Here is a 69,563-nt window from a genome sequence, read left to right as displayed (position 1 = left end):
AGAGGCCGAGCCCACAGTATCCATGACTCCAGATGAGGGTAACTCCCGGGAGCAAAAGATATCGGGAAATGCGTACAGGTGTAGCATCGACCACACCTAATACAATCACATCCAGTCCAAGCGGTGCTGGATGCGTCAGGGATAACCACAAGGGCAAAGTTTTAACCGAAGTTCTCCCAAAGAAGCTCCACCACCTCGGGGTGAAGCCTCCATTCCCCGGGCCTCAGCCCCTGCCTCAACAGGATATCTGCTCTGATATACGAGACCATCAGTGATAGCCATCACTTCAAGCCAATTATGTGCCAAAAGGAGATGGTCCTGCCAAAGACCCTTCGCTGAGTGACCACTCATGATCACCCCCCACTTGTGAGGGAAGCATCCGTCGATAGCATAAGCGTCGACAAGAAGCCCCCAACACTGGGCCTGGGCGAGGAACCAAGGTTCTTCCACATGACTGAGTCTGAACAGTCTGAAACTGTTCCACAGTGAGTGACTGGACTAGTTTTACCCCATTTACGGCGTTGAGTCACAACCCCAACATCTTTAAATGAGACAGAATGACATCTCAATGCCGAACTGCCATCTGCTCAGATTGAGCTACTGTAGGATCAACCAATCGTCGATAGTATAATACGCGAATGCCCTGGAGTCTCAGAGGAGCCAGAGCTGCATCTACGCATATTGTAAAGGTCCGGGGTGATAAACCTAGGTCGAATAGAAGAACCCGATACTGGTATGCTTCGCCCCCGAAAGCAAACCTCAGGAACCTCCTGTGATGAGGATGGATAGATAAGTGTCCTTCAAGGCTATTGTGACCACTGTTGTGCATGAACGCGTTCAATGAACGACGTTCACTAAACGCGTTCATATTTCCGCCGAGCGCTGAACTGAACGAATCACTTTTCATACAATGAACGTGAACGAGAGCGGCGCACACTCTGGCAGGAATGAGCAGCACGCGCAGTTCAAGTTCACGCTCATTTGAAAAGTCAGGTTTTACCAGGGCTTAATTTGAGCCAGAACACGCCGGAACATGTTCCGTCACCTCCAACATTGGATCCGGAACCTTTTTTATTGGATCCGGCATCTCCTGTGTCACTAAAATGAATTGCCTAAATTAAAAAAATAAAATTACTGTTTGTGTAGTGTTCAATGTTTGTGACACATGACTTGTGCGCTTGTTGTACGAGTTGAGATTGCTGTTAGCCTCGATCGTTTCACTCAGGGGAAAAATGTCAAAAAGACAGGAAAGTTTGCTTAACTTTTTCAAATACGCTGGACAGTCAGATCCCAAACAAGCAAAAATCGTTTCCGCTGATCAAAAAGGAGACCACGGTGGACACAGTAGCCTAGTATTGATATCTCGTTATTTCGACATAAATAAGGGCACATTCTAATCTGCATTAAGCCACATTAAGCGTTCTTATAGCCTAATGGTTTTTCTATGGGAGGAAAATGCTTAACCGTTCATATTATGGGCTCATCTGATTTTTTGTACATAGCATAGCCTATTTGTTAGGATTTTAGTATCATAATGATTAGGCTTATAAATGCACGCACAATTATCCGTGAACTTGATTTGAACAAATGCCTTTCAACTTGTGTGTGCAAAATTCAGAATTAAATTAATGTGCAGAAATTTGTACAAATAGAGACTAGGCTATGTAGGCCTACTATACTGTTGTAGCCATTAAAAAAAGCGCGTTTCATATTTGTTAAAATATTATAATGTTATTTTTTTTTACATTTATGTTGATTTATGAAAAGTGAACAGCAGACCGAGTAAGATAGGATGCGCAATATGAGACATGGAGCGGGTCAGACATGATTTTGACAGTTGAAGTTGTTATAGAAAGCCTTTCTTTAAAGTGAATTACGTTTTGTATAATTTGTATCTTAATTTTAATCAATTTTTCTATCAACCAATTGGTAATGGATGGTAAAGAGGTTCTATTGAGTAAGATAGTGGCCTATCTTAAAAAGAATTTAACAAATGAACGTGAACTAGTTAATTTTTAGATTTGTGAACTTAAAAAAAAAAAAAAAACTATGAACATGAACTAGTTCATTATCATCTGTGTGAACTGAACTTTGAGCTAGTTCTTTTTAAGTATGAACTGGCACAACACTGATTGTGACAGACCAGTCCTCGGGCTGAATCTGTGACACAATCATATTAGCGTAAGCATATTATGATCATGATATTCTGAAACCTGCTGATTAATTGACGCAGGTCTAGAATAGGACGCAACCCCTCATTCTCTTTCGGAACAATGAAGTAACGGCTGTAAAACCCTGACTGTCTGCTGGGAGGAGGAACCCCTTCTATAGCTCCTTTTGAAGAAGTGTCAGTACTTCCTGCTCCATAACCAGAGCCTGCTCGGGGTCCACCACTGTGGGGAGGACCCCTAGAAATCTGGGCGGACGAGAACCGAACTGAAACCCTTTTCTATAGTGTGCAGGACCCACTGAAAAATATGTGGCAGTAGTTTCCACGCTGCCAGAAATTCTACTAAGAGCACCAGTCTCTCGAGACTGGCCTCTGGATTTGGTTGAACAGTCACTTCAGTGCCCTGAAGCGGCGAACCGGCAGGGAACAACCGAACTGGCAGTGCTGCGACCCTCCTCGGAGGATCGTTTGGGGACGCTGCCACCTCGGTGCCCTGAACGGAGGACCGGCAGGGAACAACCGAACTGGCAGTGCTGCGACCCTCCTCAAAGAGGTTACAATTAAAACATTGTTTTAATATTTTTAATACTCTAAATAACAATACGGTAATTATACTGTAAATGCAAGAACAGTAAACGGTACAGTATACTGTAACTGAAAATACTGTGGTAATATCCAGCTGCCAGTAAGTTACTGTAAAATTTACAGCAATCTCTTTACAGTGTTGTTAAAAGACTTAAACTGATTGTTGTAATACTGCAGTAACACATGGTTTGTGATATGAATCCCAGGCCCTCTGGGCACCCCAACTTTGATTGCCTCTCCAGGCGTTTCCTCAAGGATTTGGCCGTGGATAAATTGGGAGGTGTTACTAGACACCTTTAGGAACACATGGTGTTTTTTGGAGCACAGTCTCTGTCTCGCAGGCGCGCTCGCTCTAGATTCCGGAGATTTTAACTAATTCGCGGGCATCAGCCGCTATCAATATGCGGGAGACTCCCGGAACTTCCGGGAGACTTGGGATGTCTGTATTTCTATACTGAAATAATATCGGCATTATAATTATTGATTTTTCATATTTTGGTGCCCCCTAAGCTCTTGGTGCCCTACGCACAGCGCGTGATGCATGTGGTGGGAGCGACGGCGCAGACAGGCGGTATGGTGTAAAGCTGCTGTTTAAATGCGTCCTGCTTTTCTGTTTACAGAAATGTTCTAATTTTGGAATAAAATATTAAGTGAACTTTTTGTCACTTGTAATGAAGCTTGCTTATTAGTGAAATTATTAAAATCATGGAATGGTAATTATTGACTTTAGCCTGGAGTTATGGCTCTCAAAAAAATATTGCAATGTAATTTTTTTCCAATATCGTGCAGCCCTTTTTCCCAGTGTTATCCATTAGGTCTGACTGAATGGGTCATGCGGAACAGCAGTGACAGACCTTCTATGCGTGAGCCCTGATTCCGTTCCAACAGTTGGGGGCGGACCAGGAGACTCGAAGGGAAGGACCAGCAACAGGGGCGTGTTGGTAGATAACCCTCGTTCCCTGAAGGAGGGAACGGAGACATACGTCCCGTCGCCACGGTTGCTGTGCCTCCACTGTACGGCCGTCACGAACTTGGCTCCTCAATGGAAAACAAATATGCAATGCACCTTCTGCTCATTATATGCTCGCACTGCGAGGCAGAGCAGCTGATGAAATTATCGCATGCCAATGTGCATTAGCTCTTTAGTTACATATAGATTGGTCTCTCAAAGCGATCCCTGTTCTGTCGGTTAGTCCGACGTACGTCTCCGTTCCCCGCGAGGGTTACATACGTAACCGAGACGTTCTATCAGCTGCATCCGGTGCTCTTAAAACATTTTTGAAAGGCAAATGAATAAAACAACTCTAAGTTCACTCTCTTTCAGATCCTGCAGGTCAGGAAGGAGGGTAAAACTGGAAGCTGCTGTTGTGCATTTTTTCTCTCTCTCTCAGTAATAAACTTAACTTAAGTCATGATGACATAATTCAGGGAAGTGTACTTGAGGATCAGAATGAAATTGTCAATGAAAGGAAGCTTATCACACTCAGGTAAGTTTGATTACATTTATTTATTTCATTCAGTGCTTTTCATTTCAACTATAGCAACAAAAAACCCCACAAAGTAACAATTATTAAAACTAATATATATATATATATATATATATATATATATATATATATATATATATATATATATATAACATAAATATAAGTATCTGAACAAGCCAAGGGAGAGTCTAAGCTTTAGAAAGCAAACTTTTACCCTGAAATAAACAATTATACAAACGAAACCAAAGATTTAGTTTTTCCATAATAAAAAAAACATGTACCGGTACTCTTATTCTTAGAAATGACAATTGAAAAGTTACTTTGTTCTTCACTGGGATTATTTCTGTGTCGGGCAAGTTAGTCTTGTTTAATAATAAAAATAAAATAAACAACAACAGTAAAAGTGTGTCTGAATTGCTTTGATGAAATCGGACCAACAACAAAAAATTTATTTGGCAAGAAAAATAAATTACGAATAGAAGCTTTACAAAAGATCAAATAAAGCTCTCATCTGAAATCAAATCCGAGAAATCAACAACATCCAACATTATTCTAATTTATACTACAGGGCCGTTGAATGCTTGAATCTGATTGGTTGACGAACGTTCTGAGGTGTGCAATTGACCGTTCGCAAAACCCCGCCCTCGAACGGTTCTCGTCCAATCCTAGCTCAGCAACTGTAACTAAGGAGAAGGACCTCCGTCAAACATTCCGATTTCAGCAAGATAGTGCAATGATGCGCCTATGGCAGTGAGGTCTGCACGGGCTTAAAACTTGCTGTATTTTATGATTGCTTGCAACTATTATAAAAAAATAGGCTACATGTACAAACACCGTTTCACTACGGCACTGCGGCCCCCTCATCAGTCAGCAAACAAGAGGAAAAAAAGAGAAAAAGCACGGACTTACTAATTACGAAACTTTGATGTGGTTGAACAGGTACACAGTCACAAATTCCTCTGGAACTCAAACATTACACTTCAAAACAAAGTTCGCGCAGTTGCACAACTATTTACACAAATATATCCTTCTCAGTCAGCTGAGTTATGAATGAAGAGAACAGCATTGAGAGTTGATGGTTTCAGCGCGTCCTCTGATTGCAGTGTTGTGTGACTGAAATAGCGCGCGCGGGAGCACATGCGCAAAACAGTTTTGTAAAATGATATATGATCAAATAAAAATGATTGATATATAATTTTACAAAACTGTTTTGTGCATGTGCTCCCGTGCGCTATTCTGTCTATATTTCTGTCGTGCACTGGAGGATATGTCTGCTGCATTACTCCAAAACCAATCACTTAATGTATGGACCTCAACCCAGCCATGGCTATGGTTCTCAATTGTTTGACGGGCGTAGTAACAATAACTAAGGGGCGTGGCTTTTGCGAACGGTCAATTATTTTCAGGGAACCGCACGGCTAAAGTAGTTCCAGCAGGTCTTGACCTCATTACAGTTCCATATCACTTCGCGTAGTCAACTGTAATAACGGAAAATAGGATACAATTCATAACAAGAAAAACTGCAGCCGCATGTGCTCGATCTGCAATTTTCAATGTCTAACTTCACAATTAATGGAAACATGCAGTTTAATTTTAATAAATAAAGTATACAGTCCTATACATAATCAATAGAAAATTAAACTGAATATTTAAATAAATTGATAGTCCTGTTGCACGGGTTTTCGTAATTATTGAAGATAATATAACAAATAAATAAAATTGATAGGCCTATACTTGTTAAAAGGGCTTTGTGTTTCATTTATTAGTCTAGTCTGTCACTAATAGAAAAAAAGAATGAACGAATTCATTAAAACGAATTGAATTAATAAATATATAATATTATACAGGGCCGTTGAATGCTTGAATCTGATTGGTTGACGAACGTTCTGAGGTGTGCAATTATTTTCAGGGAACCGCATGGCTAAAGTAGTTCCAGGCAGGTCTTGACCGCATTACAGTTCCATATACCACTTCGCGTAGTCAACTGTAATAACGGAAAATAGGATACAATTCATAACAAGAAAACCCATGCAGCCCCATGCGCTTGATCTGCAATTTTCAATGTCTAACTTCACAATCAATGGAAACATGCAGTTTAATTTTAATAAAGAAAGTATAGTCCTATATATAGGCTAATCAATAGATAATTAAACTGAATATTTAAATAAATTGATAATCCTGCTGCACGGGTTTTCGTAATTATTGCAAATAATATAACAAATAAATAATAATTGACATTTATTAGGCTAGTCGACTGTCACTAATAGAAAAAAAGAATGAACGAATTAATTAAAACGAATTGAATAAATAAATAAATAATAATATTGACGCACATGCTTCTCTCTCTCTCTCTCTCTCTCTCTCTCTCTCTCTCTCATAACTGCATTAATAACTGCATAAAGCCGTGGACACACTTAGCTACTGTAAGGCCGGTTATGAATGTAATTTGATATGACTGATCATGCACGCGTTTTCAGCGCGTTCAGTCTGTGTTCACAGCGGTGTTTTTAATCTGCTGCATTCACAGTCAGAGAATGTTTCTAGTCATTAAGTGTGTCCAGCATTACTCTGCTATCAACGGCTCAGACCTCCGTTACTAACTCTAAAATGACGTTTTGGAATTAGCAACGGAGCATGGGTTTAGATGCGCAAGGAATTAGTCCTACATACAAGAGCGTTTTAATGACAAAAACTTTACAAACGTCTTGAAATTCATCATCTGAACAATATTTCGAGGTGTGGTAACTGTAGTATAAGCAGAATAATTGACTTCAGGCCGTTGAATTATTAGAAAAATAATGCACACCCGAGGTGTAACGGCCACTCCGCTTCGCGTCGTGACCGCATTACCACCTCGGGTGTGCATTAATTTTTTAATAATTCAACGGCCTGTCGTCAATTATTCCTTACATATTGACGCACATGCTTCTCTCCAAGACCGGTTATGAATGTGATTTGATACTTATGACTGATCATGCACGCGTTTTCAACGCGTTCAGTCTGTGTTCACAGCGGTGTTTAAAATCTGCTGCGTTCACAGTCAGAGAATGTGTCAGTCGTTAAGTGTGTGTCCAGCATTACTCTGCTATCAGCGGCTCAAACCTCCGTTACTAACTCTAAAATGACGTGTTAAAATTAGTCCTACATACAAGAGCGTTTTAATGACAAAAACTGTACAAACGTCTTGAAATACATAATCTGAACAATATTTCGAGGTGTGGTAACTGTAGTATAAGCGGAATAATTGACTCTAGGCCGTTGAATTATTAGAAAAATAATGCACACCCGAGGTGTAACGGCCACTCCGCTTCGTGTCGGGTGTGCATTATTTTTCTAATAATTCAACGGTCTGTCGTCAATTATTCCTTACATCATTAAGGGTCCTCTTATAGCATCTTGTACATTCTTATAAGACACTAAAACAGTTTGTTTGTAGTGGCAAGAAAACTGATTTGTTGTCTACAACAACATGAAGTAACATCCATGAATGTCACTCACAAACATTAATCAGTAGTGAACGACATGCAGCGACAAAGTCGCTTGTAGTGTGAACGCAGCTTAAAGGGATAGTTCACTTTGAAATTCAATTTTGGTATGTTTTAGCTTACCTCAAGGGCATCCAAGATGTAGGTGTCTTTTTTTCAGCAGTAGTTTCAATTTTGATATTTTTAGGTCAAACCGTTCTTGTCTGACAGTCATATCATGCAGGTCTACGGTCACTGTCTCAAAGAGCATGCACATAGTCCAAAATAAAACAATTTCCCATCGTCCAAATTAAACAATTCCCAATCGTAAGTACACATTGATGGCCTAAGACACGAAACGAGCGGTTTGCGTGAGAAAAGTTCTTGGGATAAATAAATAGCCCATTTGACAGCTTCATGCTCTTGTTCAAATAAATTGTTTAATTATAGACCGATCCATAAGCATTATTTCAAAGTGAACTATCCCTTTAAGGCTTACATTATGAAATTGTTATTAAGACATTAGGTTTGTGATCAACATAATAACGCAACTTAAATAAGTGCAGGGGAGGATAAAACTGTCATAATTTCTTCTATAAAAACTTGCAAAAGGAAAAGATAAAAAACAAAAATAAATAAACTGTCCACTAGAAATAATTAACAGTCTTATCCAAAATGTGCATGTGTATTATGCACATAAACTAAATCTGATATTACACACAGGTGTTTCCAAAGTTCAGTGTGTGTGTGTCTGTATGTATGTATGTATATATATATATATATATATATATATATATATATATATATCATCAGATTTGGTAAATGTTTTAATTTTAACATGCATAATATACAACAAATACATTTAATATTGACCAACAAAACATTAAGTACACTTGTTCAGAATTAAGGCAGTAACATTGACAGATTCATTGGTCCTTTACCTTTAAAAAAAATAGCTCCTGTTTCAGTGTTTCAATCTCATCCAGCGAGAACAGTGTATAAGGCATTAATATAACAGCTCAAAACAGAGTCACAAGCACCAGAAAGACCCAGTGACAGCTGTAAAAATACTTTAACTAAATATTAAAACACTTTAATACTAAAAAAACTTTTAGGCCTCATGTAATTTGAGTCACTGTGTTTTATCTTCAGCACAGACAGACTAGAATGAGAGAGCTTGCTTTTTTTTCCTTATATAGTAAAATACAATTAAACCGCCTATAGACAGTATACTTATAATTAGTACAATTAATAGAATGATAAACCAGTTCAGTGTCTCCACAATGTCTGATCCAGTTTCAACTTCTGGTTCAGTGGATTTACTTTCTTTTCCTGCTGTTGATTCTGCAACAAAAAAATACCTCACTGTGATAAAGGCAAGAGATTCATCTATAACTAGTGAACTTGAACACTTTTTTTGTCTTAAAAAAAGACAAAACGATCTTTACGACTTGGGGCGTGTCACTGTCAGTGAGAAACATGGCGGAATACCACAATATTTAAAGGTATTTAGCAGAGATATTGTCAGGATTTTCTATTACAGCGAAGTCAGCTAATTGCTTGCACAGAAAATGATATCATTATAATATAACAATATAATATGTAACAAGGTTTACAGTGTCTTCATAAATTAATTAAAAACATAAAAAAGCAAAGCACACTTGATGCACATTCATTTTTCTTCATTTTCTATGACTAGAGTTTAAGAACCTGCTGTATTTTTGTAATTAAGAGAAAGTACACCACCATCTTACTCCAACGAAAGTGACTTGAACACCCCTGCCGTTGTAAACACAACTTCCCACCTTGTAAATATTTGAACTTCCCAGGAGGACTTGAACGAACCATTAAAGAAAATCCAGAGCTTCCCACTTGTATTTACGACATAGTGGTGGCATTCAACGCATAATACGATCTTTGCGAGATGACTTGAACGCACAGGCTCATCTGCAAGTTGATGTATCAGAATGGTAATGCGTTTTATGTATGTTATGTTTTAACGTTGGACATATAATGTAATTAATATTATTAGCCTTTTGCTTGACTACGTTTTCAAACAGCTAATAATGTGTTGCTAATGTTACACAAACCGGTTCGCCACCTCAGAGTCAGGCAGCCGCCTTCTAACAATCAGTATCCTTAGAAACACTTTGAACAACTGAGAACGTCAGTGGAGAAAGACATATAGTTACATTTACATTACATTTATTCATTTAGCAGACGCTTTTATCCAAAGTGATTTACAAATGAGAAACAATAGAAGCAATTAAACTAGCAGTAGGACAACAGTATGTAAGTGCAATGACCCTTCGCAGTTCAATCCAACGTAGTTTTTTTTTTTTTTTAGATAGAATAGAGGAGAAAGTGTTAGTATTACTGGATCAAGTGCTGCCGAAAAATATACGTCTTCAGCAATTTCTTAAAAATGGCTACTGCCTAACTCAGCCAGAGCTGCTGAGTCTGTAGCCATCTTTAAGAAACTGCTGAAGACGTATCTTTTTCGGCAGCACTTGATCCAGTAATACTAACAACTTTCTTCTCTATTCTAACAAAAAAAATAATATTGCGTTGGATTGTACTGTGAAGGGTCATAGCACTTACATACTGTTGTCCTACTGCTAGTTTAATTGCTTCTATTGTCATTTGTAAGTCGATTTGGATAAAAGCGTCTGCTAAATGAATAAATGTAAATGTAAACTTTCACTTTAAAATGATGGTCCAGATAACTAGTAGTTCCTAGAGTCACTATGTAACACTTGAGTAATCAGTGATGCATTTTATGACTGTATTCAGCGTAAAAATACCATTTATTTTGTCTTAGACACACAATGATGTTGTGATTAGTAATTAATTGGTAATTCTTTATAGTTTCTCATGGTTAGTTGATATTGAGGCTCATCTCATTCAGTAATTATTGATTCTGATTAGTTAAGCTAGTTTCCATATTAGTTAATAGTATCTAAAAGTGTTAATGTAGAACTACTCATTAGTCCTACATTATTTCCTGCAGTTTCCTATTAATGACGGACCATTATTCTAAAGTGCTACCAACTTCATGAATCAAGCATTTTTACACACCATTGATGATCAGCTGTACAGTCTGAAGCTCATCTGAGTGTGTGATGTAGCAGATGTACTTTCCTGCATCAGTGTGAGTGAGATCTGTGAGTTTGATGGAGAAGTTTCTTTTCTCATACTCATCAGGCAAACTTTCAGCTCTGTTCTTGTAACGCGGATCCTGTAACTGTAGTGAATCTTCACCCTTGACTATATCATACACATTCTTGCTGCCATTGTGTCTCCAATGAACATCAGTGTCTTGAGGTTCAAGATCATGTTCAGTGGAAGAACACGGCAGGAGAACAGAACCGCCAATAACAGCCTCTACTGTTTCCTGCAGACACACTGAAATGAAAGAAACTTTCAAACACAGTCTGTGGCATTAATGTATCTTTCTGATGTGTCGTTCGGATGCTCACCTTTGTTTATCAGCAGATTCAGCACCGCAAACGCACAGATGAAGCCGCAACTGCAGAAAAAGAAAAAACAAGTTCATTTAAAGGGGTGGTTGAGTATGATTTCACTTTTCTAACTGTAGTTAGTGTGTAATGTTGCTGTTTGATCATAAACAACATCTGCAAAGTTACAACGCTCAAAGTTCAAAGCAAAGGGAGATATTTGCTTTTAAAGGACAAGTTCGGTATTTTACACTTAAAGCCCTGTTTACAGATCGTATCTGATGAAATAGAACGGTTAAGATTAAAATTTGGACACATGCTCCTGTCCCGAGAATTTTAGTTTAATTTCGCTTTTGTGGACCTATTTTGCCAAACGCGTCACACCCAGATTCTTCCGTTGAGAGCTTGAATAATAGACACCAGTTGGTGGCGATATTGCACCTTTGCCAATTGCAAGCAAACCGCTGGCATTTCATTGAATACACAGAAGAAGCAGAAGAAGAAGCGGCGGAGTAATACCGTAACTCACACAGCACATTCAATACAATCAATGGAGTTGGACAAAAACTACGATAAAACCTGTTGGAAAGCATCTTTTTCAGCGATTTTTTTTGGGACCGTATCAGTGAACACCCCTGACCACTCGGTGAGTTTCACGTCTTTGTAAACGAAAGTTTAATGTGTTTTTAGGAAGGAATCTTCCAGTGCATATAGACAACCATTGTGGAGGTGGGGGGGAAAGCGAAAATAAACCTAAAATTCTCGGGACAGGAGCATGTGTCCAAATTTTAATCTTAACCGTTCTATTTCATCAGATACGATCTGTAAACAGGGCTTTAAGTGTAAAATACCGAACTTGTCCTTTAAAGAAAAGGACTACAACAAACGGCTGGTCGGGACTACACGACATTCCTCACGGGTTAGTGACATCATAAACCCTAAAATGTACATAAGCCCCGTCCCAGGGAACATGCAGTCCATGTTGAGAAGAGGAAGAGTTGTTGTATAAGAGTACATTTGTGAGTCAGCTCAAACTTTAGCATCTGTCTTTTCACATGCAATAGAAAGTCACTCTGTGCATCTCACAACAGTTCCTATACGAGCGATTTATAGATTATCATGACAGAATATGCTAATTGAAGATAGTTAACTCCACATCAGCAACATAAATTCATCAACTAACCATTCAGAGACGCCCTGTTGCATTCTACATGTTGTCACTTCTTCTTGAGTCTCTCCATCTTTGTCTGACTCCGTTTTAACATCTAAAGGCGGGCGTACACGGTGCGAGTTCGGACACTCGGGAGGTCGTGAGATATTGCACACGTTACGAGTCAGTTAAACTGATAATCGCGTCAAAGCAGCTGGTACACGGCACGACTGTCCTCCTGCACGAATTTTATCCCGAGCTGGCGGTTAAACACAGTCTCTGTGAGAGCTTTCAATGTTTCAGGCAATAGCTTCAGATAGAAAAATGACAGAAATGTGTGTGCAAATGCAGATACTGTGACAGTAGCCATTCCGTTCAACATAAAAACATGAGAGAGAGAGTGAGTGTGTGTGTGTGTGTGTGTGACAGTGTATGCGCACGCTGTGTGGTTGCTGCCACTGAGGTATAGCCCCATCGATCTAGCCTGTGAGGCGGTTGTGTATGATTTTGCAATAGGGGACAGCCTATACGCTGGTGAAAATCGGGCCGACTCCCCGAATTTTTTAAACATGTTTAAAAATGATCGGGAGGTCGGGGAGGTGCTCATAACGTGCTCGGCTCGGCTCGTAATTCCTCTCACACGCTGCGAGCCGCGACCATGCGAGCATCACCGATTTGCACTCGATTTCTCCCGAGTGAAAAAATAATCTGCGAGCTCGTAAAACAGCAAAAAATCGCACCGTGTACGCCCGCCTTAAGGCAAAACAGTTTCTGTCATTTTAGTGTGTCTGCGTGAGGTAATCGCAGCTGCTAACACACACAGGAGCACTTGAAACCCCGCCCTCTGCAGCAGCTCATTTGCATTTAAAGGGACAGGCACTAAACAGTGCGTTTTTGCAAACCCTCAAAAAGTGACAACTTTAACATGCTTTATAAAAATATCTGTGGGGTATTTTGCGCTAAAACTTCACACACACACTCTGGGCACATCAGATATTTATTTTACATCTTGTGAAAAGGGCATTTGACCACCCCTTTAACTTCTTTATTCTCTCAACCAGTACAATATATTAGCAAAAGGCAAGTTTAAGAAAAACCAATCACCGGTGATCACAGTGATGTACATGCCGCTTAGAAATGCTGTCAGACTTGCTGTGATGTCATGCTAACATGTGCTAAAACATTTACATCCAGTCAGGCGAAAGGACAAACTAAAAGCATGATGACTTTTTTGTTTGGGGCGAGGGCTGGAGATCCTGTCAATCTTCATTAAATCGACCAATAGCAAACCCTAATGATCCTATCTATTTGCGATTAACAAAATCAAGTCCCGTCATACTTTTTTTCTTGTTTAAGGAGCGGTTTCACTCGGAAAAGTCTATCGCAACTTCCATTTTTTTTATGGTCATTTAAAAAATAAACAAAACGTTCTAAGACCCTCTAAACTAAAATATCCCAAATTCGAGGGAATACATCATTTAATATTATTTTTAGGTTTAAATTATTATGGAGAACATACATATTATAAAAACTTAAAACTTATTTTGTTTTACTAAAAGTAACAAGACAAAACTAAGCAGACGCAATGTGATAAAAGTCATGTCGTTCATTCTAATTAGAGTTTTTGTACTATCACAATAACTGGCCACAAACACTACATTTTGTGAATTGCTCGGTTTTCATTTCTGTGATTTGACAGGGAGCCGCACCAATACTAAAATCTCATTGGACAAAAGTACCGCGCTTCATGTATTTTAAACATAAATCATGAACAAGGAGAGACTGTTTGTGTAACTTTATAATTAGATATATTATAATAGTGTAATTTAGACGAATCTCTCTTTAACAGGTTAATGTTGGCATGATACGAAAGTTGCGATAGTCTTTTCTTCCCTATTGTTATGCATATTAGAATGAAACAGCTTCTTGAACAAGAAAAAAAAAATATTTCGGATATATATACATATATAAATTAAAAAGACTGCAATATTCCATACAAAATAAGTGTTGTCAATTTTGATTTCATGGTGACTTCATGTGGTCACTGTTCATGTGGTCACTGTTTAATTAAACTGAAAAAATGCATTTAAATTAACAACTAAATTAGTATACGTTTTCATGTAATTCCCTTAATATTTTATATTGGATGTTGCATCCTCCTCATCATGTATATGTTGAACTCGTCGCTAAATATGATTTAGCAGTTAATTCACAAGGGAGCATCTTTACCCATATTACCCTACTGGTGAAAACTTGAATATCTAATGCACTGTAAGATTAGGCCAATCAAATAACTTTCAAATAAAACTACACACATGCATCGGAAAACAAAAGATTGAAATTCAAAATGCTAATGCTAACTGTTGCTAATGACTGCTGGTAAAATAATAGTTGCAGACATTTTCCTGCAGATAAACCCGTTAATCAATACATGTTTAATGTATTAATGACGTACAAAGGGTTTTCATGTTGATTCTTTGTTTAATAAAGCAAATGAGGAACAAAACAAACCAGTATAAAAACAGCCAAATGTAAATACGAGCGCATCTAACATTACACCAAGACTTCTTGTAAGAGTTGCGGCATTTCCGGGACACGATGCATTTTGTAAATACAGAATTTCATTAAAAAAAAATCGTAAACATACCCGATGACCATGGTGCCCTTGTATAATTAATATATATATTTCTGAAATACTACTATTTTCGACAACAGATCTGGGAAATCGAGACCCGGGCCGATCATGCTTGGGCCCGATCGAGCTCTTCTTCTGTGTAAATTTACAGGTGTTCTGACTTCTTCTTCTTCTTCTTTGGCTGCTTAACGGCGGATGCGGACTAACTTAGCGCACTACCGCCACCCTCCGGATAAATTGTGTCTGATCATCATTATGGCTTACATCTTCGGGAATATTGTAGCCTACAAGCTACCCCCCCCAAAAAAAACAAAAAAAAACAAAACTATAATCTGTCTATGAGTCTGGTATTCTTTAAAAATTGAAACATATATTTTATTACTCTATGATCGGAAGCCTTAGACAAAATGCCTCTAAAGATAAACCTTTCTCCACTGTCCTCTATTTTCCTTTTAATTAAAATCCTTTCTCTATTAAATTTCCTACATATCATAAAGACATGTTCCACTGTTTCTGGTACATTACAAATCTCACATTTTCCTGAATTATGTTTTCCTATTAACTGTAGTGTTTTATTTAGTCCGGTGTGCCCTATTCTCATTCTTGTAAAAATTCCCTCTTCTCTTCGACACCTTGTTACCATACGCCCCTGACCAACCCCAGGATTTATAGTGTAAAAACCCCTCCCTTTATCTCCCCTATCCCATTTATCTTGCCACAACTTTTTAACATGTTTGTTAATCACTGACTTAGCCTCTGATTTTGATATTTTACATTGAATAGACACATTTGTCGCTTTCAAAGCCTGTTTAGCAAACGTGTCTGCCAACTCATTACCAGGCACACCAACATGAGCCGGAACCCAAACAGACTTTACATGCGTCCCCCCATTTTGAATACTATAGCAAAGTCAATATCTCACATACAATATCATACCTTTCACTTGAGTTACCTAATTTAAAATGTTCTAAAGCTGACAACGAATCTGAACACACAACTACTCTTAGTGGTTTAATTTGTTCTATCCACTGTAACGCCATCAAAATTGCTATCAGCTCTGCTGAGTACACTGACACATAATCCGAAACTCTTGCAGAAAACTTAATATCAAACTCTGGTATCACATATGCTATTGCTACTTTCCCTGTATCTGGTTGCTTTGACCCATCAGTAAAGATTTGCACGTATAGTTATCCACATACCTCATAGCCATTTGTCCACTATCCCCCTTATCATTTTTAATCTTTTCATGCAAATTTATATCAGTGTCTGGAACCGGTAGTAGCCACGGTGGATGCGGTGGATAGACCACCGATGGACTAAATTCGAAATTTCCTACAGCCGCCTGCTTAACCTTTCCATGTATGCTTGCACTAAACGACTCTCTTTTACTTTTGGCCTGCTCCCATGTTGGAATAAGGACACTTTTAGTTGGATGGTCTTCCATATGCCCCTTTAAATGAACATAGTATGACAATGACATTTGCAGTCGTCTCAACTCAAACGGCATTTCACCTACTTCAACCTGAAGCGCTGATATAGGGGAGGTTCTCATTGCTCCTGAACATATCCTGAGGGGTGAACCCTGAATAACATCAAGCTTCTTTAATTCAGACTTTGTAGCAGACCCATAAGCCACGCACCCGAAGTCAACACTAGACCTAATTAATCCAACATATACTCTTTTCATTGAAGTCATATCTGCTCCCCACTCCTTCTTGCACAAAGGTGTTCTGACGGAACACCATACCCCATCAGAATGGGATACCTTCGGTTAATGCGCATGCGCAGCAGTGGAATTAGTGGAATTGCGCATGCGTTAAATTTAAACCATCATTTCAGCATACCAGATTACAAGCGGTAAGTGTTGGTGTATTATATCGCATATTATATACACATTACCTAATTGCATTTGTATTAAACCAGGGGCCATCAAAACAGCATACCCCTTTATAAACTGTATTTTTATTAATATACCCCTTTATAAACTGTATTTTTATTAAACCAGGGGCCATCAAAGAAGCATACCCTTCACAAACACTGGTATGCAGTTTTGACAAAGTAGGCTAAATTGACAGACCCCGCTATAAAACTCAACTTCCGGTATGCTATTCTGACAAAGTCGACAGAACACCGGCAGTGCCGGGTTGCAAACTAAAATGAACAGCGTCTCCTGCTGTGCTGGAGTGTTGCGAAGATGCAAAATTGGGGAGACACCCCTCGCTGCAGCCTGTAGCTGGATGATCCAATATGTACTGGATGGAGGTGTGTTTGGGTTATAATTCACATGTGCTCAATATTGTATTGAGATGATGTTCTAAACTGTGTAGTAGTAGTACTGATAAATAGTAATACGTAATGAATACGTAATTATTTAAATATGATGCTTTCCTAGTTTCTCTCTACACACATGCAAAAAAGTTCATTTTACAACTTTTTAAATGACATGATTTTAAACCTAAATTTGATGGATTTAATGCGTGTATACAGACCATTTTAAAATAAATTTTATTTTATTTTATTCAGGTCATATTTGCTGTTGAGTGGGAAATGAGTCAAGTAATTATCTCTGTAATTTTAATCATAGAGGTACAATACAATATATAAGGTCTGTAAACAGTAGCCTACACATTCAAGAGAAATTGCAAAAATAAAAACAGCATCAAGAAAATAAATCTTGTCAGAAACAAAAAGTGCATAATGATATTTTGCCTGGCAAGAGTTCGTTCTTTAATGGCTATACTAATGTTTCCACAGTGATCTGTACATAAGGTTCCTCTTGCCACCCGTCCTTTAAAATACGAAATCCCGTATTTACAAGTAAGATGATGCCTCCCCTATCAAATCAATAAGTTTGGTAAATTTGGTCTGTGAAGTAGGCTAGGCTACTTTTGCGTCCTTTTTTAACAATGGCGAGAAAAATATAAAGAAAGGTTGTTGTATTTTTATGCTATGTTAAATACAAAAAATTAGGCTACTTTAAAACCGTACAAACAAATTGCATGCGCACAATAAAATAATGATTTTAGATTTATTACGAAAAAATGAAAGATGGAATGAAAAAAATGTCAATGTAAATTATAAATAATGTTTCTTCCACACTTTTGAAAGCAATGTCTCTGGAACTATAATATATAGGCTATTTGATTTTAAAACTGAAATGGGCATCGCAGAACACCTGTCCCAAATTGGTGACGGTCAAGGTTGTTCCTCTTTTGCTGCTTTAAAGTCTACCCCATCTCACTCGGTCACTACACTGTCAGAAAAAGAGTCCAGTGACGTGGCCAGTATATTGCTTTCAATGAGAAAGCTATCAAACCTCCACTGAGGCAAAGGGCAAGGGAATTTTGTCTTTATTATATTTTGGGGTATCATTTTTTTCATCATGACATATGTTGGGGTAACTATCAGCTCTAGTTACCAAGCTTGTGAATCAGTAGGCTATATACACGAATCCAGGTGTCACAGGTCAGGGGGTCAAACCAGACTGCACCCACCCCTGAAACCCAGGACCACCTCGAGGAGCGTGCCAAAGACCAAGCAGACAGATAAGTAAAAGTTAACAAGGTTTATTGAATAAAATTAATTAAAAAGTCTTGATGATGCTTCTGTGTCCCCCGACCAGAGCGGGACCAGACCTCGGACCCCCGGGAAGGCGTGGAGTCTTCTTCACGGCAGCTCATGCCCGGACGTGACAACTAGGAGAGGAGGAAGTCGGCCACCGGCCCGACGAACAGTTAAGTATCCAGGTAAGCCAACCTTCTTGGGCTGTTGAATGATCAGGAAGTGGCCGGTGCGGGAGCTGGTGACCAAAGGGAACCTTTTACCAGACAGGTGTGTATCCAAGCATGTATAACTTTGGGTGGAGCGCAGAGCGGGACAAAGTCTCGGGGTCGCGGAGGATCCTGCGCTGGACAGACGGGTAAGTATCCAGGTAAGCCAACCTTCTTGGACCGTCGAACGATCAGGACGTGGCCGGTGCGGGAGCTGAGGACCAGAAGAATCTTCCACCAGATAGGTGAATATCCAAGCGTGTATACCTTTGGTTGGGCGCAGAGCGGGACAGGGTCTCGTGGTCACAGAGAATCCTGCGCTGGGCGGACAGGTAACCATCCAGGTAAGCCAACCTTCTTGGACCAATGAACGATCAGGACGTGGCCGGTGCGGGAGCAGATGGCCAGAAAGAATCTTCTACCAGACAGGTGAATATTCAAGCACGTATGCCTTTACTTAAGCGCGGAGGGTCTTCCTTCAAACAGACCTCCCATCCAGGACCCCGGCGGGGGACGGCTCCTACCACACAGACGGAGTGAACAATTCAATTGCATGCATTTTCTCTTCAATGAAGTGACGAGAGCTTACGACTGTGGGGTGCTTCGGTCAAGCCGACGAGAGGGCACTTCTAATATCCATCTCTCCTTCCAGCAGACATCACATAAAGGAACCTGGTCGGAGGGATTCTTCTATTTGCACAGGCAGAGTAAGTTTATACGCAGTCTTCCAACATGTAAGGATAATTTTCACATTAGACACCTGGAGTCCTTCTTCAGTGACAGCGATGAAATTTCGAGATGGTGAGTACACGGCGGTCAGTATATATATATTTTCCCCACACACTGCAACCTCACTTCAAGCCAATACTGTGCAAACACATCAATTCAGGCACTGCATATCCACTCTCTCTCTCAGTGCAATAAGGCCAGCACTCACCCAACGATCGTCCCTTCCACTGTCAAGCTGAATCGAGTCTCATCCAATAGCGAGGAGATTTGGGTGCCTCCTTACTGGCACGGGGGACAGAGCTTTTCTCGCCCACACTCGGAAGAAGAGAACAGGAGTTCAATGATCACTCAATCCACCCATGCTCAAGTGACACGACACTCGTGATCAAATACACTTCACAACTTTACATCCGTCTCGGTGCAGGTGCATACATTCAATAAGATCCAAGATCATACTACTTATCTCCCTTCCAATGATGATGGCGTTCTCCAGTCTTCACTCGATTCCCATAACTCACTCTCTTTCCATCCCTTGATGTCTTCACTCGTGTTTACTTAATCGCCGTTACACCCTTCACACAGCCGAACAGCCGAGCCCCCACAACACTTTTCAGATACCTCCACACATCAGCAACACCGCCAAAGAAACCAACTTCTCTCAGGGGAACACTCCAAAGGAAAGAGCAACACAGGAAGACCAACCCCTGGGAAGAACAACACTTCACTGCCTCTGCACTTCTCTTTTATGTGGTCCGTCTGCCTCCACAGCCCTATCACAGATCCCAGCGTAAATCCCCCGCACCTGATGTTGATCTGTTATTAGCGTTGTTATGGTGACAGATACACAACCGAGACCGGGCCGGTGTTACAGTGACACCATCCCGGGGGGAACACAAATTCCACGGGACTTAGTTCCGCCTTCACGTTGTCACCTTGGGCCCTATCTTGCACCCAGCGCAATTGACTTTGAACACCGACGCATGTATCATTCCTATTTTGCACCCGCGCACAGCGGACTTTTCCCTCCACAGACGCACGTCGGTAAATTAGGGAATGAACTTGCGCTCGCGGGGGCGGTTCAGCGCAAAGAGGAGGCGTTTTCCGGCGCAAAACTTCCCTGGTGCTATTTTCCAGTTTTAGAAAGCAATTGCGCCATTGACCAGGAAAAAAACAGTCTAAAGACAGTGGTGCGTTGCACGTTAGTGATATGGTATTTTAAGGGCGCGTGCTTGGCCATAATGTAGTGTGTTAACGCGCATCCACTTTGATTCTCTAATATAAACAGATGCAGCAGTTTTCATTTTTGCAAATCATACATTATTACAAGGAAAAATATTAACACACGAGGGAAATCATTGTTGTGTCCGTGAAGATGTGAAAAAGATCTATCTAGATAAAAAAAATAAAACAATCTAGATTGAGCTACACATTTACAACCCAAATTATACGACTGTTTAACTGAAGCTAATTTGGATGGGTTTCTCCCATCATCCCCAATGTCACTTCTCTGTGTTTTACGGTCCTGACGAGAACGTCGGTCTCCTCGGATGTGAACCGCTCCTGGCGTGCGCTGGCAAACCCGTCGTTATAATAGCAATCCGCCGTGGAACAAGCGCGCCTGCTCTTAAAGGGAATGTGAGAGGACGCTCTGATTGGTTTATTTCACGTTACGCCCAAACCACACCTATGAATAATGAAGCTACTTCAGACCAACCCATTTTAGATTTGCGTCGAGCGCAAGAGTCGTTTATCCCGCTGGGAAAATAGCAACAGTGCCGGTATCCGCCCACAAAGTTACTTGCGCTTTGCACTTTGACACTTGCGTTTCAGATCGTTAAAATAGGGCCCCTTGTGACAATAGCTCTCTGTCTGAACATGATTTAGTCATGGACATTGATGGTTCCATGTGATTTAAACAAGTAAAACCAAATAAAATCAACCAGAATCAATGGTGTGTAAAAATGGTTGATTAATGTTGGTTTTAATTTGAAATGTTTTATAAAATCTGAATCCAATAAGTGAACGATCATCAGACGGTTCACAAGTATGTTTCAGTCTGAATGCAGCTGTGTGGATCTGTTGCCTTTGTCACAGTGCAATAATGTTGTTTTCTTCTTTACCTTTTCTTGCAGAATCAGCCGAGAGTGTGGAGACATCATTACTTTTGCTCTGGGTTTGCATTGTGTCAACCGTAATACCTTGATCATATTTCTGTTAAGAAAAATAATTAAAGCATTCCCTACTTTGAAGGAAACAAATGACATACAAATGTGACTTTTCACTTTCTCTAAACTTTTCTGGCATTTTTTTTTTAAATATATTTGGCTGAATTATCAAAGCTTTGACAATGTTTTGTACTGTCATATTCTTGCCATCTGCCCAGAATGTATAAGATAATTAGATCTTGACACTCTGAGAAAGTTACAATGTTTGCTAAAGGACAAATGAATCTTTACCACAAGTGTTCTTTCATCATGTTGTGATCACCATTGTAAAATCTATTTTGAGTTCTTTTTGGATTATTTAATCTTTCTTAAGATTAAAACCACACTTCATATACTGTATATAGTGTTTGTGGACTTTTGTGTTATTTCCTGATGTGTGTTTTGCTTTGTTCTTTGTAGTTTTTCATGTTGATAAGTTCCTCATGTGTTTCATGACAATATAATTTACAAAAAATGTATTTATTTATTCCTAATTACACATCAGTCAAATGAATCTTTTGTGTGCTCACAGTGTGAACAATAATTCAATAATTCAATCGAATAGAGTGGTTTCAAGTTAAAATATTCGGACTCAATGAAGTCTCAAATCTATTATCTCATCTACAGAATATGATGTTAAAATGTATATTTTATATTAAATTTGGTGTTAGTCCCTTTTTCATCAAAGCCATTCAGACACTTCATGCAAATCATAACCTTTCTTTTAAACTGAAAAGGAAAAGCTCAGTCACTCTTGCTCTGTGTGAACTGAAGCCTCTGAGAATGACCAGATTGATGTGAAGCTGCTTTAACTGTTGAACATTCACAGCAATATAAACTTATCAAGTGTGAAGGTGCTTTACATGATGTCTAATGCTCTGATATGAAATGTGTATCTAGATAGTATGAAGTACAGAAGCGTTACAATGTACGGGTACGGCAATGCTGCGGTCTCCACTTGAGGTTAAGAAAACTGTGAGAATTGAGATACATAAACGTATAAAGGTATTGACACTTGGTTCAGTTAAACATCTCTAGACAAAGGTGAGAGAAACAACCAGTGGAACATATTTCTGGTTTTGGTTTAAAACCTCAGCTGAGTTTTCCACTCTGCAGACGGAGGCCCTTTATTTTATTTTTAATTTTTTGCTAAATATGTATATTTTGTATATTTAATAAATATATCAAATATATTTCTTTACAACATATAAATATAAAATAAAAATATTATATATTTATATATCAGATTTTTTTTATACATTTTTTAGATTACAAAAAATTATTGTTCTAATTAAGAAAATATTACACTTTTGACAAGCATGAATAATAATAATAATAATTGGGCATTAGCCTATAGTCTACAATTATTCATAATTATTAATATTATTAATTCATTATTATAGTTAACCATGCTGAGAAAACCCAGGACAGAAAAGGTTTGTAATTTTACTTTGTCAAGCTCAAGTGGAAATGTGAAAATAGTGCCAAAAAACTAATTAAATTAAACTAATTGAATTATTGTTAAATACAAACACTTTTTACAGGCTCAATGTAAATGCTATCTAATCCAGCACAATAATACACTTTAATATGTATTAATAACTGACCATGTTTAATTAATTTTTTTCCAAACCAACAATGGTAGAAACGTTCAAAGCTGTTTTTGTAGTCAAAAAGGGATGTAATATATTTCGAAATAATTTTTATTTTAGTAAATATTGTGACAATTAGCACCAGTCTCCAGATATTACCTGATATTACAATGTAAAATAATTTATTCTTGACATTAAGTATATTAATCAAATTATATTTTAAGAACATGTTATATAATCAAACACAGATGCTGTCGCTTGCTTAATATCATCATCAGTGAACTGAAAGAGCAACAAAGAAAACAATATTAACATTCAGCTTTTTATTAATATTAACATTAATCCAAACAAAAGGCTCTATGATTTCTTTGAATAGCAGCTCATCAAGATTTCTTCATATTATCTAAACTAACAGCAATGAATTATACTGAATAATACTATTATTCATGGTTTCACATATTTGAGCTTATTGTGATGTTAGTCGGTTTGGGTCACGAGGCTGATATATAACTCGTGTCTGAAGATCAGGATCATATTTCTCCAACCGTTCTGTTTTTCCAACAGCAAAAACTAAAAATGAGACAAGGAATTAAGATTTATTATTTACTCAAAGGTAGATTATTCTGTCTACAATGTTCAATATTTAGCTACTGAAGACACCTAAAAACCAAAATAGTAAAAAAAAAAATAAGTAAAACAGCATCATATTGATATTTTAAGAAAGTATATCTCATTTGCTCATTATGTTTTTAATTAAATAATAACTCACCGATCAGCACAATGAGCAGAAGCCCGATTATCAGTCCAAATATGATGATAATAATCTGACATTGTGTCTTATTCTGATCAATAAACTCCACCGCTGTATGATTGTGACATTCGGCTGGTTTAGTAGATTCTGTGAAGAAAGTGTCCACAGTTACAGCAATAACTAACTGACTTTAATATTTATATCATATTAATCTCTGTATGTGTAAAATTATGTTGCTCATGATTGTGTAAAAACCTGAAGTACATAACAAATGTAATTATTCACACTAATCATCAATATGATCAATAGAGGAGTAAATGAACTCACCGGTGAAGTGCAGTCTGGTGCTGTTGCTGAGTTTTAGAGGTAAATCTGTGTTCATACAGTAATAAACTCCTAATTCATCAGCAGTTACATTATTTATAACTAGATTATGATTAAATTGCAGTGAATATTTCTTTCTGAATGTTTTATTTGAGTAAAAAGGTGCTTTTGGAGTTGAGGTTGACCGTAGAATCACTGTTGGAGGATCTGGTGTTTTCAGTAAAATCCAATAAACCTCATTTTCCTCAAGATCACAGTTTATGGTCACATCTGATCCCGGATCAGTGAGTTGATCTGACACTGCAGCTCGACAACAGATTAATACATCTAGACGATAAAAATAAATAAATGAACATGCATCAAATTCAGTATTACCCAATTAAAACCACCGTGAAATATAAAACAATTTATGACTTTTGATAAAAACAATTTAGTTTAAGTTTGTAAAGTGCATGTAAATATATTGATATGTAAAACTCACAGAGCTGAAGCTGAATGATCTTCATGTTGTCGAGATTAAAACACTTCAATATGATTCTTCTTCCCGCCACACAACATTAAGATGAATCTACTGCAGCTCTGAAGAAAACACAGGAAGACAGAAAAACCTTTCACATCAAGCAGAGGAAGTCAAAAACTCTGACCACAACATCTAATGCCCTTATTACCTTCACCACTTTATTAATCAAAACCTATTTTGTGCATATATAACCACTGTTTTTATTAGGTATTTGACCTTGTTTGATCCTGAACACAACTTGATGTGTGTTTCATTAAAGGTGCATTTTGGTTATAATTTAATTCTAAATAAACAGTGAATAGTCGTCTGACATAAGATGAAGACTGTAAACGTTGTTTTCTATAAAAAGTGTTTAAATTACATATGATGCGGGTCACCTTCTCAATATATTTTGCCATGTTGAAATGATGTGAACCGCTGTGTTTTAATATTCATCTTAAAGATCCTCACACTCATAAAGTTATGAATTGATGACATATTTTTATAGGCCAACCCAGAAGTTTGCATCGCCCCGGTTCCCCGGATTTTCCCATTGTCTTTATTGCAGAAAAATAAGCTGTGGCCAATAAAAGTTTATGATTATCAACATAATCTTCACAAATGAACACAACTTTTGAAATTGGAAACCTAAATAAAATCAACAGAAGTAAATAGCTAAAGTTAGGCTATAAACAAACTATAACATCACCAACATCAGGATTCCTGTAAAAATACGTCATCTCTGCAACACTTTATTGGCTGTCACCTCTGTAGATACGTTAGTAGAGTATTGTTGTTTGGTGATGTGATGCTCATATTACTTTAAAATTCACTATCAGTGTAATTCAGATAAAACTCAGAGACGAGCATGCTGATCAAGTGCAGTGTTTAACACCATCGTATAATGTACACGAGAGTCAGAGAAACTGGCTGGCTGCAGAGAAACATTCACTAAAACACACGATTCTAGATCTGTGGCTGAAAAACAAACATCTTCATCGATCTGTGGAGTGACTCTCAGGAGGCCTGACTCATAAAGTCTGTTGAACAAACTCACAGTTACAGAGTTGCTTTGCAAATGCTACATGTCTTAGATCAGTTTCAATCTCACAATGCTCACTAACTATAAATGTTCTCTGTCAACTCTGGTTTGTTTTGAGTGGAGTTTTTAAACTCAGGAGATTGTGACGTTTACAGCGAACAACCAAACACACGAATACACAGAGAGAGAGAAAGAGAGAGAGAGAGAGAGAGAGAGAGAGAGAGAGAGAGAGAGAGAGAGAGAGAGAGAGAGAGAGAGAGAGAGAGACAAACAGACAGACAGAGTCAGTCAGTAACAGCTGCCATCCAGTGGTGAGACCAGAGATCTCCAGTGTGTGGATCGAGTGGAAAACTACGTTTTCAGCCTCTAGAGGGCAGTAAAGAACCGCAATGTCTACTTTACAGTTAGCATTCATAGGAAATTCAACTATTTTAAAAAATGTATCTTATTGATCTTATTATGAACGAATCTTTCAATATTTTTTGTTTTATTTTTTTGACATTTGACAGTTTGCACCTTCTTTAAATAAATACAATTTAAATTACCATACTTTCATTTAATATGCATGTGTAAGTACATCCATGTGCATTTATATAAATGTATTATTGATTGAATGAATATATTTGAATATCATATTTGAAAGTGCTGAACAGAGTGATACATGTTTAATATGATAATAAAAGTAATTTGGTTACATTATATGTGAATTTTATCTTATTTAACAATAATCATGATAATTTGCAATGTAACTGCTGCGTCTTCTGCACGTAAACCACATATGGGACTAATTAAACTCAATAATAATGCTGGGGCCTCAACTCTTTTTACTGCATTTAATTTAGTCAATCCCCTTGCAGTGTGCAGTAGAGCTAAGCTCACTGACAGGGGGTCAATTTCCCTCTCCACTTCCTGTAAAGTGTTGTATCGATGCTTCCTTATTTCCCATGATGTTTGCAGTGCCCATCGGACTGAACATGTACCGACCGAGGACCAAGGAGGAGGAACCATTGGGAGTCGAAGGGGTGGAGAGACTGAGCGTAGTGGATGGCTTGTAAGTTCGTAGCGCAGGCAGGGTGACGGCTGACCAAGGTGGAGCCGGAGGGATGGCTGACCATGGTGGAGCCGGAGGAACGAGGGTATCTGGTGGAGCCGGATGGATGAGGGAGTCTGGTGGAGACCTAGAGGGACGAGGGTCTCTGGTGAAGCCGGATGGACGAAGGTCTCTGGTAGAGCCGGAGGGACGAGGGTCTCTGGTGGAGACCTGGAGGGACGAGGGTCTCTGGTGAAGCCGAAAGGAGGAAGGTCTCTGGTGGAGCCGGAGGGACGAAGGTCTCTGGTGGAGCCGGAGGGACGAGGGTCTCTGGTGGAGACCTGGAGGGACGAGGGTCTCTGGTGAAGCCGAAAGGAGGAAGGTCTCTGGTGGAGCCGGAGGGACGAAGGTCTCTGGTGGAGCCGGAGGGACGAGGGTCTCTGGTGAAGCCGGATGGAGGAAGGTCTCTGGTGGAGCCAGAGGGACGAGGGTCTCTGGTGGAGCCGGAGGGACGAGGGTCTCTTGTGGAGCCGGAGGGATGAGGGAGTCTGGTGGAGCCAGAGGGACGAGGGTCTCTTGTGGAGCCGGAGGGACGAGGGTCTCTGGTGGAGCCGGAGGGACGAGGGTCTCTGGTGGAGCCGGAGGGACGAGGGTCTCTGATGGAGCCGGAGGGACGAGGGTCTCTGGTGGAGCCGGAGGGACGAGGGAGTCTGGTGGAGCCAGAGGGACGAGGGTCTCTTGTGGAGCCGGAGGGACGAGGGTCTCTGGTGGAGCCGGAGGGACGAGGGTCTCTGGTGGAGCCGGAGGGACGAGGGTCTCTGGTGGAGCCGGAGGGACGAGGGTCTCTGGTGGAGCCGGAGGGACGAGGGTCTCTTGTGGAGCCGGAGGGACGAGGGAGTCTGGTGGAGCCAGAGGGACGAGGGTCTCTTGTGGAGCCGGAGGGACGAGGGTCTCTGGTGGAGCCGGAGGGACGAGGGTCTCTGGTGGAGCCGGAGGGACGAGGGTCTCTGATGGAGCCGGAGGGACGAGGGTCTCTGGTGGAGCCAGAGGGACGAGGGAGTCTGGTGGAGCCAGAGGGACGAGGGTCTCTTGTGGAGCCGGAGGGACGAGGGTCTCTGGTGGAGCCGGAGGGACGAGGGTCTCTTGTGGAGCCGGAGGGACGAGGGTCTCTGGTGGAGCCGGAGGGACGAGGGTCTCTGGTGGAGCCGGAGGGACGAGGGTCTCTGGTGGAGCCGGAGGGACGAGGGTCTCTTGTGGAGCCGGAGGGACGAGGGAGTCTGGTGGAGCCAGAGGGACGAGGGTCTCTTGTGGAGCCGGAGGGACGAGGGTCTCTGGTGGAGCCGGAGGGACGAGGGTCTCTTGTGGAGCCGGAGGGACGAGGGAGTCTGGTGGAGCCAGAGGGACGAGGGTCTCTTGTGGAGCCGGAGGGACGAGGGTCTCTGGTGGAGCCGGAGGGACGAAGGTATCTGGTGGAGCCATTTTTAGAAGAATGACATCAACGCTGATATTAGTCTGTCTGAGACTCTCATCCTTATTCCGAGGCTACCGAAGTCAGCCGGATCCGGTCCATATCCAGATCAGATGGTGGATCTGCTCCTAGACACGATCAGAACTCAGCCCTGAATGTCAGCAGAGACTGTGTTTACCAGTCAATCCCCTGTGAAGGCCTCGTCGACATGATAGCCATCAGCACAGATCCTCAGCAGAGACCACAAGAACCAGACAAGTCCCCCGCACAGATTACAAATTAGTCCTTGGCTCCATTCCGGCGTGATGAATCCGATCTTCAAGCAAAAGGAACTGAATGAATATTTAAATGCTACCGATCCCGATCTGAATTCTTGACTTGTGATGCTCTCTGAATCATAATCACACCGTGGTGGCTGGCCCTCTGACTTAGCCTGTTTCTCCCAAGGTATTTTTCTTCATTCTGTCTCCTGGTAGAGTCGAGATGGCATAAAATGTAATCGTCCAGCCCACTCCAAACACATTCTATCAGCATGACCTCATCCAAGGGAACCAGGTGGCAGCAAGCTAAAAACTCCCCCACATACAGTAGTCCTCAATGGGACGGCCATCCTGGAAAATGGAGCTGAGAATGCTCACTGGGTCCTGACATTGGTCAGTTGTTCTGTAACGTGCTGAGGAAGCAGGCGACAGTGGGGATCTAAGTTCAGGATTTGTAATAAAGCAACACATAAATAGATAAAACAGAACTCAAGGAACACAGGAACAAAACCACGAGGATCACAGAATCAAAAGCAACCAATACATGTACAACAACTGACAAAGTAACAAGTGAAACACAAGGAATATAATTACACAGGGACAAAAAAGCTTAACTAGGAAATGAGGAAACAAAATTGTCACATTATGTTCCGTTCATGGACTTTCTGTTGTCATTCATCACTTGTTTCCCTGTCTGTGTTTCCCGCCACCAATCCGTAACCATGGATACTGATCACCTTCCTCACAGCTGACTGTCATTTGTAATCATAATCACTGTGTATTTAAGTTCCTGTCTGCATTCAGTTCATTGTCCGGTATTGTTTGTGTTATACACGCTGTCTCACCCATTGGCCTGTTTCTGAGTTAAAGAAAATCTTATTTCTACTTTCATCTCCGTCGTCCTTCTTACGAGCCGTGACAAAGATACATCTCGGGAGACTAATCAACATGAAAAACTACATAGGACTACAAAACTTGGCACAAGACAGTAAATGACAGAAGTACACACAAGACAAGGAGAACAAAAGACAGGAATCATGACAGCACCCCTTTTGACTAGGGCTACTTCAAGAATATGATTCGTAAAGTCAGGGAATAAATTTTTAACAAAGTTTTGGAGTTGCAAATATCTATATAAAAAAGTACATTAGAAAGGGAGAATTTTTGCAATCAGTTATGTGAAATTGGGAAAAATATGATCAATACAGATGTCATTGACAACCAAAATCCCTGTTCTCTTTCATGCATTAAATATTTTGTCATTAAGTGAAGGGGGAAATAGTGGGTTACAATTGACCTATGGCTAAGCCACGCCCCCTCCACTCACTCGGACAAACAGTCAACATTCGGTGACAGGCGCTATGGCAGCTGTCACAGTAGGAGACACTTCACAGGTGGCAATTGATGAATTTTGGAGACAGAAAGATTATATATCATCTCGAAGTCATCAAAAAGGCCTTAACTATGCATTGGAGGGTTATATTAATATTTTTTATTGATAAGAAGGTCGATGAAAAGCTTCAGCTCCAGGCAAAAATTTACAGGTCAGTGTAAACGTGCTAAACCGCAAAAAAACAAAAAACAAACAAAAAAACCCCCACCAAGTTCCCCAGTTGTTTTGGTAGAAATGTGTCTAAAATGTTGTGCTTTAATATGTAATTAATGGTTTGATGATCAAATTAAATATGTACAGGTCTAAGTTGTGTTTCCAGGACAATACTTTTTACCATCTTTACCAAGAGTAGCCTACCTCTCCGTTAGTTTGGTGCTACTGTATTTACATGAATCATTCAGCACAACATTGCTAACATTTGTTATCTCGATTATTTACAGATACATTAATGAAGCTAAGTGACATGATGTACAACGCAGCTAGAAGCTAACGTTAACGTTTTCTAATGTTAGGCTAACGTTACATTAGAGATGTTAAAGATAACGTTAAAATACGTTGTTGACTTTCCTTAGAACAGATGTAGACATCCTTGTTTAATTTATCCACGTTTAGTTGGTGTTGTGGTCTACCGCATAACTTAATCCAGAGCAGACACTTATCTCGGTTGAGATGTGGCTTGAGAAAGGGTAAAAAATACACACCGTCGCCCAGCCTCTCGGGATACATAGTGTCGGAGTTGCATGTACCCTATGTGCACCATTTGACCATTTTAAACTTAAAATGGCAAGAAAAAACATATAAAAACGAATGAAAACTGACTAACTGCAATGCATTTCAATGGACGTGGAAGCAGAGAATGTCCGAGTGTATTGGTTAGCTATGCGCACTGTGATTGGCTAATCGCGTTTGGGGGCGTGGCTTAGCCATAGGTCAATTAATTGGTGAAACCACCAGCAAACACTGAAGGCGTTAAAGATTCAAAATGATCACCGGACGATGAGATTATAACGATAGTGTGAGACTGCAGACTGGAACAGGAACCCTCTTCAATACTAACCCAAGCCGGCACTCAAACGCAGAGAAGAAGGCAAAGAGCTATTATGAACGACCTGCAGATGAGCTCTGAAACACATAAACAAGACTACCAGCCAATGTCCAAAAATATAACGTTAACTGTCATAACAGAAGCTATACGATCTGTGTAATGAAAAGAAGCAGCTTAGTTATTCTACTTCCAGAAGTTGTTATACTTCTACTTTATATCAATTTCTACAATGTTAATCTAACAATAAAAGAATGAATTAATCAAACTGGTGTGAGTGTGATTTTAGCTTGTTCTCTGTGTGGTTAAGGTGTCGTTTACAGCTCTGTGGTGTTTCCAGTCAGAAAGAGATGTTTGCTGGGCAACTCTAACTGCATAGAGGAAATAAATCTGGGTTACAGAGAGATCTTAAAGCCTCAGATCTGCGAGTCACGCATGTTTGAAAAGATTTGATTGGTTCAGTCATCAGTGGGGTTTTCTTTTCATTATATTTCATATATATATATTTTATATTTCTTTTCATATATATGTCTTAATATATATGTTGAGAGCCATTGAGAGTCTAACAAACATACTCTTAACTTAGTTAGAGCAAGAAGCTAGAAGAAGAAGATTGACTGGTAGGCTTATACAAACTAAAATCACAGATCCTATATGCTTTTACAGCAGCACACAAAGGAGCTCAATATGAAAACAGCAGCTTCAGACAATAATTACTGGAGTGTGAGTCATATAAATTAATTTGTCTAATGTCTGTCCTTTTATTGCTCTTTCATTCTGTTCACAGCCTTAATGGAAGCAGGTCTTGTCAGGCTGTGCAGCTTCTCTGTTCTACAGCCAATAACATGAGAAGGAACACTTCAGAATATACAGGTATGACATTGAATGTTACTAAATATCAACTGATTTGTGTTTGAGTCAGATACAGTTAATAAACTGACACTGTAAAGTGAACCAGACTTCCAGTGGAAGCCACTTGGGGTCGTTCAACAATGAGATGTTAAAGATAGGCTAGGCCATTTCAGACCGGCTAGCAATAGCGAGCTAGCTTTGAAAGCGTGAGATCCCCCCCTACCTTCAGAGCGTCTCCAAACCCACACCTCCTCTAAAACACATGAACGCACACAGCAGAGCAGATTCAGCAAAGCGTCACGAGAGACGGCGTTAAAATACCTCATGTCTCAAAGCACATAACATTACAGTAATAATGAGTGTAAACAAATTACAGAGCTCTTATTTGTACCACCTGACTGCTGGAGATTAATTTCGACATTAATAATGTTGACATAGAAATGCATAAATTAGTCTTAGGACGTGAAGAACTTCGAGTAGGAAGTCAAGGGTTCCTGTCTCTAAATTACGTGCAGCATAAGCTGGTTGTTTTGGTTCAGGAGGAACTGTTAAAGGGGGCTGCTGTTTGTTTGCAGCACTTGGTGTCTGTTTGTCTACAACTCTGCATAGCCTTAAAGAGTGCGCTGATGATGTGTGTCTGTATGAGTAGATGCGCGGAGGAATGGAAATACCAACTCGATCTCATGAAATGCGTCTCTATAGCACGCATTGTATTTATTGTGCAATTTATACATGGAAATTAGTTTTTACGTGCATGTACTGTACATGTATGTACATGTTTTAATATTTAGATCACTTTTATTATTGATTGCTATCAGGATGTGGAGATGACAAAAAGTGCCAACCCTACCTAAAACAAAATTATGATGGGATTGGGTTATGATAATCATGGCCAAAAGAATTCACGATAATGCTATATATCGCGATATCTATAGAAATGTTGGGAAAAAAAATGCAATCAGTCTAATTCATCTTAACTTTATTTATTTATTTAGAAGAATCACACCATTATACAAAAGACTAAATTACACATAATGGCAACCAGTTTGAAATAACTTCCTTCTGTGAACTGATGTGGCTTCTTATCAAAGAATGAGGCAGAAATTATATAGTTTTATAACTGCATTATAACAATATGTTCACGAGTTCACACACATTATTAGATAGAGCAAAAGCGTATGCGCATTTGGCGTGCTGTCTGGGGGTGGGCTCTGAGCTAGGAATTTGGCCGGAACCCAGAGTGCTCTGGTTAGGATAGTAACCAGTGTGTGAGGAGACGGGATGGTGGAGGCAAACTGTCGAGGAGTATAGGTGAGTCGGCTACGTATTTATAGGCCTCCTCTCATGCTGATTGGGTAGATCATTTAAACGTTCTCCTCCCAAACTTTGTTAATAAAACATAATTTATCTTTATGAAAATACCCAAGATGGCTTGAAGGTCACAGATAAACCATATACTGTTGCAATAATGTGTTAATTTTCTTCAGGTTTAATCAGTCAAAATGTCTCTATCTGCATTTTATTCAGCTACAGTGGTAGCTGGATGTCTTTGCCCATATTAGGGATTTCCTGGAATGTCGTGAGTTTTATTACTTCAGTCTCATTGTAAACTTTCTGCATGAAACTTTCTCCGGAGTAGAGTATGAATGAAACATAAATTTCGTTGAGAGAGTTTACCGTTCCATAATGCTAACATTGACCTATTTGGGGTAAAAATAGGAAAATAAATACTGCTCTCTAAAGATATTTTAAGTAAACATTAAGACAGATTAATGTAATGTTTACCATTACAGGACTAGCAAAATAATGGCAACTTACTCTCTGTACAAGATAGCGGAGGCGGAGGTGGGTGAAGAGGTTGCTGTTATTGCCTGCTCACTGTTGATTGGAAAGTCCTGCAGACTAGGGTGATTAACTAGTCATTTTCGGGGAGTCAAAAAAAAAAAAAAAAAAAACTTTACACTGGCAAGCTAATTCTTGGAGTGCGGGTAGAGTGTCATGTCTGTCATATCTGACGACATGCTTTTATGTGGCAGTAGCTGCTTGTGTTTTATGGCAGGTGGCAACCAGTGTTAAGGTGGTTTAGCGTCCCATTCATTGACAACCATATAAACATTCACCGCACTATAGATCTCGATCATCAGCTTGCAGATGATTCTGGAATTTTGACTAAAAAACTAAAATGTTGTTGTGTATTAAATCTGCTTCAAATACTTATTTATATAAGTCTATGTAAATATGCAATACTTTAACGACAAGACAAGGCAATGTAGCTGTTGTGGAAAAAACTAATAAAGAATAGCAGTCATGGCAGCAATCGTTCTCCCTTCCCCCATGTTTAAAGTTTATTGCACACCCAACTCGGGAACTCTGGTATCGTAAATATCTGAGCTTCCCAGTGGTAAATATGACTCGAGAGTGCGTTCATGTCCAATTTTGAACTATAGTAAACTCCATGAGCGTCAGTTTGGTTTGAAATGTGCTGGGGACAGAGACGCATTCGGAAGTGCATTTTTAGAAATGCTGGGTCTATTGCGCAGGTCATGTTTTGAAAGACGATGTCCTGTAGCTTACTAATGTAAGCTGTCCAAGCTACTATGCGTTCCACAGAACATAAAATATTCATTTTATTTTATTTTTCGTGTTTCGTGTTTGTATTTATGAGGAAAAAACAATGTTACGGATGTGACAGTTCTCGGTTACGGACGTGACCGCTCTGAAATCGGCACTAAAAGACTGCTTTAAAACTTTCACAGAGACCTCAAACAGAAAGCACAAAGCCTTTCTTTAAAGTGAATTTCGTTTTGTATTAATTGTATCTTAATTTTAATCAATGTTTCATCAACCAATTGCCTGGATTTAATAAATAATACATAAAGCAGACAATAGATATTAGACGACATGGGCGCCGGCGCATGAACTGGAGCTCGTCTCATAAATGAACCGAAACTCAGCATAGCCTACTTGCCTCGCAGACTTGAACATGAACGGGTCACCACTGCATCAGCTTCAAAAACATGGAGATTTTTTGGGGGAAAAAATATAAATAATAAAATCGTGATACGAACCGATTCGTGGGTCAAAAATCGTGATACGAACCGAATCATGGGTTTGGTGTATCGTTACAGCCCTACTAGCAACCCTGAAAGGGTGGTGGGTACAAAATGACTCATGACCAAATCTGGTGGGTACGCACCCCCACCGTCCCCACTGAAATTTACGCCTATGGTAAACTCGTATATAAGATTATTCCAATAGCACATGAAAGCAGCATTAGTCCAACAGCACTGGGGCGTTTCATGCATCACTCTGCTTATGTGTGTCATATTTTTACACTAGTGTGCATTTGCTGCTGTCCATGAGGCCTAGTTTCAACACTCCTAGTACAACTATTTTTATTCATTGGTTGAAGCCTCTGAGAATGACCCTAGATTAATGTGAAACTGATTTCACAGATGCAGTCTATTAACTTTTGGATGTTCATATAGCAACATAAACTTTAGTAGAAGGTGCTTTATATGCATTAACACACTTGGCAAGCACTACATTTTCACTGTGTAGACCTAGTAAACAAACAAACAAATCACACATAATGGTGTTGTTTCCATTTGAGGTTTAGACAACTGTGAGAACTGAGATACATTAATGGCTGGAAAAACACTGCACTGGGTTTAAGGTTAAACCCCCACTCTAGACAAAGGTAAGAGACCCTCTCTGTCATTGGTTGTCTAGTGACCAAACCAGTGGAACAAACTTCTGGTTTTGGTTTAGCACTTCAGATGATTTCATGCAATGCTTCAAAAATGAAGTCAGTTGTTTAGCAAACTGACAAATTGCAATTGTGCGTGCGTATATACATTGAATAAATACATCTAATATTCAAATATGACATCAACATTACAGCAGAAGTGATACAAATTTGAGGTGTGACATTTCCGAAGACCTTTAGACTTAGCGTTTTTTCCTTTTCTTTGTTTTTAATTCATGTATTGTTAATTTCACTAATGAATCTGACAATGATGTGTTAAGTGTGTCTCATGATTATAACGTCCTAATTTATCAATAGTGACATTATTTAATGTCATGTTGCAATTTGATTGACTTATTATTGAATAAAATGTTGTTTTCATGAGGAATTATAATATCATTACCAGAGAGACCCGGCTAAACAACTTTAAGTATTGCAGATTTTTCAGCATTATTCATAGATCTGACATAAAACATGCACAAAAGCTTACACATACAAATATATGTTTATTTATTTAATATAAAGCAACAAATTTATAAGAAGACCGGTTTTTAACTGAGTTGTGTTCTCAGCATAAGGATGTTTTCATAATAGTCTAAATTTTCACATGTTAGTTTTGTCATTTTATACCATTAATACACTATTTATATATTCAAAACAATTGTAAACCTAACTGTGAATTTAACAATGTCTAAAAATGGAATGTATTAAAGACAGCAATATTCATTATATATATATATATATATATATATATATATATATATATATATATATATATATATATATATAATACAAGGACAATGCTTTTCATACAAAAATATTTATACTATTCATTTGATAGGACTTTTATTTTGATAAACCAAATCAAATAAATCAATTTTGTCAATTTTAACTTATTTTCTTTTGACTTTTTTCTATCTTAACTTTCCAGTGGATCCTCGGCAGGCTTTGCATTTCAAAACCCCTGATCTAGGCTAAAGAATGTTATGGTCGTAAATGTGGGTCATATCTATTATGAGATCTACCAAACAGTTTGTGGTTAGAGGTTCAAGAAACAGTGAACAACATAAGTAGTCCATCATACTCATACGTTCATGATTTCGCCGGCTTTAGTGCAGCATAGGTGCTGTTGACTTGACTGGACCGAAAGTTTCTACGCAGCTTGGAGAAATCCACCTCGGCATACTGAAAGAGCAATGAAGAAAACAATATAAACTAGCTGTCCATGGATTAAATAGGACACTGTTGGAGTAAAAGGTCAGCATGAATATCCTACATTATTATCAAGAGCTTCATTAATGAATTATTACCTGTAACTGGTCCTGATGCTCTTCTATAACTCGCATCTGCTGTAGATCCGTGTTGAGTTGTGATTCTTCTGCTGACCTTCTGTTTCCAACAACAAAAACCTTTACCAGTCCTACAAATGGAACAGTGAATTCAGATTCAATATTAACAAAAGGTTGTATTATTTCTTCTTAAATTATATAAACTGTATGAAATACATACATATAAATATATAATAAAAAATATACTGAAATAAGTCAGCTAAAATGTTGAAATAAGTCAAAAGCCTAAATAAAGAATTTAGCTGTCTATGGAGAAGAGCATTGATTACTCACCGATCACCACTATGAGCAGAAGCCCGTTCATCAGACCAGATATGATGATAATAATCTGCCATTGTGTCTGATTCTGATCAATACACTCCCCCTTTGTCTGATTGTAATGCTCAGTTAGTTGAGTTGATTCTGTAATGAAAGTATTTATAATCTGTTACAGTAACAACAGCTATAGTCTGGAGCACAATGACTGCAATTTTGTAGGTAAATATCTAACATATTCAACTTTTTGTGGAGCTAACATTAAGTGCTTCTGTTTTTATATGTCCGCCAAAAACTGAAGTAGTGAATTACAAATGTATAAATAAGTAAGAGAAATTATTCGTAATGATTATCAATATGGATTAGTAAATGAACTCACCGGTGAAGTGCAGTCTGGTGCTGTTGCTGAGTTTTGGAGGTGAATCTGTGTTCATACAGTAATATACTCCTAATTCATCAGTGGTTACATTATTAATAACTAGATTATGATTAAATTGCAGTGAATATTTCTTTCTGAGTGTTTTATTTGAGTAAAAAGGTGCTGTTGGATTGGAAGTTGACCGTAGAATCACTGTTGGAGGATCTGGTGTTTTCAGTAAAATCCAATAAACCTCATTTTCCTCAAGATCACAGTTTATGGTCACATTTGATCCCGGATCAGTGAGTTGATCTGACACCGCAGCTTGAAAACAGATTAATACATCTACAAGATATAGAAATAAATGCATTACAATTCATTTTTAATCAGCCACATAAAACCACTGTGAACCTTTAATATGAATCAATTTATGGTTAAGCTCATGTAAATATTTTCATATGTTATAAACTCACAGAGCTGAAGCAGAATGATCCTCATGTTACTGGTTGAATAAAACCATTGAATCGAATGAAACCTGGTTCCCTCCACACATGTATGATGAAGTCTATATACTGCAACTCTGAGCCAGACAGAGGAAGTCAAGTTTGCTCTGACCACATTGTACACACTTTTTTTTTTTCAACACCTACTGTCTCACCATTATCATTACTTTATCAAGTTAAACATGACAGTAAATTGCCAGATACTTGCAGTAACATCAGCAAACCTATTTGTCATAAAGCCAACACACTCTCATGACAACTCGTGATAATTTGTACAAATTTTATAAATTTTTACACAAAACCGTATGATATTACAAAGAATGTAAAGATATTATAAAGATTGTATTAAAACTTTTATAATTTCCCCCCCTAATACAACCATGGTCAAGTTTACCGTAGGTTTGAATTTGTGTGAAACTATGATCTCATACAAATTATTAAAAATTCCCATGAGACTGAGTTGCTGTATATAGTAACACTGTGAAACAGAGAAGAGTTCCTGCAAAGTGACAAAGGTTTGGTGGGTAAGCATGGTTCACTTAGCCTCTGTTGGCCCTCATTTTGCAACAGAAAGAGGCGAGGTAAAACTCACGAACAACCTAATGAATAAAAAAAAAAACATGATGTTATATATATAAAAAGCAGTTTTTAAAATTTCATTAATATGAGATGAGTTTTATTAATATGTGATTATTATTTGAAATAATTACAACTGAATTATTAAGAAACACCAATAAAGCATTGTTTGTTTTTTTGATAGTACATTAGTATTGGAACAAAAACATTGCAACATATGAATGACAATTTCCATAATAAACAGAAGACTAATATGGGTATAATTTATTGGTTGATGCATCGCATTCAAAATCTGTTTAATAAAATTCTTAGATTAGTCAAAGATTAGTGTCACACCAGGTCCGGCAAAGGAGGAAAAGAGGGGAAAGGTGGATCCTGAAACAGACAAACGAAGTTTATTAAATACAAAGAACAGAATCCTACTGAGGTCTTAAATATACAAGAAAACAAAGGACTAAACAAGTCACAGGTGAACATGATCAATAAGTAACCATAGAAACGTCCCGGTTACGTATGGTAACCCTCGTTCCCTGAAGGAGGGAATGGAGACGCCGCGTCGGTAACCGACGAATAGGAATCTCACTAGAGAGGCCAATCTATTCGAGTGTAACTAAAACGAGCCAATGCACATTGGCATGTGATAATTGCATCAGCTGTGCTGCATTGCGGCACGCGCATATAATGAGGAGCATGTGCATCACATCTTCAGGTTCACACTAGAGTTTACGGTACGTCAAATACAGATACACTGAGAATCCATTGAGCTGAAATAGTACAGATCGGAATGCGAAACTCTCAAGCACTCAGAGTGTGGAGCGAGTGAAAAATGTATCTATGCTAAACTTATACTTAGCCTCTAACACACACACTGGCAAGTAAAATGTACAAATTTATTAGCAAATGGCTTATGATAGACATTATTTAGTCGCCCAGAGTGAAGATTATAGTCGCATATGCGAGTGATTTACTCACATTGTAGAGGGTTGGATACGTGCATTTGCGCCTGCTGTGTAAACAAACAGATCAGATATTCGCCTGTCAATGTACGTCATTGAAAAAAAATCTGAGTCGTACGTCATTGATGACGTACAAAAAAATCTACGTCATCATTCACTCTTACATACAATTAGAGGGAGTAAAGTTTAATGTGTATTTGGCGTGCTGTTCGGGGGGAGGACTCCGAGCTCAGACTTTGGCCTGTTGGAAACTTTTCCTTCTTCTAAGCAAAGAACAGGAGACGTTGGGATCACGTTCAACTCAACTCAACTCAACTCAACTTTATTTATAAAGCACTTTTAACACCACAAGTGGAACCAAAGTGCTGTACAGAAGGTATAAAAGAGAAAATAAAAACATAAAAACAATGCAGACATACACAACTTACAAAGCGTTATCAAATGCTAAAGAAAACAAATACGTTTTAAGCGCACTCTGAAAAGCACCCAACGAAGGACAGGATTTTATAGACAGAGGAAGGTTATTCCAGAGCCTAGGAGCTGCAACAGAAAAAGCTCGATCACCTTTACATTTTAAACGGGATCGTGGAACCATGAGACACAATTGGTCGTTTGAGCGCAGAGATCTACTGGATTGACAGCGAATGATTAAATCAGTAACATACTCAGGTGCTAGACCATGCAGAGACTTAAAAACATACAACAACGCTTTGTATTGAATTCTATATTGTATGGGTAACCAATGTAGTTTAATTAACACCGGAGTAATGTGCTCTCTCTTCTTAGTACCGGTTAAAAGTCTGGCAGCTGAGTTCTGAACAAGCTGCAAACGGGAGAGTGAAGCCTGACTCACACCCAGATACAACACATTACAATAATCCAAACGGGATGACACAAAGGCATGAACAACCTTCTCCAAATCGTCAAAAGAAAGGATAGATTTCAATTTAGATATTGATCTAAGATGGAAGAAACTATTCTTAACGACAGCATTGATTTGCCGGTCAAATTTAAGCTCAGAGTCAAAAATGACACCAAGGTTCCTCACGCTAGACAGTTTTTTCCCAGGAAACAACCCCAGGCAGTCATCAGCCACACAGCCCTTATTTCCAAATAAAATCATCTCGGTCTTATCCTCATTTAGTTGGAGAAAGTTTTTCGCAAGCCAACACTTAACTTCGGCCAAACATGCATGAAGAGACTGAATGGCACATTTATGCCCATGTTTCAGTGGTAAATAAATTTGAGAATCATCCGCATATAGATGATACTGAATCCCAAATTTTTCAAAAATCGAACCTAGAGGCAGCATATAAAGCGAAAATAAAATTGGTCCCAGTATAGAGCCCTGTGGAACCCCACACACAAGAGGGGCAACGGAAGAAGAATAATCCCCTAAATTGACTGAAAAAGTCCTATCCTTCAAGTAGGAAGAGAACCATTTCAGGGCTAAGCCCTGAATACCAACCTGATCCCTAAGACGATCAATGAGAATGTTATGATCAACCGTATCAAATGCAGCTGAAAGGTCTAATAAAAGCAAAACAACACGGTTTCCAGAATCAACACTTCGTAGGATATCATTAGAGACCCTCAAAAGAGCGGATTCTGTACTATGACCAGCTCTAAAACCTGACTGGAATCTATCTGAAATGTTATTCCTCATTAAAAAATCATTAAGCTGTGCATTTACAATTTTTTCCAGTATCTTAGAAATAAAAGGCAATTTTGAAATCGGACGAAAACTACTCATGTCAAAGGGGTCTAAGCCATTCTTTTTTAAAAGGGGCTGAATAACCGCATGCTTAAAACTAACCGGAACAACACCAGATGACAAACTAATATTCATAATAGACAAAATACTAGGGCCAATTGAATCAAGTACCTTCTTAAACAGAGAAGAAGGGAGCACATCACCAGGAGACTTGGTGGGCTTCATATGAGCAGTTATATCATTAAGCTGATGCAGAGAAACAGGCATAAAACTGGTCAATTGGTTCAAAGGGTCAAAAGAAGCAATACAATCATTGCCAACAGAAGAAATCTGAGATCTAATTCCATCAACCTTGCCAATAAAAAAGTTTAAGAACTCTTCACACATGTCAGCGGAAGGAATGAGTGAAGGAGTAGCAGTAGGATGAAGAACTGCATTTACAGTGGAGAAAAGTACTCTAGAATTATTACAGTTTCTGGAGATGATAAATGAGAAATAATTTGATCTAGCCAATTTAACAGCTCTTTGATACTCGTTCAAACGGTTCTTCAAAATCTCATAAGAGACTTGTAATTTATCTTTAACCCATTTGCGTTCAGCCCTCCTACACTCCTGCCTAAGAGCACGGGTAGTACTGTTCAACCAGGGCTCCGATTTAACTTTTTTTCCCCTGACTTTGACAGGAGCCACAACATCTAAAATCTCTAAACAAGAAGAGTTAAACTGATCGACCAACTCTTCTAAACCCATACAGGGAGAGTGTGACTCAGTCAATGAAAAAAAAGAAGAGACATTAAAACCAGCTGAAAAATTACTAGCTGTGCATGGATTGAGTATGCGAGATGAAACTGAGGCAGGAACAGTATTACCCGACGCAACACAAGGAAAGTTAGAATTTAAAATAACAGTCTTATGGTCAGAAAAGACAGTATCAGCAATCTTCACGCTATCAACAGAGAATCCCAGAGATAATACAAGGTCAAGCGTATGACCACGTTCATGAGTTGGACCCGAAACGCTTTGTAAAAAATCAAATGACTCTAGTAAATTTAAAAATTCTTTGACCAGGGGCTTTGAAGGGCAGCACACATGTATATTAAAATCCCCCAAAATTAAAATATTGTCAAAAGAAGAGACAATACCAGATAAAAATTCAGAAAACTCCTGTATAAAATCCCCATGAGAGTTTGGGGGTCTATAAATCAATACACATAGCACAGATTTAAAAGAATTCAGTGTAATTAACTGAGATTCAAAAGTGCAAAAAGACGCAGAAGGTGAAAGTCTACACTTAAACTTGTCTTTAAAAACAACTGCAAGACCCCCACCACGGCCAACAGACCTAGGGGTACTAAAAAAACTGCAACCAGGAGGAGAAAGTTCAGAGAGAGAAGTCATTTCACCAGTATTAAGCCAAGTCTCAGTAATAAATAAAAAATCTAGTTCATGAGAAAGAAAAAGATCGTTCAAAATAAAGGTCTTATTTGCCAGAGATCTCGCGTTAATCAACGCCATTGTCACTGGAGTGGGAGTGGTATCGGAAGAGGATTTCAGAGAGGAATCATAAAATGTTACCGGACTCCCGTCACGTAAAGAGCGCAGATTCCGATGATTAACTCCTCGAGCTGCAGACTGTCGCCTTACGTAAACCATCCGCGAAAACTGAGGCATCAACGCCAAAGACGGGAAGACAGGCACAATGTATGAACATCTCAGGTTCACGACCACGGCCTCCGCCATCGAAGAAGTTGGTCCGATGACTGGAAACTTCCCGATCCTCTTCCTGATCCTCTTCGATCTCACAAGGACTCCAGCACGCTTCCCACGCTTCCTTCGCCGGTTCCTCCACATGCACAGGCATCCCGGCAGGTAACACATTTTCCTCAATGCGACTGGCACATAATGCGAGTGCTGACGCCAATCATCTCTGGGATCGCGAAATAAACAATCGGACACAGTCGATCGAATATTAAATAGGGTCATGCGATCATAAACCAGAGGGGAGCAAACAGAGCGCGCGATAAAACAAACAAGAAACATTACAAATAAAAGAGACACGGACAGACTGTGGCAAGCCGGCAAACATCCTGGCGCCATGACGAGTCGTTCAAGCAGAAGTTATTCTTTATTGAGCATTGCTGCAGTTCGTCCAACAAAATCTAATCTAAACGTAACTTTACCTGGTATCTTATAGGTATTTTAGGGACTTCTGGGGGTGGAGACATTCAAACAAAGCATACAAAAGTAGGGAGGAGTTGATTCTATCAAGCAAAAACCGGTTTGGCAGGTTAACTGGCTTGTTCAAGAGAAACAGAGCCAATCAGCATAACACTCTATTGCATTGCTAATCCAATCAGCATAATGATTCAACGTCTGAGCCAGGGGCTCCGAAAGCCATTTGCAGAACAAAAGGCAAATGGGCTTGGCCTCCGATGGGCTTGGGCAAACGGACTCCGAAAGCCATTTGCAGAACAAAAGGTGAGAGTCTCAATGATCTGACTAATTTAACTTACAAGGGAAAGAAAACAGATCTGTCCGGAATCTCTTGCATAACAGCTGCTAAACTTTCTCAGTTTATATTGGAATCTAAATTAAAACCTCAAATGCTAAAATCAGTATTCTTCACCGTGATGTTTATGTAAGGAAGCATATCTGAAACAGATTCTTAAAATGTATTATTCTTCAGGCCCGAACCCTTACGCTGATATAGGATTTACATGTAATAAATGCAGGGAGTCAGTCAGGCTGACAGAGAAGATTTCAGAACTAGAGACACGCATCCAAACTTTAATTGAGGATAGTAAGAGTGCAAGGGCTTTAGATACTGCTTTGGATACGACTACTTCGGCTGAAGTAGAGCCCATGCAGCAGGGCAATTGGGTGACTGAGACAGTGTAGTAGCGGGACAAAACACCGCTCTTCCGTTCCGATTACAACATTAAAGCGGTTCTCCCCACTCAGTGAAACACCCACTGAGAATCCTGAATGTGCCCTAGTTATTGGCGATTCTATTACACGGAACGTGAAAATAGAGACACCAGCCACCATAGTCACATGTTTGCCGGGAGCCAGAACGCCTGACATCAAAGCAAATTAAAAAGTGCTGACTAATGCTAATCGTAAATTCTCTAAGATTATTATTCACGTCTGCACTAATTATGTTCGACTTCGCCAGTCGGAGATCACTAAAATTAACTGTTCGCAGAAGTGATGAGATAGTTAGCAGATTGTCATCACTCAATGGCTGGTTGTCCAAGTGGTGTCCGCAAAATAATATATAATTCATAGACAATAGGAAAAGCTTTTGGTGCAGACCTGACCTGTTGAAAAGAGACGGTATTCATCCCTCCTGGGATGGTGCTGCTCTTCTCTCTAGTAATTTGGCACATAGTCTTAGAGCTCAAACGTGACAATCTGGGGCTCATGTCAGGAAGCAGACAGACTGGCTTAACCTACCGTCTGCTAGCTGTCTCACGTCACCAAGGTCAGATAAATCCCATCACATAGAGACTCTTTCACCTAGATATCATCATATAGAGTCTGTGTCTGTTCCCCGAACTAGGAAATACAAAAAACTCCCAAACCCATTTAATGGTAAAAATTTGACTGATGCTCAACAAATAAAAAACAAATATAATGCAGAGGAACAAATGATAAAGCTTGGGTTGCTGAATATTCGATCCCTTTCTTCAAAATCACTTTGTTAATGATATGATTATAGACCATAAACTAGATGTGCTGTGTTTGACAGAAACTTGGGTATAAACACAAGGCTTGTATGAAAGGCAAACAGGAAGGTGTTGCTGTAATTTATAGCAAGATCTTCAGTATTACTCAGAAATCTAGTTTCAAATAGAATGAATTTGAAGTGATGGTGCTTTCTGTAACGTTATGTAGCGTAAGTGATAAATGCCGTTCGACTTTTGTGCTGGCTACTGTGGGGATTCAGGCACGGAGATTGAGGTAAGTGGATTTCAAACACAGCTTTATTTACAGGTGACAAAAGTGCAAGGTGAGTATTATGTGAATTCAGGTGCAGATTCTGTGAAGACCTCTCGGCGCGGGGATAACAGCAGGTAAGCCAGATAACTTCAGGAATGTTGAAGCAACACAGTCTCAGTTCGTTAATCCTTATCTTCTTTCTATCAGATGCGATCGGAGTCAAGGAAACTCAGGAGAACGCTGGATCATAGACAGAGATCAGATCTGGAGACAGCAGAACAAAGTTAGTGTTTCTCAAGAGGGTATACGTTACATCTAGGAATCTCTGGGGAAGCGATGGTTCAGGATACAACAGAATCAGGTCAGTTCCTGTTGGAGGCTTGACATAGACTGGAGCTATCGTGAGTGTTTTAAGTGTTGGTTAATGAGGTTGTTGATAATGATCAGGTGTGGGTGATTAGTACTCTGGAGAGAGCGATCTCTGTGTGGCGGATGGAACCGAGATTGATTGGTCCCTGACATTACCCCGCCCTCCAGAGTCCGCGTCAGTGGCTCTTGGACCTCGACGTCGTGGGGGTCTGCCTCGAGGTCGTGGTGCAGGTTTCTCAGGATGTTGATCATGAAATTCAGTGAGCAAATTGGGATCAAGGATGTCATTACGAGGCACCCAACACTTTTCTTCTGGTCCATAACTCTCCGAATCCACCAAATACTCGAGTTGACCCCTTCGACGTCGGGAGTCCAAAATCTCCTTTACAGTGTAGATGGGCTCGGCTTCAATGGGTGGTATTGAAGGGTTGTCATCTGGGATATGATCTGTAGAGGGGACAGATACAGGTGAGTGATGGGGTTTCAAGAGAGAGACGTGAAATGTGGGATGGATGCGGTACTGAGCAGGAAGACTGAGTTTGTAGGCAGAGGTGGGAGTAAGTCACTAAATGCAAGTCTCAAGTCAAGTCCAAGTCTTAACATTGCAAGTCAAAGTCAAGTCAAGTCATTCTGTTGTAAGGGTCAAGTCAAGTCAAGTCAAGTCATACTCTTTGTCAAGTCAAGTCAAGTCAAGTCGCAACTTAGTCATCAAGTCATACCAAGTCGCACACAGGCTCGTTTGACACATTTTTTTAACTCAGGGACTTTTATTACTTATTTAGACACAGAGGGCTGATGATGGGTTACAAAAATAAATAAATTAACTTGTGTGTAATAAATAAAATATTGTTAAGAAGCACTTTAAATGCTCTAAAATAAAAATAAATTAAATGCTCTAAAATAAAAATAAATTAAATGAACACAAGTAAACAAGAATTACTAAAACTTTTCCCATCTTGTGCTAGTCCTACAGTTATTTTGATGTGATGTCCCCTATGAAAGTGTAAACTAAACAAAAGCATCCTAAAATTTCTCTGTTTTAGCAGCCATTAGCTGAGATCGACCGAGGTGCACATTTGGACATTACATATAGGTTTTTGACAGGCATGGGATAGCACACCCGTTGTGAATGTGGACCTCAAGTTTACATTATTATATCGCTAGCTTTTTTATTTAAGTTGGAAGTAGATAGATACCACAGAAAACCTCATGCTTGATGTAGATCATTCTGATAAATTATCTGTACAGAAGAACAATATAATTTGTGTATTATTAACATGTTACTTTAAATGTGCTGGGCTCTTTAAGAACGTCTGTTTTCCCCCCGCCGTGATGCGCATGTACGATATACACACACGGATGTGGGCAGTTGAATATACGCAGTGCTTAATTTGTAAAGTGGGAGGTCCCGGAGCGCAGAGGGGGGGTGGATCCGGCGACTCAAAACGGGGGTTGGAGGTAACGGAACAAAAAAAATAAAAAATAAAAAAATAAATTACACTGCCTACGTAGCTTCTCTGCAGGGACAGCATGTGGGTGCTGCTAGATCATTGACGGGGAGCTGCGCAAAACTTGGTCACTAAATATTTAATATTCAGTTATGTTAATGATCACAATTAAAGTTTTCATTTTATTAAATTGAACAAGCGCAACATTCAGCATTCAATCAAATAGTCCTATTCTAAAAGATGTAGGCTATTATTAATCATAATGTTATATCAACACAATATCTCGTTATTTCGAAATAATATGTGTGCGTGCATCTGTAAATCCGGTGACACGTGTATTGATTTTTATTAATAAACAAGTGTTTTCTCTAAAAGTGTCGACTCGGCTGCAAAGATGAAGTTGACGATCGCCATCTCCGTGTGAACGCGCTTATAGAGAGAAATGCACATAAATAAGCCTAATAATTGATTACATAATCAGAGAGTATAGCCTTTTTCTTTTTTCGTTTTGAATTATTTCGTTTAAAGACATTTCAAGCTTTGTGTATTTGATGTATTTGTCATGTCTGTGTGAGGCATACACTGAGTTTCGTTAAGTTAGGATGTGCTCTAGTTCACGTGCGCAAGTGAGCGCGCGGGCGCCTCCGTTATATTTGTTTCGTCGGCCTATTCATTAAATACAGGCAATTGGTTGATGAAAAATTGATTAAAATTAAGATAAAATTTATACAAAACGAAATTCACTTTAAAGAAAGGCTTTCTATAACAACTTCAACTTCAACGGTCAAAATCATGTCTGACCCGCTCCATGTCTCACATTGCGCATCCTCTTACTCGGTCGTGCTGTTCACTTTTCATAAATCAACATAAATGAAAAAAAAAATAACATTATAATATTTTAACAAATATGAAACGCGCTTTTTTTAATGGCTACAACAGTATAGTAGGCCTACATAGCCTACTCTCTATTTGTACAAATTTCTGCACATTAATTTAATTCTGAATTTTGCACACACAATTTGAAAGGCATTTGTTCAAATCAAGTTCACGGATAATTGTGCGTGCATTTACTAGCCTAATCATTATGATACTAAAATCCTAACAAATAGGCTATGTACAAAAAATCAGATGAGCCCATAATATGAACGGTTAAGCATTTTCCTCCCATAGAAAACCATAATTAGGCTATAGGCCTACGAACGCTTAATGTGGCTTAATGCAGATTAGAATGTCCCCTTATTTATGTCGAAATAACGATATATCGATACTAGGCTACTGTGTCCACGGTGGTCTCCTTTTTGATCAGCGGAAACGATTTTTGCTTGTTTGGGATCTGACTTTCCAGCGTATTTGAAAAAGTTAAGCAAACTTTCCTGTCTTTTTGACATTTTTCCCCTGAGTGAAACGATCGAGGCTAACAGCAATCTCAACTCGTACAACAAGCGCGCAAGTCATGTGTCACAAACATTGAACACTACACAAACAGTAATATTTTTTTTTTCATTTAGGCAATTAATTTTAGTGACACAGGAGGTGCCGGATCCAATAAAAAAGGTTCCGGATCCAATGTCGGAGGTGACGGAACATGTTCCGGCGTGTTCCGGCTCAAATTAAGCCCTGAATATACGGGATCGTGTTGACAAGTAGAGCTGTTAATAAAAAGCATTATATTCGCATATGGCAGTGGCTGTGTAATTCATCGGACATACAACACTTGAAAACTAGCAAAATCTTTGCGTTTGCCCAGTGAGTGACCAACCAACACTTACTTCTCGCTGTGCAACTTGAAGTGACGAATGAAATTTGAAGTTGTGGCCGATGAATCACTTATCTTGGCACTGCAGATATTACACACAGCCGTTCTTTTCTTGGCCGTGTACGCGTCATCTCTAAACCCAATAACCCATACTTTATTATCCTCGGGGCTGGAGCTGATAGTGTTGTTGCGGTGTCCGCGGAGGGATCTGCTGTTTTGGCAGGCGGCAAGCGGGTTCCGGATAGCGTCTAGCGGTTTACGCATGCGTATAAATAGTTCATTCTTAAATATATTTTTAAAAAATCACAATAATTGAAAAAAAAATATTTTCCACAAGTCATTTCAAGTAAATAGGCACAAGTCCGAGTCAAGTCTAAAGTCACAAGGAGCAAGTCTAAAGTCAAGTCGAGTCTTTTCAGAGATCTAGTCAAGTAAGTCTCAAGTCCAGAAAATTGCGACTCGAGTCTGACTCGAGTCAAGTCATATGACTCGAGTCTCCCACCTCTGTTTGTAGGTAACTGGACTGATTTGTCTTTCAATGGGAAATGGGCCGATATACTTTGGGCTCAGTTTGCGACAAGGTTGCCTTAAACGGATGTCTCGAGTGGAAAGCCAAACTAGTTGTCCTGGTTGGTATTCAGGAGCGTCGCGGCGGTGAGTATCTGCAAAGCGTCTTTGTCAATTCAGAGCTTGCTGAAGATGATGGTGTGCTTGATTCCATACTCATTCGCTGTCTTGGGACCATGTGTTGAAGGCAGGTACTTCTGACGGCTCACCAGACCAAGGGAACAACGGAGGTTGGTAACCAAGTACACATTGAAATGGTGTTAGGTTTGTGGATGTCTGCCGGAGGGAGTTTTGGGCATACTCTGCCCACACTAGGTATCGACTCCAGATGTTCTGATTGAATGACAAAAGGTATGAAGGAACCGGCTGACATCTTGGATTTTTCGTTCTGCTTGATCGTTTGATTGTGGGTGATAGCCCGAGGTTAAACTCACGGTTACATTCATTAAGGCGAAGAATTCCCGCCACACTTTGGAAATGAACTGGGGTCCTCCGTCGGACACAATATCCTCTGGTATGCCAAAGTTACGAAAGACATGTTCCATCAATAGTTCTGCAGTGACAAAGGCTGTAGGCATGTTTTTCAGAGGGATTAGCGTACAGGCCTTAGAAAAGCGATCAATGGCCACAAGGATACCAGTATGTCCATCGGAGGTTGATAGGTCTGTTACGAAATCGACTCCAATATGGGACTAAAGTTGATGAGGAATGGGTAGAGGCATGAGTTTCCCAGCAGGTAAGTGACGTGGATTCTTAGTCATGGCACATAGGATGCATCCCTGGATAAAGGTTTTGATGTCGTACTGCATGTTTGGCCACCAGTAATGGGTTTGGAGGATTGAACATGTTTTGCTTCTTCCAGGGTGACCTGTTCCAACGGATGAGTGGACAGAGGAGATTAAAGAAGTTCGGAAATTTTCAGGTACGTAGATTTTTCCAGCTGGACATTCTGGCGGACTAGTTTGGTGTTGTGAAATTTCAAGGAGTTGTTCATTGATGTCCCACTGGATGGAATTGACAAACAACTTATCTGGCAGAATTGTGTCAGGTTCTTCTAGGATCGTTTTGGGGGCATGGAGACATGATAGGGCATCTTCTCGGATGTTCTTTGAACCAAGACGATAGGATATTTGGAAGTGAAAATGAGTAAAGAAAGGGGCCCATCTGGCTTGACGTGGAGTGAGTCTTTTAGCTTCCTTCAGATACTAGATATTTTTGTGATCAGTAAGGACAAGGAACGGTTGTTTGGCTCCTTCCAACCAATGCCTCCATTCTTCTGGGGCAGTGGTTCCCAAACCTGTCCTGAAGCACCCCCAACACTGCACGTTTTCTTTGTCTCCCTAATCAAACACACCTGATTCAACTCATCAGCTCAGTAACCCATGTGATAATGAGCTGATGAGTTGAATCAGGTGTGTTTGATTAGGGAGACAAAGAAAACGTGCAGTTTTGGGGGTGCGTCAGGACAGGTTTGGGAACCACTGTTCTAGGGCAAGCTTGATGGCCAGAAGCTCTCGGTTGCCGATATCGTAGTTACTCTCAGCGGTGGATAATTTGCAGGAGAAGAATGCTCAAGGCATAGGTTTTGAAGAGGAGTCTTGGTACTGTGATAAGATTGCTCCTACCCCAGTTGTAAAAGCATCTACCTCAACAATTAATACTTTTTCAGGATTTGGATGACGAAGCAAAGGAGCTGTAGTTAATGCGGTCTTGAGAGACTGAAAAGCATATTCCGCATCAGGGTTCCAGAGGAGGGACTTTGGTTTTCCTTTCAGGAGAGAAGTTAGTGGAGCCGTTAACATGCTATATTGGTCGATGAATCTTCGATTAAAAGTTTGCAAACCCAAGGAACCGTTGCAACTCCTTTACGGATTGTGGGGTAGACCAGGAGGTGATGGCTTTGGTCTTATGGTCATCCATCTCAACTCCTTGTTTGCTTAGATTGTATCTCAGAAATTTAACAGAAGCTTGATGGAATGTAAATTTTTCTGCCTTCAGGAACAAAGAAAACTCTCGGAGATGCTGGAGTACAAGAGAGACGTTCAACTGGATCCTTTGAAAATATTAAGATGTCGTCAATATATATTATCACAAAATTATTCAGATAGTCTCGGAATTCTTCGTCCATGAAACTCTGGAAGACTGATGGGGCGTTTACAAGTCCAAATGGCATCACCAGATACTCGTAGTGCCCTGCGGGAGTTATGAATGCTGTCTTCCACTCATCCCCTTCTCGTATTTTAATGAGATAATATGCACTCCTCAGATCAAGTTTAGTGAATATTTTGGCTTATCGGAGTTGTTCAAGAGCGGATGGGACCAACGGGAGTGGGTTGCTGAACTTTACCCTGATCTTATTAAGTGCTCTGTAATCTGGTCCCCTGCTGAGCCGGAGTCCACGATGGCTGTGACAGAAATATGGAAATTCGTATATTTTAAAATCACTGGTATCAATGGAGCTGATACTGAGAGGGACGTGAGAACCGAACTCTCAAGTAGTCGAGGAGGTCGCGTAGGACAGGAACGTAGGAAATGACCCTTGACGCCACAGTACAGGCATAATTTTAATTCCCGGCGTCGAGCACGCTCAGCCTGAGATAATCTATGAGTGTCCACTTGCATCTTCTCCACTCTTGATTCTGGGTATAGTTCAGAGGAATTCAGTAGTGGTGCAAAAGCTGATTGTTGAACTTCACGATAACAACTCTGAGATCTTTGGTGAACGCGGAGAGTTTGTTGTATAAATTTCTCTAGTCCTAGGGTATCATCATAGATTGCTAGCTGGAGGTGAAGTGCAGGGATAAGACCACGTCAATAGACAGAGTGTAGAGCCTTTTCATTCCAACCGCTTGCAGAGGCTAGAGGAATTCCACTGAATATTCAGAAACAGATTTTTTACCTTGGCGTAACTAACAATTTATCGCTAACAGAGGAATCTTCTACAGGATGTCCGCAGGCCCGGAGTGGGTAATCGGGAGAATCGGGAGAATTCCCGGTGGGCCGCTTCACTTTTGGGCCGGTCGATAATTTTTTTATTTTTTTTACATTTGTCACATTAGTTCCAATATTAGGCTGCACGCGTTCCGCATTCGGACACCGCAGCGCGCAGCCTCTGCATGGGTTGTTCCATCATGTGAGGCAGTTCTCCCCTCCCCTCCCATATAGTTGGTTGGGTCCATAGCGCGTCTTTTCCAAAACGTTTTCTCAGGTAGGCTACCGATAGCTGGGCTGGCCCTACTGTAACGGTACGCGTCAGGGAGTATGGGATGAAGAGGCCAGGAGGGGCTGAAAAAGCCAGGTTGAAAAAAAGAAAGGCATTGGAGGAGGATGCTGCCAAATGTGCCAAGCTTACAGATTTATTTTCAAGAGGACAAACACAAGTGGCAAGCAGGTAAAGAGAGATAGGCCTAGCAATAGCAACGCTGCAACGTAATTATTCGGCTAATACCGTTGTATCGTTGTCAACCTATTGTAACGCTTTTGTTTAAATAAAAGGGGCCGGATAGCTTGCCCAAATGGTTGTAGTCAGCTGTAAGCAAAGACGCACGTAAGAAGAATGATATTCCACAGTGGTGATTTATTATCAGCGTCGTCGTCGACCCCACGCACACATGGGCAGTTTGCAAAACACTAACAACAACTGCGTTACTTATTAGAAATAAAAGCAGGATAAGGACATCAGAAATAAACGAGCTTGCACGCATACATGCGATGTTCACAGCTCGCGCTCCTCATAACGACTGCCCACTCTGAGAGAGGGATTAACAGGGTGCGTTGCACCTTAAAGGCGCAGTACCTAATTCTACTTGTTACACTATTCACAAGCAAAATATAAAATTTAATTAAAATATTAGCCTTTTTGTATCACTCAATACATGTCATGGCGATTCATAGACTTTGCAAATATTATGCAATTTAATATTGATAACAAAACTCATGCTTGATCTGTGTATGCAGTAAAATGACCTCTTAATTATTAGTGCATCTGAGCAGCAGAACTGTAACATTAGTTCAATATGCCGCTTTGTGGAAGAGTGGGATACATTTCAAATGCTTTCTTTCTTTCTTTCTTTCTATCTTTCTTTCTGCTTTTGTTAATTTATCAACCTATTCTTCTGGAATAGTGGAATATTTTTTGTTAACTTCTTCTGTGAATTATTATTTAACCTTTACATTATTTGTTGAACCATGGTATTAATACAAACTACACAATTGTAAGAGCTGAACTGTTGCTTCATTTATCCAATTTGGAAAAAATGCTAATTTGGAATTCCACCATGGAAAAAGAGGGCCGGTCTTGGGCCTGAATCTCCCGGGCTGAAAAGTGGCCCCACTCCGGCCCTGGATGTCCGTAAACTTATTTGAAATGATTTACGAAATTCTGTACTGAGAATGTAACTGTAGTTTCCTGCACCCAGAACGTTTCAGCCCATCTTAATGTCGGTCCAGATAACTGTTGAATGAAAGAAATCTTCGATTTCTCTGTTGGGTATAACTGGATTTGTTGTTCAAGAGCAAGTGAGCATTGCAGCAAAAATCCGTTGCAATCCTCCGCCCGACCGTAGAAAGGTGCTGGTCGGGAGGCAGGTTTGGCGAAGCAAACCAGTAAGGAAGCGGGGTTGCATAGGATTCGCAGCGGTGGCTGTGGGTTGCATAGGATTCGCAGCGGCGACTGTAGGTTGCATAGGATTCGCGGCGGGATTGCAGGTTGCGCAGGGTCCATAACAGCGTTCTTTCTTTTCTTTTCTTTTTGTTGGTCAAGCCTTCTGTCAGGATTCAGGCACGGAGATCGAGGTAAGTGGATTTCAAACACAGCTTTATTTACAGGTGACAAAAGTGCAAGGTGAGTATTATGTGAATTCAGGTGCAGATTCTGTGAAGACCTCTCGGAGCGGCGATAACAGCAGGTACGCCAGATAACTTCAGGAATGTTGAAGCAACACAGTCTCAGTTCGTTAATCGTTAAGGTTCAAGATTCGAATCTTGAATCTTATCTTCTTTCTATCAGATGTGATCGGAGTCAAGGAAACTCAGGAGAACGCTGGATCATAGACAGAGATCAGATCTGGAGACAGCAGAACAAAGTTAGTGTTTCTCAAGAGGGTATATGTAACATCTAGGAAATTCTGGGGTAGCGATGGTTCAGGATACAACAGAATCAGGTCAGTTTCTGTGGTAGATAGTGATCAGGTGTGGGTGATTAGTACTCTGGAGAGAGCGATCTCTGTGTGGTGGATGGAACCGAGCTAGATTGGTCCCTGACAGCCACTGTATACAGGCCACAATTCAGATTTTATCGAAGAACTTGCTGATTTTCTATCAGAGTTAGTACTGGCTGCAGATAAAGTCCTAATTGTTGGTGATTTTAATATACATGTAAAGCAGATAACTAAAAAGATGCAATGGGATTGGCATTTAAAGATATTCTGAACTCTATTGGAGTTAGACAACACGTGTCAGGACCTACTCATTGTTGTAATCATACTCTAGATCTAATATTATCACACGGAAAAAAATGTTGATGCCGTTGAAATTCTGCAGCAGAGCGATGACATCTCAGATCATTATCTAGTCTTGTTAACTTAATTTAGCCAAGGCTGCAAAGCCAACTCTGTGTAACAATGTTAGACCTATCACTTCTGCCACTAAAGATTGCTTTATTAATAATCTTCCTGATCAGTTTCATCATCAACATCCCAGATAGCTTTTAACTTTTAACAGTTGCTCCATTGCGCTTAAAGAAGATTAAAGAAAATAGTCCAACTCCTATGTTTACCAAAGAGCCGAGACACACAGAATCTGTATTACATGCTTTTTTTACTGAACTTCCTTTTTCACACACCAACGCATGCGCACACCATAAACATCACGCAGCTGATTCCATAACAACCAACACAACTAGTTTACTTCATAATAGTAGTCCCCTTGATTTTCCCTAGCAGTGTGTAAATAAATGATTTTAGTTAATTATGTGAACACAACATTTCCGCCTCCCTCCCAAGAAACTAAACTTATGCATAACTAAGTCCTTGCCAAAACAATTGAACAGTCCAATACACAGTGCAAGGCCTACACTGTCACTCTGTGACAAAGTCCTTTAAGTAAGCAGGGCGGACCCTGGCCCTTACGGGTCGGCCCTCCTCGACCTCAGGCTGCGGCCATTCCAGAACCGCTGGGCAGTTCCCCATAGCTGGATCTGACTGGAGGCCAGGGGAAAGCAGATGAGATTGCAGGTCAGGGGCAGGTTGCTGGGGCGCTGGTGACGGTGCGGCCTGAGGAGTATGGGAAGCCTGCTGTGGCCCTGTACATATTGGCACCGGTGAAGGAGGGGCCGATGGCAGTGGAGCCACCATTTCCTCACCTGGGTTCCGCACTTTCCTCAGTCTTTTAGCGTGCCATCATGATCCGTCACTAAGCATGAATGTGGCTGGGGCTGGCGGTGCACCTGAAAAGGCTGGCTCCAGTATGAAGCCATCTTGTTGCCCCGATGTGGCCTACGTGATCGAACCCAGTCACCTGCGGTAATGGGCAAGGCAAGGCAAGGCAAGTTTATTTATATAGCACATTTCATACACAGTTGTAATTCAAAGTGCTTTACATAGAAGAAATTAAAATAATTACATAAATAATAAAAGAAATAAGAATGATTAAAACAGTTTAGAAAATAAAATACAGTGCAAACAGTCGGACGAACAGTGGCACAGTGCTCATTCAGTAAATGCAAAGCTAAGCAGTGGTAATTCAAAGTGCTTCACATAGAAGAAATTAAAATAATCAAAAGAAATAAGAATAATTAAAACCCTATCTGAGATGGAAGTGATTGAGCAGGTTTGCGGTGCCACTGGACCTACATTCCAGGGATGTCCTCTGCTGGGGTGGTGTCTTACACCAGTATTGCCCAATGGGGCCCCCACAGAGCACGTTTCACTTTTGCTGTTTTAAACAAACAGCGAACCTCTATACTCTCCATAGTATAGATAATCTTCACTCGCCTCGTCGGAGTGAAGCTCTCCCGTTCCCCTTCAAAATCTCTTCCAATCAGACAGCCCTGATAATTAATAATCACCCCTATCTGAGATGGAAGTGATTGAGCAGGTTTGCGGTGCCACTAGACCTACAATCCAGGGACGTCCTCTGCTGGGGTGGTGTCTTACACCAGTATTGCCCAATGGGGCCCCCACAGAGCACGTTTCACTTTTGCTGTTTTAAACAAACAGCGAACCTTTATACTCTCCATAGTATAGCTAATCTTCACTCGCCTCGTCGGAGCCGTCGACCGTTCCCCTTCAAACGGAAATGGATTCTTCCTATTTTTATGGATTCTTCCTATTTTACTTTTGTAAATAAATATGGGTTGATTGTCATTGGAGCTGTTGTATTCTTTGCTAACATTTACTAGGTACGAAATAGAACTGCGACATTTAATGTTATTCCCAATACCCCTTTAATAATCTCAGGGTACGTAACATTAATTGGGGGCTCGTCCGGGACGAGCCGTCGACTCGTCGACCGTTCCCCTTCAAAATCTCTTCCAATCAGACAGCCCTAAAATTAATAAAATCTTCCTGAATCACAATTTGGAAAATAAAATAATAAAATACAGTGCAAACAGTCGGACGTATTTTACATCAACCGGTAGCTATTATAGATCTTTCTTTTAAAGGGATCTTCTTACGACTTACATGTATCAACTTTCTTTTCTCTTTCAATCTTCTTACGACTTACATCTATCAACTTTCTTTTCTCTTTCAATCTTCTTACGACTTACATCTATCAACTTTCTTTTCTCTTTCAATCTTCTTACGACTTACATCTATCAACTTTCTTTTCTCTTTCATTTACTTGCACATTCTTTTCACTTTCCTTAGCCCTGCATTCACATTCTTAGTTCTTTCTCAGACGGAAACTTTAACATCGTCATTCAAATACTGTTCTACGAACAGTGACACAATGCTCATTCAGTAAATGCAAAGCTAAACAGATGTGTTTTGAGTCTGGATTTGAATGTGGCTACTGTAGGAGCACACCTGATCTCTTCTGGAAGCTGGTTCCAGCTGCGGCTGGCATAATAGCTAAAAGCGGACTCTCCTTGCTTTGAGTGAACCCTTGGTATTTCTAGTTGATGTGATCCTAATGATCTGAGTGATCTGTTGGGTTTATATTCAGTGAGCATATCTGCAATGTATTGAGGTCCTAGGCCATTAAATTATGTATATACCAGTAATAATACTTTAAAATCAATCCTAAATGTGACTGGAAGCCAGTGTAAAGACCTGAGGACTGGTGTGATGTGTTAAAATTTCCTGGTTCTGCTCAGAATCCTGGCAGCAGCGTTCTGTATGAGCTGCAACTGTCTTATGGTCTTTTTGGGAAGGCCAGTAAGGAGTCCATTACAATAATCCACCCTGCTGGTGATGAAAGCATGCACAAGTCCTGACTGGAAACAAAGCATCTAATTCTTGCAATATTTTTCAGATGATAGTATGCTGATTTAGTTATTGCTTTGACATGACTACTGAAGCTAAGGTCTGACTCTAGAGACACACCAAGATTCCTGACTTGATTTTTAGTTGTTTGACCTCTAGAGTGAAGGTATGCATTCACCTTGAGAACTTCATCTTTGTTTCCAAACAAATGATGTAAATCTAGAGTGTGTCCACGATTGTGTGTCGGTCCATGTACATGCTGAGTCAGATCAAAAGTTTTTAAAACAGTTTTGATTTTTTTTTGCCATATTGTTTTCTGCATTATCTATGTGAATGTTAAAATCTCCAGCAATAGTAAAACAGTCAAACTCTGAGGAAATGGTTGATAACAGTTCTGTAAAGTCCTCAGAAAAGGCTGAAGAGTATTTTGGAGGCCTGTAAACAATGATAAATAAAATGTGTGGATCACCTTTTAACACAATACCCAGATATTCGAAAGACGGGTAATTACCAAATTATATTTGCTTACATTAATAGAGCAGCTACTCCCCCACCTCTCCTACCCGCTCTGCAGACACTCATAAAAGTAAAGTTAGGAGGGGATGTTTCATTGAGGACAGTTGCACTGCAGTTGTCTTCTAGCCAAGTTTCATTTAGAAACATAAAATCCAGGTTGTATGTGGTTATTAAGTCATTGACTAGAAGTGATTTATTTTTAAGTGAGCAGATGTTTAAAAGTGCTAACTTAACAGTCTTACTTTTTGTCCGCGCAGCAGTCTTAGTTTGGCGTGTAATAGGCACCAGATTAGATGGGTTTGCTGTATGGTTTTTGAAGGCCTTAGACTTTCTATCATGTAATCGAACAGCAATAGAGAAAGATACAGGCACACAGGGTTCCCGCTTGTTCTGTAAACATTTGAGAAAGTTACTGTTATCATAGCGGGGACCCGACACATATCACTGAGAGCTGGTATCAGTTGTTTTTGGTTCACCTCGAGCAGAAGGAGGAGGGTGTGAGCCCTGTCGTTGTGGCAGTGCCCGAAGAACTCTTGCAGGAGGAGGGGGAGGGCGAGCGGGGCCAGCAGGCTTTGGTGGTTGTAGGGCCTGCCGTTTTTTGGTTGATATCTGGGGGCTTGCAAAAGAGTGGGATAGTTTGGTTCCAGCATACACCAGTTTTTCCATTCTCTCTGAGAAGCACAGAAGTGGAGATGCTGGAGATAGAGATAGCGTGTCTGGTGAGAGGGTCTCTGGTGTTATCGGAGGCTGTAATATGCTGTCCTGGTTTCCCTGGCTGTTTTCCAGGAAGTCGTCCTTGGGTGTTGAATCTTGGAGCAGTTCTAGTATGTCACAGTCTGTCTGTGGTGAGCTCTGTGGGCAGGGCTCAGCCATGAGCAGAAGTTGTTGTGGCTGAGTGGTGTTATCATTGTCCTTGTGTGACGTGTCAACCGCATGTCCATTCAGGTGCTGGAGTGAAGTCCTGTGGTCATTCATACTGTGTCTGGGTGTGTGTGCCATTCAGGTTGAATGGATTGGCACACACTGCAGAAGGATGATTGAGGGAGAAGTAGATATTGTCCTTTAGCACTCTTGAACCAAGTTTGTTTGGGTGGCCGTCCTGTTGGAACAGTTGCCTCTGACTCCAGAAAAGATTGAAGTTGTCAATGAAGTTCCCTCCTTTTATCTTGCAGGTTTTTTGGAGCCATGTATTAAGCCCAAGCAACCGTGAAAACGGGTTTATTCCTCTTGCTGGGAGTGGTCCACTGATGAATGTTTGTACTTTCAGTCTTTTAAGTGTTTCAAAAGTTAATTGAAATTCTTCTTGAGGAGTTCTGACTGCTCTTTATGAATATAATTTTTCCCCACATGAATGATGAGTCGATTTGCAGTCTTATGTTTCATCAGAATGTTCTCAAGTTCCCTGTTTACATCAGAAATTGTTGCTTGTGGAAGGTAGCACGTAGTTGTATCCCTGCTACTAATGTTTCTGATTATGGAGTCACTCACTATCAGAGTCGTGTGCGCGGCTGCGCTCTGAGCTGAGTGCCGCTGTCTGCTCGACCTTGAGCGCAAGTTAGCATCAGTGTTAGCTACTGGCTTATTCAGTCTGTGTTCGATCACATTCATCACGTTTGGGGATTCCTCATTTACATTCATTAATACTTCAAATCTGTTCTCAAGATGTATAGGCGGTGGTAGGAGACCAGTGTTTGCAATCCTTGTCAGAGCCGTATCTGGGGTAGAGGATGCTACTGCGGCAATATGTGATACTCGTGACAATCTGATGTCTCGAGTGCCTTTGGGTCTCGCTCCCTGTTTGTGCCATCGATTTGTAAGTCGATCGGCTTGTTTCTCTACACTCAGTATGGCCTGTTGAGGAGCAGTAGATTCATGAAACTCACCAGCTGTATGCTGAGGGCGTCCATGATGGAGCTCTGTTGTGTGTTCCGTCTGGTTTGGTGGTCCCGCAAATAACTTTGTTTCAAGAACTGCAATCCTTTGTAAAAGTCTGTGGCAATTGCTGCAGCAAGTAGATTCCAGAAGAGGCATTTTCTCTTATCCTTATGCAGTTGTGTTTTCTCTTCCCCGGAATGTAAACTTTCAGTGGGAGGCTGGTCGAGTAAAATAAGTCAGCTTTTTTGTTGTAATCCAAACGTTTGAGCACTGTGCTGATTTTCTGAAGTTGAAATTAGTTGATAAAAGAAGATAAAATATACAAATATAAAAGCGATAGAGCAAAGCGCGGAGCAGTAAGCAAGAGCGTCCGAACAGTAGCTGAGCAGGAAGCGAGTCCTGTAATAGCAGTAATAGCAGTGGCCTTGACCCTGTGTTTCCAGTCAAAATACTGCCGCATCCACTGTTGGTGTCTGTTTACAGCGGCTTTGGTCTGAGCCTGAGAGCTGCCGGCTGTAGGCACTGCCATGCCTTGTGCCTTAAGTCTGTCTAGTGGCAGTTCCATCTCCCGGCCCAGCATGAGGAGTGCTGGAGAGGCCCCGGTTGTAGCGTGTTGGCTGGCCCTGCAGTTCATTAAGGTTTGGTTGAGTGCTGTCTGGAATGTACACCCCTGAGCCAGGTGGACCCGGACGCCATTCTTTAGGCTCTGGTTGAACCGCTTCACACCGCCATTTGCTTGTGGATTGTAGTATGCTGTGCGGATGTGTTTGATTCCCCTATCACTGAGGAACTGATAAAAGTCTGCAGAGATGAACTGGGGTCCATTATCTGTCGTGATAATGCGAGGCATGCCCCAACGCGCGAACAAGACTTCTATAATGTCTGTGATTACCTGGGTTGTGACAGTTCCAGACAGAATCACTTCAGGCCATTTCGAATGGAGGTCGTACAGCACCACAAGGAAACGCTGATGATGGGGAATTTCACGGCCATGGATCTCTCCACAGATGTCAAGCTGGAGATGTTCCCATGGGCGGGACGGCCATGGAACTGGCTGCAGAGGGGTTGGCACTGGAGGTCCAGTTTTCCCACTAAGGAGGCATGGCACACAGTCTTTAACAAGGGCTTCAATATCGCGATCGATGCCTGGCCAGCAGATGAGATCTCGGCATCGCTGTTTGAGTTTAACAATGTCTAGGTGCCCCTCGTGTGCCATGGATAACACGCGGGCCCGCAGGCTACAGGGCACCACGGTGCACAAGCCCCTGGAGACACAAACATCACCCCAACATGAAAGTTCATCACGCACCCTTGTGAATGGCATGAGCTCGTCACAAACCTTTGCTGGCCATCCAGAGCGAATGTATGTGCGTAGCGAGGACAGTGTGGGGTCACGCTCTGACTCGTGCTGCAACTCCTCCAATGACACGGCCGACTGCAAGGGCGCGTGAAGCATGTGAATTAATTCAGTCTCTGTGTCCTTGTCAGGGGAGACCATGGGTGTGGGGGCATCGATGGAACGAGAGAGTAAGTCGGCGACTACATCAATTTTTTTTTAAATATATTTAACTTAAATGTTTATCACATCTAACACTGTTTTATGAAACTTCAAAGGGTTTCCTGTAAAATGACACCAAAATTGTCCATTTTGACAAAACTATGTTGAAATGGTAAGCTTTTCAATTTGGGTATGCAAATCCAGGCGGAAATCCCAAAAAATGGTCTCGGATCTTAAGAGGCTAGAGAAAGAGAGAAGGCTTTCAAAGAAAGGGTGGGACAAAATTCTTGAAGAACACCAAGTATGAGAAGAACGATGATTTTAACATTTTAACTAGTATGAAACACAGTATTCCAGCTCAGAACCAACAAAAAAAGCTGAAACAACAAAAAAAGCAAAGCAAACATAGTTACAAAGTCATAGTGTTCCTAAGGAACGTTTTTATCCTCTTTAAAGTATAGAAGCACCTCTCTGATTCTGCTGTTGTCATTGGTGTGGTGATGAGGATCTTGAGAAGACTTACAGTTTCTGTGAATGTGTCTTGAAGGTTATTTTGCATTACAACCTGAAAGAGAGCCAGTGCACCACTGCAACCCTGGAAGTCCTCATTTTCATAGATCAGGGACAGTTCTGTTTTAAGTCTGGCTTTGTCCAACATGGGATAGGCATCCACCGTGGTTCCTAGTGCTGAATCTGGGAACTTTCTGCTGTGTTGTGGGAACAAGTCTCCTTGCAACAGAGTGGCACTGATGAGATGATTGGTGAAAGAAAACCTCTCCTTGGCATGGCTCATAATGGTATCACATACCTATGAAATGATGCATAACTGTAGAAAAGTAAGCAGAGAAAACATTAAGTTTTCACATTTCTCATTTCAACAATACAATAAAATCAGCATATTCATAGCAGTTACAATTTTGTTATGAGCAAGTAAGTTTTATTAATTATAATTATAATACACACACTCTATCATTCTCTTATTCACTCAGTCTCTCACTCACACATACACACCATATACACAATAATTAATAATGGCGCAATGGATAAGACACATGCCTTTGGTGTGAGAGACCCGGGTTCGAATCCACTGTGAGACACCAATGTGTCCCTGAGCAAGACACATAACCCCTAGTTGCTCCAGAGGCGTGCGACCTCTGACATATATAGCAATTGTAAGTCGCTTTGGATAAAAGCATCAGCTAAATGAATAAATGTAAATGTAAATATATATGTCTAATAATGACATTTCAGAATACAAAAATGTGCAAACAAACACAAATGCATATAGGCTAATAGAATTTCGAATTTTAGAATTTCTGTTACTGCTTACCTCTTTTGCCAGATGCTTTTGCATTTCTGCTCCCATTGCCCTCCGTTTCTTCGGGGGTGGTTCCTGTACAGGTCCCCTATACTCCTCATCCTCATAGTCCCTGATCCAAAATAAGTTTCACAAGTCACTATCCATCCTGAAATTACTGTATCAAAAACCAACTTGCTGGAGATATAAAAATAATTTTAATAAAACTGTATTCAAATATGTGCTATTGTTGTGTTGGACCTAGTCAATGTTATCTAGATTCATCACAAATAAATTCACTAGTCTAACATGGTGGTGAAATTGTGATATTTATTAGGTTCTATTGTGCTCAGCCATGTGGATTTATGTTTTTATTGTTTAGGCTACATAAGCATATGCAAAATCATAGCCTATACCCAGGGCCGGATTAACCATTAGGACAACTGGGCACTTGCCCAGGGGCCCAGGACATCTAAGGGGCCCTGGGCACCGTCAAATATTATGTTAGATTAGGGGTGTGCGATATCACGATTTTTGATCTTGGACGATTAAAATGTCTCCACGATCTGCTTATGAAGAAATATCGTAGGATCGTGCATTCTATCAGTTTGCAGTTCTGGCACGTTTGCAATACTGTACAGCGCGACGTATATTCACAACAAATGCAGAGGAACGGGACACTGTAGTTTATAAAAATTAATTATTTGCATGTATTTTAAAGCCTTGCCAGTTAAACATGTCATTCGCTGCTGATGCGCTGTTCTAGCGAGCGCTTTTCTGAGCGCAATAACGTTACAGGCGACGCGCACATGCACTAAAAGCCTGTCTAACAGCGTCTGATTACTGGGCGTTATCTTTCGAGTCTTATTGCTCTAATTGTCACGGTTCGCAGGTTCACTTGCTCATTCTGTGTGTCACTTGCTCATTCTGTGTGTCACTGCTCTGATCTGATTGCCCATGAGCGTCAGCTGTGCTGACGAGCAATCAGATCAGTCGCAGGTGTACTTCGTTTGTGAGTCCTATATGTAGTGCTGTGTTTGTCATATTCAGTGTCAGATCGTTGTTTCTCTGGTCCTGTTCGGGTCTTGTGTTTTGTCTGCAGTCTCGTTCATGCTTCCTGTTCTCACGGATTCCTGCATCTCTCTGCCAGCCTGGTCGGACTCTGTTTCAGTGGACTATCTGGGTTGTGTCAGTCTTCTGGTTTCCTGGACAGCACTACCAAGGCTCTGTTACCGACCCCGGACTTCACCAGACTTCCTGTTTCGCTGCTCACTCTTGTCCCTAAATAAATCCGTTTTTACTTGCAATTGGATCCTGTGATTCATACCTACCCTAACATAACGATCTGACCAGTTATGGATCCTGCAAGTATGGCCGAGTTACGGGAGATTTTGAATAAGAACAACGCACGTTTTGATCATCAGGACGAACAGATCACAGCAGCCGGTCGTGCAGTTCAGACCTTGGTGGCGCAGATGTCAGAACTTTCCTCCCAGTTGCAACAGCTGAGAGTCGAGTCTGCCCACGTGACCACTGCGCCCAATCCACCACCCGCTGTTCCACCCACGGTCCAGCCTTCCAACAGTCCGGAACCTCGTCTACCACCTCCTGCGGTCTATTCGGGTGAGCCACAACTGTGTCGTGCATTTCTGACTAAATGCTCGCTGTTTTTTGCTCTACAGCCGTCGTCGTTCCCCACCGAGGAATCCAAGGTAGCCTTTGTAATCACACTACTCTCTGGACGAGCGGCGCTGTGGGGAACCGCTGTATGGGAGCAAGGGCACCAGTGCTTGAAGTCCTTCCAGTCCTTCGGCGCGGAACTCAAGAAGGTGTTTGACCGCGCAGTCTCAGGGAGGGAGGCGGCCAGGTTCCTGGCAGACCTTCGGCAGGATCACAGGTCGGTGGCGGACTATGCCATCGAGTTCCGGACACTGGCCACGGAGTGCATGTGGAACAGCGAGGCGCAGTGGGACGTTTTTCTGCATGGGTTGGCCGATCGCATCCAGGGTGAGATCTACACTCTGGACCTACCTGCATCACTAGATGACCTGATCGATTTAGCCATTCGAGTGGACTCAAGACTGCAACTTCGAGATCTGATGATGCAGAGGAGTTCGATTCCAGACGTGCAGAGACATCCTGTTACACTTTCCTGTGATGCGGTCGGCCCAACATTCGACCCGGAACCCATGCAGGTGGGCAGAGCTCGGCTCTCCCGGGAGGAGAAGGAGCGGAGGAGAGCCCTGGGGTTGTGTTTATACTGCGGAGCCGGGGAGCACTTTGCCGCGAAGTGTCCGGTAAAAGCCAAGGCCCGTCAGTAGGGAGGAGGTTACTGACGGGTGGCATTGCTTTTGAGGAAACCTCCCGAGAGTCGACGCTCCTTCCGGTCAGACTGCAGTGGGCCACCTCTCATCATATCTGTGACGCGCTCGTGGACTCTGGAGCGGAGGGGAGCTTCATGGACCAAGGTCTGGCTCAGCGCCTGGGTATTCCCATCATTCCCATCACTCATCCCATCTCGGTGAACGCACTAAGTGGTCAACTCCTGTCACCCGTTACTCACTCTACTGGACCGGTGAGTTTGATTACTTCTGGTAACCATGTTGAGGAGATCCATTTTCTCCTCATTGACTCTGCTTTCGCGCCTGTGGTGTTAGGACACCCCTGGCTCACCCTCCATAACCCTCACATTAACTGGCGGCAGAACTCTATCATGTCATGGAGTGAGAATTGTCATGCGTCTTGTTTGGTGTCTGCGTGTTCTTCTGTGTCTTGTTCTGTGTTGCAGGATGAGCAGGTGGACCTGTCTAACGTGCCCGAGGAGTATCTTGACCTGAAGGAGGTGTTCAGTAAGTCTCGGGCTGCTTCTCTTCCTCCTCATCGTCCCTATGACTGTGCGATAGACTTATTGCCAGGTACGTCTCCGCCTAAGGGCAGATTATACTCTCTTTCCATTCCCGAGAGGGAGGCCATGGAGAAATATATTTCTGATTCTCTGACAGCCAAGTTCATCCGCCCTTCCTCTTCTCCTGCAGGGGCGGGATTCTTCTTTGTGGGTAAGAAGGACGGGTCCTTGCGTCCTTGTATTGACTATCGAGGGCTGAACGACATCACGGTAAAGAATACGTATCCTTTGCCGTTGATGTCTTCAGCCTTTGAGAGACTGCAGGGCGCCTCCCTATTCACAAAGTTGGATCTTCGTAACGCCTATCATTTGGTCCGCATCAGGAAGGGGGATGAGTGGAAGACCGCTTTCAACACCCCCAGGGGGCACTTTGAATACTTGGTTATGCCGTTCGGGCTTTCCAACTCCCCCGCGGTTTTCCAGGCACTCGTCAATGACGTGTTGAGAGACATGGTCGATCAGTTCATATATGTCTACCTGGATGACATATTGATTTTTTCTTCGTCTCTCCAGGAACATGTTCAACACGTCAGACGAGTGCTTCAGAGGCTGTTGGAGAATGGGCTTTTTGTCAAGGCGGAGAAATGCGGTCGATTCGATTTTTCCATTTCCTACCGTCCAGGTTCCAAGAACATCAAACCTGATGCGTTGTCCCGCATTTTTGACCAATCTGAACGCCCGGTTTCTCCCGAGTCCATCGTTCCACAGAGTCGTGTGGTGGCAATGCTGACCTGGGAGATCGAGTCGAAGGTACGCACTGCCTTACATGGGGTAGTGCCTCCGCCCGGATGCCCACCAGGTCGATTGTTTGTGCCAGAGAGATTGCGGTCCAAAGTTATCCAGTGGGGTCATTGTTCCAAGCTAGCTTGCCATCCGGGAGTTAATCGTACCATCTTTCTCATTAAACAACGGTTCTGGTGGCAAACCATGGCTCGCGACACTCGTCGTTTTGTATTGGCCTGTTCCGTCTGTGCTAGCTGTAAGACCTCCACTCGTCCTCCGGCTGGGCTCCTTCAACCGCTGTCAGTGCCTTCGAGACCCTGGTCACACATTGCGCTAGATTTCGTCACAGGCCTCCCTGCCTCACAGGGTAACACGGTGGTTTTAACCGTGGTGGACAGGTTCTCGAAGGCAACTCATTTCATCCCTCTGCCCAAATTACCATCAGCCAGAGAGACAGCGGTGGCTGTCATAGACCACGTTTTTCGGATTCATGGCCTCCCGACAGACGTGGTCTCTGACAGAGGTCCCCAGTTTATTTCCAAATTTTGGAGAGAGTTTTGCCGGTTGCTGGGGGCGAATGTCAGTCTTTCCTCTGGGTTCCATCCCCAGAGCAACGGACAGACGGAGAGGGCCAACCAAGATTTAGAACGGGGGTTGCGATGTTTAGCGTCACAGAATCCGTCCTCTTGGAGTCAGCACATCTCATGGGTTGAGTACGCTCATAACTCATTACCAGTGTCGTCCACGGGCCTGTCTCCGTTTGAGTGTAGTTTAGGGTACCAGCCACCAATTTTTCCTAGTCTGGAATCCGAAGTTGCGGTCCCCTCCGCTCACGAATTCGTCCAGAGGTGCAGACACATCTGGAGAACGGCCAGGGAGACTCTTCTCCAGGTGGGTTTGCGCACCAAGGCCCAGGCCGATCGCCACAGGTCGAAGCCTCCCGTCTACGTCGTTGGTCAAAAAGTGTGGCTTTCATCTACTGATATTCCTCTCCGCTCCGCTTGTAGAAAGCTTGCTCCTAAATTTATTGGCCCATTTACCATCACCAAGATCCTTAGTCCGGTGACGGTCCGCCTCAAATTTCCTCCGGCGTACCGGAGAGTTCATCCCGTTTTTCATGTTTCAAAGATCAAGCCCTTTTTTCGTTCTACTATTAAATCGCCAGTCCCGGTTCCCCCACCGCCGCGCATCGTAGATGGGGAACCAGTTTATTCGGTTAACCGTATTCTGGATGCAAGGCGGAGGGGACGTGGATTCCAGTACTTGGTGGACTGGGAGGGTTACGGTCCGGAGGAGAGGTGTTGGGTTCCTGCCCGAGACATATTGGATCATTCCCTTATCGATGCTTACAATCGCCAGGTAGGTCCCTCTGGGAGCGTCAGGTGACGCTCCTAGGGGGTGGGGTAATGTCACGGTTCGCAGGTTCACTTGCTCATTCTGTGTGTCACTTGCTCATTCTGTGTGTCACTGCTCTGATCTGATTGCCCATGAGCGTCAGCTGTGCTGACGAGCAATCAGATCAGTCGCAGGTGTACTTCGTTTGTGAGTCCTATATGTAGTGCTGTGTTTGTCATATTCAGTGTCAGATCGTTGTTTCTCTGGTCCTGTTCGGGTCTTGTGTTTTGTCTGCAGTCTCGTTCATGCTTCCTGTTCTCACGGATTCCTGCATCTCTCTGCCAGCCTGGTCGGACTCTGTTTCAGTGGACTATCTGGGTTGTGTCAGTCTTCTGGTTTCCTGGACAGCACTACCAAGGCTCTGTTACCGACCCCGGACTTCACCAGACTTCCTGTTTCGCTGCTCACTCTTGTCCCTAAATAAATCCGTTTTTACTTGCAATTGGATCCTGTGATTCATACCTACCCTAACACTAATACTGTCAAATACACACAAGGTTTACATAAACAAAGTTGGTTATGTCTAAAGGGAAAGAACAGTAGAAAAAATAAGAAAAAAATCTGATTGTCAAATGCGTGTATATTAGACTCGTCGCGGGCAGATCTTAAAGAGACAGTAGCCCTAATAGTAAACATGCAGCCGCTTGACCTTAAAGGGATACTTACCCAAAAATAAAAATGATGTCATTATTTACTCACTCACTATAATGTTGTTCCATACATGTATTAATTTCTTTCTTGTGCTGAACACAAAAGAAGATATTTTGAGGAGTGTGGCTAACCGGGCGGTTGCTGGTCCCCATTCACTACCATAGTAGGAAAAAACTATGATGGAAGTCTCTGGGGTACATCAACTGTTTGGTTACCCACATTCTGCCAAATAACTTTTATTTTCAACAGAAGAGGGAGACTTATTCGGGTTTGAAACGGCTTGAGAGAGTAGGCTAAATGATGACAATTAAAAAAATTAAGTTAAGTTAAGTTAAGTTAAGGTCATTGTTCCCAGGGACCTCTGAACTCTTAATCCGGCCCTGCCTATACCTTATAGCCTGTATGCTCTGGGTGAACCTCTGGGTGATCCCTGCGATGAAGACAGAGTCTATGTTCCTCTTCTGCAGATGGTTAAACAACATGCCTACATATGGCATGATTTTGTGGAATAACGCCAGGATGAAACAGAAAACCTCATCTTCCAACTTTCTCATACAACCCCCGGCCTCTCTCTTCGATATGGCATCAAAGTGTCCTCTGTCTTGAATGGTTTGGAAGCACTTAACCAGTTCATCTTTGTGCTCGTAAACTGTGTTAACAGCACGACTGTGGAAGTTCCATCGCGTTGTTGAAGCACCTGGAAGTCTGTGTGCCACCACTTCATCCAGCACTTTATGCTGCACTCCACCTGTAGCACCCCTCATCACTGCGGCACCATCATAGGCCTGGGCAATTCATTTTCTATCTTGTCCCGCAGGAAGGATGGTG

General features: G+C 41.0%; 1 protein-coding gene across 1 annotated transcript; it reads right to left on the bottom strand.

The window, feature by feature from the left end:
• Positions 1–36,146: 36,146 nt before the first annotated feature.
• Positions 36,147–38,153, bottom strand: LOC306987815 (uncharacterized protein). Its single transcript, XM_079592400.1, has 5 exons — positions 38,092–38,153; positions 37,640–37,963; positions 37,279–37,407; positions 36,967–37,076; positions 36,147–36,841 (listed from the first exon to the last, which is right to left on the bottom strand). The coding sequence occupies exons 1-5, from the start codon at positions 38,114–38,116 to the stop codon at positions 36,749–36,751; spliced, it is 681 nt and encodes a 226-aa protein (XP_079448526.1). The 5' UTR covers positions 38,117–38,153; the 3' UTR covers positions 36,147–36,748.
• Positions 38,154–69,563: the final 31,410 nt, after the last annotated feature.

This window comes from Phoxinus phoxinus (assembly GCF_949152265.1).
Source record: "Phoxinus phoxinus genome assembly, chromosome: 20".
Classification (NCBI taxonomy): domain Eukaryota; kingdom Metazoa; phylum Chordata; class Actinopteri; order Cypriniformes; family Leuciscidae; genus Phoxinus; species Phoxinus phoxinus.
The sequence above is the reverse complement of the archived record's forward strand: the minus strand, read 5'-3'. Positions and strand labels throughout refer to the sequence as shown.

Bases quoted from the DNA above. Each gene is read 5' to 3' on its own strand.
- LOC306987815 (XM_079592400.1), bottom strand. From the start codon at position 38,116: ATGAGGATCATTCTGCTTCAGCTCT. The intron at 37,964-38,091 runs GTGAGTTTATAA...TATATCTTGTAG, and splicing joins GATCATTCTGCTTCAGCTCT to ATGTATTAATCTGTTTTCAA. The intron at 37,408-37,639 runs GTGAGTTCATTT...CTTTCATTACAG, and splicing joins CACCAGACTGCACTTCACCG to AATCAACTCAACTAACTGAG.